At 46.6% G+C, this 72089-nt stretch overlaps 1 protein-coding gene across 2 annotated transcripts; it reads right to left on the reverse strand.

The window, feature by feature from the left end:
- Positions 1-12588: 12588 nt before the first annotated feature.
- On the reverse strand, positions 12589-55463 carry ETV4 (ETS variant transcription factor 4). 2 transcript variants are annotated; one of them, XM_006266366.4, is made up of 12 exons: positions 54930-55463; positions 54750-54831; positions 54520-54567; positions 41971-42024; positions 27629-27755; positions 26887-27045; positions 26233-26483; positions 20110-20181; positions 19925-19993; positions 18568-18737; positions 16391-16492; positions 12589-15014 (listed from the first exon to the last, which is right to left on the reverse strand). In XM_006266366.4, exons 1-12 carry the CDS (start codon positions 54984-54986, stop codon positions 14793-14795), a joined length of 1413 nt encoding a protein of 470 aa, XP_006266428.1. In that variant the 5' UTR covers positions 54987-55463; the 3' UTR covers positions 12589-14792. The 2 variants fall into 2 exon arrangements, with proteins under 2 accessions (XP_006266428.1, XP_014464669.1); XM_014609183.3 differs by having other exon boundaries at positions 18568-18740; positions 54930-55462.
- Between the last annotated feature and the right edge of the window lie 16626 nt (positions 55464-72089).

Raw genomic sequence — 72089 nt, forward strand, 5'->3', positions numbered from 1 at the left:
CCCTGCCTGCAATCGCTCTCCTCCACTCCCCCCAGCCCCAAGAAGCTCCTTGCTAGGGCAAGCTGGGAAGTGCCGGGAAAAATTTTGATGCTGAGCACACCAAAATCCAAGGCTTTTGTTGATATTTTAAAAAAAAAAAACACCCAGAGCTAGGAGGACCCAAAGAGAGGACATGTCTGGGAAAATTTGGACATACAGTAGCCCTGTGTTAGAGACAGGTGGAGCAAAGCAGTTCCAATCTGCCCTTAACACAGCTAACTACTCTCTGATGAGGCCTTGGGATGCATTAGTACAGTGGTGGGTGACATACTGCCTGTGGGCTGGATCTGGCCCACCAAGGGATTTTATCTAGCCTGCAGCATGTCCCTCAGCCCTGGCATGGAGGGCAGTTCAGGCCACGGTGCGTGCAGCTAGTCACGCTGTCCCCGAGTGCACAGTGGGGTAGAGGCAGCACAGTGGCAAGATGCTGCTTCCTGGCTACCCCAAAGGTGGCTTCTTCTGTCTGGCACCACTGCAACTGTCAAACCCAGTGGCTAGGGTGCCACTGCCTGAGCACCCTGGTCTGTCTGCCCCGACCCACCACTGGGGATGGCGGATGGAATGGGTGGGTGGGGTCTCCCTGCAGACCAGCCTGGGACCTGCATGAGCAGGGTGCACTCAGCCAGATAGATGGGATGGAACTGCAAGTGAGTGAGGAGTGGCATCTGGGAGTGGGATCGGCAGGTGTATCCAGGGCTGGGCTCGCAGGGTGGTGAGAGCACAGGGCTGGGGCCTGGGCCCAGAGAAGAGCCATGATCTGCTGCCTGCATGTCCCTGTGATGGGTGCTGGGTCTGCTGGGTCACAGCTCTGCCCTGGGCCCCAGCCCTGCACTGTCACTGCCCCCCAGTCCTGGCCCCAGCCCCACCCACCTTTCCTGCTCCCAAACACCAGTCCTCGCTTGCCTGTAGCCCCATCCCATTCACCTGGCCAAGCACATCCTGCCCATGGGGTTCCCAATCCAGGCTCCATGGAGATCTTGGGGCTGGGGCCAGGTTTGCAGGCATGGATCTGGGACCCAGGTCCAGGGCAGAGCCACTTAGGGAGTTGTGAGCTGTTGCAGGCCAGGGCAGGGCAGGTGCTGACCTGGCCCGCAACAGCTCACCAAAACTCCTTAAGTGGCCCTCCAGCCCAAATAATTGCTCATCCCTGCATTAGTTATACAGGACTGCTCTGTGATGCTCCCTGTACCCAGCAGAGGGAGTGCTGAGCTTACCACTCTCCACCAGCAGTAATACCAGAAATTCCCTGAGGTGGGGACTGGAAAAGGTTTTGCCTCTTGCATGTTTGCATGATGGCCTGGTCTCAGTTCCAATGCACATGAGGATATAGTCCATATTTTCAGAATAAACAAGTTTTGCCCTCCAACCATGATTTAACTGCAATCCCATAATGTGAACTCCAGTTCACTCTTCTAGTGACTCCACCCTGAAAACAGGCAAGTTTTCTGCAGTCTCAGCACCTACAACAACTTTCTTACTCCTTAACACCTGACCCCCAGGTCTCTACTTTTGACAGTAGGGAATACCATGTTTTTTATGTCCTCCTACTCCATCCACTCAGGGTGGCCACCTTTTTAAAATGTAAAAGCAGGACACATGCCCTCTTCCCCCCATCACACCTCTGCTGGCAGCATGGCCGGAGCAGAGCCCAGCAGGGTGGGGGTGGATGCGGGCTGCCCGCTGCAAGCTCTGAGCTCCCTGCCCTGCTACCCTTCCCCTGGGAGCCCCGCGCCAGCTGCGTGCTCCCAGCCTGCCAGGCAGCAGCAGTGGGCAAAACTCCACGCTGCTGCTGCCCCCACCCCCACTGCTGCTGGGTGGGCAGGGGGCACATCGCCATAGCCATGTGGGGCTCAAGGGGGGAGGGCTGCAGGCAGCCTGCATCCACCCTTTCCCTGTGTTCAGATCGGGGGGGGCCTGACATGTGCCTCCTATGCAACCCCTCAGGGGGTGCACACAGCAGTGGGGAGCTGCCAAGACCCTGCCCCACTCTCTCCCTCACCATGGGGGCCTCCATTTGCCACCCCCCACCCCACCAGACTTAACTTCAGGGAGCTGCTCTCCATGCTTCCCAGCTCTTTTCCAGCCACTTACATGTGTGTGGGAGCCCCCTGTGTCCTGATCCCGGCAGCCCCAAGCAGCCCCTTGCAAGCTGGAACACTTCCAGCCTGCAAGGGGAAAACCACCATTTCCTGATCCCTGCACGATGCTGTGAATCTGGGACACATGCTGTCCCAAGTCATGCAGCCCAGGACTGGGACTTGAGGTTCCCATTCCGGGGCTGTCCCACCCAATTAGGGATGGGTGGTCACCCTACATCTCCTGTGACTAAGATTTAGCTTTCTCATAGCCCTGCTCCTAGATTGAACCTGTCTCTCACAAATCAGAAGCCTTGACAAGGGTTTAAAGAGACTGTGGCAAGATTTGGGCACAGTGGAGACCCTTGTTCTGCCTTCCATGAAGCCCTCTCTGGCACATATTCTTCTCTTCGTTAACTACTAAATGCTAAATGAATTTGGCCTGTATCTACACATTACCCTTCAATCAGACTAAAACTAACTTATGTAGGAGGAAGCTAAGTATCTCAGGAGATGGAAAGAGCAGACAGGGAAAAGCCCTAGAGGTGTTTGCAGTGAAGCGGGGAGGTAGGAGGGGCTGGACACATTTTCCTATTGGAAGGCAGGAGATGGATATACTCATTTTTTGCCTCCCTCACTGACCAGGCCTAGCAGCTTTTGGGCCTGGGTGGTGGTGTCTGTGCTAGCAGTAAGAGGCTGTTGTTTTTGTACTGCCCCTAAGTCAGCACCCAAGGCTAGTGCCCCACTCACCTCCTCCCTTAGTTATGCTGCTGTTCATGACAATGTCCCTGGACACACATGGAAAAGACTATTTCCATGCACTTTTGGAGGTGTTTCTTCAGCTGGGGCTGAGACAGCCATTCAGGCTGCACTAGAAGGGCTTCCGCTTTCATAGCCTGCTGTTCTTTACTCTCTTCCTGGCTGGTTTAACATGCTGGTGGGCACTTCCCCTCTGCCTCTTTGTCAATATATCAGCTATCAAAGTATGAGGAGATCAATATTAATTGTATCAAATGGTCTCCAGCATTGTAATAGATTGCAATATTACTGTGATTGAAACACAGAGAGGGAAGGAGGGCTGTGTATGGGTGTCATTAAGGCTGATTCATTTAGCAGAACAAATCTCCTGAGAATATCAGCAGAATTCATGCCAACATTCTTCTAGGGAGCTTCATGCATCTGTTAAATGTTCAAAGATATCCAGCACGCCAAGATTATCAGTCTCCAGAGGCTGGCCTAATGACACTGGGCCAGCAGCAAGTAACCTTGGAGCCCAGAGGTCACAATATGAGAGGAGGTGAAGCTTGTATTATTTCTTAGAGATGGGCTGCACATAAACTCACTGTGTAGGTCACACCTGCCTTCCACACATGTGCAGGTTACACATGTGGAAGGCAGGTGCAGGGCTCAACCTCCTCACCCATAAATTCAGTTATGGCAAAGCAGAGAAAGTTGTGGTCTGCAGGCATGTGGGCTGAGCTGCCCACATGCCCCGGATCTGAGCAGGAGGGAATAGGGTGCCCCAGGCATGTGGGCAGTAGATCAAAGCTTTGTCATGGCTCCAGACCACACTGTCACTGCTGCAAGATCCCAGCCTGAGAGAAGCTCCCTGCCCAGCCGTGCACCCTGCCAGCACTGCTGGGGCCAGTTTCCACAGAAACCCTGGCCCCATGCTATCATGGCACCACTGCTATTGGGGTCTTCATGGAAACTGGCCATAGTGTTGCTAGCAGGGGCTGCTAGGTAATGGAGTCCGGCCACTAGCTATATCCACCATTTTGCCCACCCCGGTCTAGCTCCATCCTCTTTGGAACCACCCTTCAGGCAGTTAAAGGCTGCTATCAAATCCCCCCTCAGTCTTCTCTTCTGCAGACTAAATAAGCCCAGTACCCCCAGCCTGTACTAGTGCATGGGATTATTTGGCCTAAGTGCAGGACTTTGCACTTGTCCTTGTTGAACCTTATGAGATTTCTTTTGGCCCAATCCTCCAATTTGTTGAGGTCACTCTGAATATGGCCCTTTTGAAGCACTTTTCAGTCAGGCACTTCTGTATGATCGTGGCTGTACAGCACTTTCAGGGGCCAGATTGAGCAAAAAATTGTCACTTCAGTCTGCAACCTGAGACATTGATTACTACCCTTTGAGCTTGACAGTCCAGCTGTTTTTCTGTTCACCTTACAATCCATTCATACAACCCATACTTCCTTAGCTTGTTAGAATGCTGTGGGAGACCATATCCAAAGCCTTACTAAAGTCAAGGTATATGATGTCCACTGCTTTCCTGACATCCACAGAGCCAGTCGTCTCATCATAGAAGACAACCAGGTAGGTAAGGCATGACTTGCCCATTGGTGAATCCATGCTGACTGTTCCTAATCACCGTCTCCTCCAAGTCCTTACGAATGGATTCTTTGAGGACCCGCTCCATGATTTTTCCAGGGACTGAGGTGAGGCTGACTGGTTTGTAGTTCCCCAGATCCTCCTTCTTCCCTCACTATATTTGCCCTTTTCCAGTTGTCCGATACCTTTCCCAATCACCATGAGTTTTCAAAGATGATGGCCAGGGGCTCTCCAATCACATTGCCCAACTCAGCTCCTTTGGGTGCATCATATCCTACCCCATGGACTTTTACACATCCAGCTTTACTAAATAGTGCCAAACCTGTTCTTTTGCCACTGTTGGCTGCTCACCTCCTCCCCAAACTGTGCTGCCAGGTGCAGTAGTCTGGGAGCTGACCTTGCCTGTGAAGACTAAGATGAAAAAGGAATTGTGTAATTCAGCCTTTTCCACATCATCTGTCACTAGGCTGCCTCACCCATTCATTAAGGGAAGCTGCAACTCCAACTGCACTTTGGCCTTCCTGATTTCATCCTTGTATTCCTGAGAAATAGTTTTATATTCCTCCCTAGTTGTTTGTCCAATTTTCCACTTACAAGCTTCGTTTTTGTGGTTTAGCTCACTGAAGAGTTTCCTATTAAGCCATGCTGGGATAGTTTGCTCCTACACCCTCAGTAAGGTTTCTTTAAAATACAGACAGCTCTCCTGGACTCTTTTTTCCCCCTCAGACTGGCCTTCCAGGGGAACATTCCCATCAGTTCCCTGAGTGAATTAAAGTCTGGTTTTCTGAAGTCCAGGGTCCTTACTGTACTGCTCTCTCCTTCCTTTCCTCAGGATCCTGAAGTCAATCATCTCATGGTTGCTGCTTCCTAGGTTGCCATCCACTTCTACATTCCCTTCCCTGTTTGTGAGCAGCAGGTCAAGAAGAGCATGATAACTGGGGTCAGGCAATAAAGCCCATAGTGTCTTTTCAGTGCTCATTTGGACAGTGTCACAAATACTTCTCTTTTCTTTCCTCCCATGGAGCCCAGGCCCACTTTTAGCTAGCAAGATCCCCTTGACAGTCTATTTGAAGTAGCTGACCTGAGTAGCAATATAATTTTTCCTAACATAGCCTTCTATCCACCATGCTCTCTTGTTTGCTCATCGCTCCATCCATAATCAGTATTTTGTATTGTGTGTGTCTTTTAATATCCCCATTCATAAATATTTCAGGGTTGTAGAATTCTTCTGTTACCAACATTTTCTTACTTAATCTCAGCAGTTTGCATTAGAGAGTGCTGTGCCACAGAGCGTGGTGCTAGTGTATTTCTGCTTGGCAGCCTTTTATTATTAGGGTTGATTCCCTTAATCCCGTGCAGCATATTCTAAGGGTACATTTGGGACAGACTATAATGTTACATGTTAATTATTTAGTATGAGCAGAAAGGAACTTTGCATCATATTCTGGGTAGTAGATTTATGGTGCTTCCTGCTGGGCTGTGTATGGTTCCTATAGCAGGAGGAGCATCAGGGCAATAGCAGCAATAGAAATTGTTCTGAAAAAAAAATATTGATGCTATGAAAACGCATCATCACAAAGAACTGATCCCTGAGGATATTTTTTCCAGCTGAGTCTGTAGCATAGTCACATCCCATGGGATAATCCACCAGGATAAAACTAGAGGTTTAATAAGTAAACAATAAGAAGAGGATATCCAGTTATCTGGCTGTTTGTTAAAGCAACCTGAGAATTTCAGGGGGTTTCCATAAAGAAAATCACTGTTTTTCTTACTCAGTCTGCCTAATAAGGAGCAAAGCATTACCATGATTTTTAAAAAAATTATATTGATTGGTTGGTGTTTGTTGTGGGTTTTGCTAATGTGATGTATGTATAAGCAATTTACTGTGGCTATTATGCAGATAAGGTAATATTCTACAGTGAAAGTAACATGGGAGTCAAAGGGAAAGCTCTGCTCTCTTAGGGCTGCTGTGCTTTCACTTGCTGTAACAAGAGAATTGTTGACACTATACAACAAGCAGTGCGTGTGCTATGTAAATGAGGCCCAGGTTTGACAAACCTTTTATAAAGAAGCAAGTGTAGATTTGCACCTTATACAACCTCTTAGGTGCATAGCTGGAGGCTGGAGAACAAATAGCTGTAATCTTTCAGTAAGTCCCTTGCTTGTCACCTGCTTCATCTTTCTCTTGCTGAGCTGGAAATGCAAAGTGGATTTATTGACTCCCAGGGCTCTGATCTGCTGATTATAAATCTCTGTCCTTCAGAGGTCACTCCCCCTCAGTTCTGTGAATCTGATCTTGCCAATTCCCAGAACTCTGCTGCACACATCTATCAATCATGATGTAGTGTCTTGACAAAGCCAAAGAGAGAGACAGAGTTAACATTGCACATTTAAGTGACTCCATTCCTAAAACTTCTCTCATTGAGACTGCCTGCGCTGAATGTGCTGAATGAAATACTAGATAAATGCATGTTGCTACTATCATTAATGCTCACTAGAGAGCAAGCACAGCAACAAGGAAAGGCCCTGCTCAGCTCCTTTCAGCTCCAGTTTGGAGATGAGAAAAAAAAAATGGCTTGTAAGGAAAGCAGATGACCTTCTTTTGGAGAGAAGAGATGGTGCAGCATGGAAGATTTCCTGGGCTCCTGTGCCAGTGGCAGGCTTATCCACATTTTTCTAGGTCCTTCTGAAGCTTTGCTGAGGGGTGCTTCTGTCCTACTGGCTTCCTCCCAATAGGCAAATGGCTGTACCATGCCTGCTGTGCATTGGGGTGATTTCACCCTCCTCACTGCTGCCTGCATCACACTGCACTGTATCATATTCCTAGCTCTGCAGCTGGGGCCAGGCTGCTCAGCCAGAGACTCTCTCTGCTTCACTCCAGACTGCATCCCAATATCTTTCTAGAGCACAACCTCAAAATACCACTATCTAGCCAGTGGGCAGTAATTTGGAGTTGCTGTGGAAATAGGCAATTTTAATTGAGATGGTGGAACTTGGATCCAATGCCAGGGTATTTCTGAGTGCGGGCATGTGAGCAAAACAAGGGCGATGACACAACCCCCTCACCCCTGCTCATACTTCAGTGAACTAAACTATTCCCCATGGTCATGTGCTTTCATTTAAATGAGAGATACTTCTTCTCCTCCATGTAGTTGCTGACATCCTCCCTCACCCCCAGACTGTTTGGTCCACTCCTGTTTTGTTCTGCAGTGATAGCTCAACATGGTGTTGTAAATGTTATTTCTGGGTTTGCTATGAAGAAGGAATTCCTGCCACAGGAGCAGTTCCTGCTGGTCCCCAAAGAGCCACTCCACCGGTTCCTTGAGTCCCTACAGCTGACTTGAAAGAGATGGATTTTCCAGCCAGTGGTGCTGTAAGTTTTGTATTCCACAAGTCAGACCCTGGCCTTTCAGGGGTCGTGTAGCAACTATGTCATACTTCCCTACCTGCCCTGGGTGCCTTCTGGGTACAAGGAGTCCTGGATCTTTTGTGTTGAAGGCCAGAAAGTGAGCCTGGCAGATGTGCTCATTACCAATATTATTGCTACCTATGCTTGGGGCCCCTTTGTCTGGGTGCTGCATACATCCATAGAAGATACAGTCCCTGCTGTTAGAAGCTCACTGTCTAAAGAGACGAGAGACAAGCAAGGGACAAAGGAATGCTCAATGTTCCCATTTCATAGATAGGGAATGGTTGTCAGGAAGAGTAAACAGTTTCCTATGTTTCAGGGCTTCTGGTGGTTATTCAGAGGGGTGAGGAAAGAATTGTCTTTCCTTCATGAATGCTTTATGCACTTCTGATTCTTTTCTTCTTCTCTGAAGCATTGGGCATGACCATAGCTAAAGATAGGAGTGTTTTCTGGGGTTCTCTGATGCTCCATCTGGTACTGAGGAACCTCTAAGATACCTGACCAGGTATTTTGCTCTCTCAATCAACACCTAAACTGGGTCCAAAAGGAATTTCCCCCATGTCAGATTGGGAAGGATTTTGGAGGTTTTGTCATCCTCTGTAGCATGGGCACAATCCTGTTCTGGGGATCAGCAGGGCATCCGCAGTGCCTCATCTCCTGTTTTTTTACCTGTGGCCCACTGTACGGTGTTGCTGATTTGTACATGCTATGTGCATAAAGGTTTGAAGTGGACAATTTTCAGGACTTTCTGAAAAGTGGTTGTCTGTAAACACAGGGGACTAGAGTCAAGAGCCCAGTTCCCTCAACCTCTCCTCATAAGTCATGTGCCCCAGCCCCTTCACCATTTTTGCTGCCCTCCGCTGGACTCTCTTCAGCTTGCCCACATCCTTTCTGTAGTGGGGCCCCCAAAACTGAACACAGTAGTCCAGATGGGGCCTCACCAGTGCTGAATAGAGGGGAATAGCCACCTTCCTTGATCTGCTAGCAACATTTATTGACTTACTGGCAACAAGGGCACACATACAGCTTACTGCCCACTGTAACCCCCAGGTCTTTTTCTTCAGGGAATCAAGGGAGTGGTGAGGTATAAACTCACCCAGAACTCCTGGCCCCAAGGGAACGTAATTCTCTCCTCTCCAGTGTGGGATCTGAGCCCTATGGACAGACTTTCACAGACCTTTCAGGTCAGGAGCATGGGAGGCATGTGCTTCAGGTACCTGCCTAGAGTGATGGTCATAGGCCTGGATTTCAGGACAGGTAGATCACATCTCAGAGAGCTGAATTCATATGGCTCCTGATTCCCCAAAGTCTTTTTCAGAGGGGTTTGCACTCTCCAGTGCAAGGAAGAGGCCAGGGGGTTCATAGTGATGGAAATGAAACAGGGAGTTTGGGGTCTCCACAGAATCCCTCTCTCTGAGGCAACACCAGTCCTGGTGATTTCTTGCCAAGGAAGGGGATGACACTGGCTGCCAGCACTGGCACAGAGAGACCATGGCAACAGACTGGGGTGAAGCACAGCACTTTCTTTTATTTGGGTATGAAGATGATGAATACAGACAGGCTACAGAGTGGGAAGGGGTAATAAATTTGCTCAGCATTGACTCATTTACAAGCACCTGCCCTTTTCTGGAACTTGTACTAACTAGAGCATCTGCTGCAACAATGAATTGTTTTCACCTGCTAGCTCCTTACTGACCATCATTAATGGGAGATTATGGTTTCACGATTAGCTTGCCATGAACACAGCCATGCTCTCATGCAGCATTATATGAAACCTGTTTCTTTTTTCATTCCACTACTTCATGGTGCCCTTCTCTTCCTAACCGTCCTCTGTGTTGAAACAGCTGGACAGAGTACCCACCTACTTGAATACCACACTTAAAAGACTCCCTAGGATGTAGCTTTCAGAGTGTGGAGACTCATTCCTGTGGTGACAGCCCCCACCTCTGGAGAGTGGAAAAGCCATGAGATTTATCTGTGTGTATCACAGCCTCTTTCTGAACATGGACTTGTGCATTTAGTCAATACTTTTGTGAAGTGGGTGGGTGGGGGTTTTGCTGGGCCACTAATTTCCCCTCTAAACAGTGATGTATACAGTGACATATGCAGTTCAGTGTGCAGAGCAAGCACAGGATTGTGTCGGGGGAGTGTCAGTCATTCACATCATTTCTTGCTGAAGAGCCCAGCAAGTAGCAAAACAAAACAGTCAACTTTTTCATTGAATTGTAAGTTCATAAAACTAATATGCGCCCCCATCTTGCTTCCAGCAGCAGCAGCCAGCACTGGGCACAATTTATTAGGTCAGCTGCTATTTCCCTTGCATTGCTAAAAGGGGAACAATAGTTGCAGTTAGTATATTGACTTTGAGCCCTCTGCCAATTTCCCAAAATTTAGGCATTGAGAAGGCTGAACTGTAACTTCACACATACTGGGTGCATCTACATGTTCATTAATGTGCCGTAGTTACTTGGACAGCCAAGTACTAAGTCAATGCACAGTAACTTGTACTACTGTGCAGTAGCATCGACACATGCTTTTTTTTTTCATAGATTTCATAGATTTCATAGACATTAGGGCTGGAAGGGACCTCGGAAGATCATCGAGTCCAGCCCCCTGCCCAAAGGGGAGGAAGTCAGCTGGGTTCATAGGATCCCAGCAAGATGAGCATCCAGTTTGCTCTTGAAGGTGTTCAATGTGGGCACTTGAACCACCTCTGGTGGCAGGCTGTTCCAGACCTTGGGGGCTCAGACAGTAAAGAAATTCTTCCTTATGTCCAGCCTGAAACGGTCTTGTAGTAGTTTATGGCCATTCGACCTAGTCGTCATTCCTTGGGGTGCTCTGGTGAACAAACGTTCCCCCAGATACTGGTGATCACCCCTGATAAACTTATAGGTGGCCATCAGATCACCCCTGAGCCTGCGCTTTTCCAGGCTAAAGAGCCCCAGGGCTCTCAGCCTGTCATCGTAGGGTCTGCTTCCCTGACCTCTGATCATGCACGTGGCTCTTCTCTGGACTCTCTCAAGCTTCTCCACATCCTTTTTGAATTGTGGAGCTCAAAACTGGACGCAGTACTCCAGCTGCGGCCTCACTAAGGCCAAGTACAAGGGGAGAATGATGTCCCAGGATTTGCTTGAGAAGCATCTATGGATGCAAGCCAGCGTTTTGGTCGCTTTACTAGCCGCAGCATCGCACTGCAGGCTCATGTTCATCTTGTGGTCAATGATGACCCCCAAGTCTCTTTCTTGCATAGTGTTGGCCAACATAGCACTGCCAAGCCTATAAGGATGCTGCGGGTTTTTCTTCCCAAGGTGGAGAACCTTGTATTTATTGGCGTTGAATACCATCAGATTCTCGTCCGTCCACTTGCTGAGCCTGTCCAGGTCAGCCTGGATCACCCGCCTGTCTTCTGGTGTGGATGCTTTTCCCCAAAGTTTGGATGTTAACAGCACAGTAGCCTAATACTACTGCGCAGTAGCATATTAGCATGGGCACACTACTGCACACTACTACATTTTGCTAGGCACACTACTGTGCAGTGTTATTAGGCTACTGCGCAGTTAGTGTCTTGTGTAAATGCACCCACTAGGCATCAAGGTGCATCATATAGGAGCAGAAGGCATCAGTAGAAAGGTTCATTTCTAATTCCTCATGCTGTCTTTTTTAAGACCTCTATCTGGATGAGATCAGTCCTAAAGTAGTTGTTCAAAGCCCTGGAGAATTCCCACATTTCTTGTAGGAAACTAAGGGGAGCTTATAACATACACTGCTGTATCTCTGCAAGCCTGGACATCGAATCATAAACAGGCTAGAAGTACATTAGCTAGGTATTAGCAGTTAAAAACAAAGCAAGAAAATACCCCCAACATCTGACATAAAATCCACCTTAGCGGGCATGTCTACAGGAGATGTTTATTGCGCAGTTGACCAATTAACTGAGCAGTAAACATCTCAGCGTCTACATGTGCACCCCTATTGGGACACATGAAACTAATAAACTCTGCACCAGGGTAGTACTTGGAAATACAAGTAGTACCCTGCTGTGGAGTGTTTTCATGTGCAGCAGCATACATGTAGATGCTGCCCTGGCTGGCTGGGGCACAGGGTGCTTCAGCACAGGGCTAGCTAGCAGGCAACACCTGTGGTAAGGCACCCTGTGCCCCAGCCAGCCACTTCACAGCATGTGGAGATGGGGGAGCAGCCAGGGCTGGCTGACTCCCCCCCTTCATTTTCACATGCCACTGCAGCTGGCTGGGGCTGCCTGGCAGCACATGGAGCCTGGTTGGAACAGGCCTGGGCTGGCAGGCTGACCCCCTCGGTCCTGTCAGCCGGGACTGCTCTGACTGGGCTCCATGTGGTACACATGAATAAACTCTGGAGCAATAAACTCCAGTATATTGATCCACATTAATTGCACATGTAGACGTTCCCAGTGAGAACGTGATATATCTTGTCCTTTGTCTCTCCTGTGGGCTTAGAGTGGAAGCTGACTTGTTGGGATAAGAGGACAGGAACCTCTAGGCTGCTGCACCATCATGAAGGATCCCAGATGAACAGCTCATGAGTGCACAAGATCCCTTTTGGTGCCTGTGCCTTGGCTTATACAAATACTGAATGTAAAGGCACACCTCCTGTTTTGCAGAATTATTCACACAAAGCTGCAACCTGATACCAAGGAAATAAGCACAGCAAGCTTAAAGGGAAGGAAGGAATAGTCAAGAAGCTGAATAAAGGGGCACTGGCCAAAGACGTAGATGAATTTATTAGTTACAGTATTTTTTACACATAAATAATAAAAAAATCAATAATGCCAATGAGATACACTCTCCTTCACCTTCACTCATGGGGCACCGGAGAGAGCATGTTTGCTGTCTGAGAAGGACAGGAGGCATAAAGGCCAGTGGTTGCAAAGTTCGTGGGCCCCATGAGGCCCAAAGGAGAGGCAGGTCCTTCAGAAGAAGGCACAGAGCAGGGTAGCAAAGGAGCAAGTGGGTGATCATTTCAAGAACAGAAGAGCCCATCACCCCATTGGCCAGGGGGAATTTCCTCTCCAGATACTGTGACTATGGGAAAAGCTGGGTTTCCTACCAGCAGCACAGGGGGGAGGCCCCAAGGGAGATCAGCCTCTCAACATACAGAACTTTCCCTCCAAATCACCATGCCCAGCAGACCAAAGCCTTTCTGTACTTTCCAACCTGAACATCAGCCCAAGAAGCAGCATACAAAGCCCTGCTGCTCAGGCAGTGATGGGGGTGTGCGGGTGGGATGCTGGTTAGCACCTCTCAGCACAAAGTTCTCCCCACCTCTCACAAAGGTCATACTTTAATTAAACAGCATGTACTACCCTGGCCAGTGACAGAGCCGGCCCATCCTATCCTGCAAAACCTACAGCCAAGGGTACCCCTGTGTCTGGCGACTTGCCCTCCCCCCGACCCCCACAATGCAGGCTTCACATCCAGCTGGTTGCCACCCCCCTCCCCCTGCCTCCCCCGCTGGCGGCAGCTTCTTCAGCCGCTCGCCACCCCCTGCCACTGACACCAGCTTGTTTGTGTCAGGGGCCCCTAAAACTATATTTTGCAGGCCCCCCCCAAAAATTGCAGGCCAGCCCTGGCCAGTGAAGCCCTTTTTCAGATAGTACCCTAGGAACACCCCTTCCCATATCCCAAACATGCATGTCTGGAAAGGATAAATACAGATGTTTAGACCTTGGGTGTGCTGCTTTTTTGTAAAGCAGTTGGCTCACCGTCTCCCTCCCCCACCAGCTGTTAAGATGATTTTCTAGTCCCCAAGATTTCTCTGCCTTGTCCAGGTAAGGAAGGTCTGACCAGCACTTGAAGGAGTTGTAGAAACTGCTGAGAATGACTTTGGAGGAAGCTGTTCAGTCTGGAAGAGCCTGTCTGCCATGTGCAGGCCCAGCTTGGGCTGGAGGAATCAGCAGCCAGCAAGTAGCTTAGTCATAGAGCTTGGAGTACAATGGCCCTTAGGCAGGCTTGGAGTGCAAGGACTCCAAATCTCTCTGTGTTGCTCTCTGGCTTAGCTTCACCAACTGTGTCAATTCATAGTAATCTGTGAGGTTACATATGTTTAGAGCCACAGGCCAGCCTGGAAGGGGAAATATAAGGGGGCTCCTGGTTTACCCACAGCAGCATTTGCTGCCATGCTGCAACCCAGAACCACAATGGCCAGTAGCAGCCAGTCCTCTCACATAGTGACATCAGGCTTCGCACACAAAACAGCCCACATGTAAAGTATTATGAGCAAGGAGGCACCAAGGCAGGAGCAAGCACATACAGGAGAGCAAATATTCCCCATTCTCAGAAAGCATCTATATGAAGAACATGACATTGGGAACCTCCCACGCCCAGTGGCTCATCTGGAGATAGAATGAACACCCATTGCCAGCATGCGTGTGAGTGCAGGTAAGAACATTGCTTATGTCGGGGAGGGAGGGGTTAGGTGGGGGTTCTGTGTGTGTTGGGGGGAAGAGAATTAAGAGCAGTGTTGGAGCATCATAAAGTCCGAGACAAAGCCCAGGGAGACCTATTTCCTTCCCTAGGCCCCTCAGCTGGAGCTCCAGGATAGTCACAGGGAATGTGACAGGATCATGCTTTGGCTGTAGATGGCACAGACTCTGTATGCTGCTGCCAGCATTGTTTGCCTGTCCACTGGAAGTTTTTTGTGTTGGTGAGAGAACCAGTTCTGCCTCACCAAATTTAGGGGCCCTGTCATGGGGATGCATGAAGGGAGACAGTTCCTTTCACAGACTCAGCTGCTGGCTGGTTGTCTGAGGATGGGCATCTCTGCCAGACTGATGCAGCTATTCATAAAGCCTAGTACAGCCCCAGGCTGGTCCAGGATAGCTCCTATACTGACTACTAACCAAACATCTCCGTATATACACACACAAGGCCTACATTAAGGACCCAATGGTATTAGTACGTGTAGCCTTTGTTGTAAGGTTGGGAAGGAAGACTCCCAAGGTCCTGCATGTATGCAGCATTCTCATCCAGGTGGGACAGGGGAACTGTATCTTCCTCGCTGACCTGCCGATCGAACTCAGCTTTCAGGGTAGGCCGCTGATTGTCCGGGAAGGCCAGGGAGAAGAGGGCTTCGGGCTCACAAACAAACTTGTATACATAGCGCTCTCCAGCAACCTGCAGGATGGAGACAAGTCACATACTGCAGTGTCTGTCGCACCCATCTAGCACGCAACTGAATGTTCCCAGCGAGTAACAGCAGTACCAAACACATGGGGCACATCCAGATGAGCATCCACATGCATTTCCTCGGGGATATATAGCAAAAGCACATAGTTGTGCCACTGCTCCTTGCCCCCAGGGAACGCCCCTGCAGGCGTGCTCTGGCGCATGGCAAGTAGCCCCAGGTGGGGTAGGAGAGGCAGGGGCCAGCACCTGGGCTGGCCCCAGCAGCCTTACCTGGGGGCCTCCTGGGGCTCCAGTGGTGGTGATCTGGCAGCAGGGAGCCTGGCCAGAAGCTGGAGTGTATCTCTGGCTGGCCAGGCTCCAGTTTCAAGTGGTACATGCTACTGCCAATGTGCACCACATCACTTTTTTCTAGTGCAGGTTTTTTTGACGCTGGCATCTCCCGGTGTTAACCCCACCCCTCTGCACTGCAAATCAGCAGTGTGGGGAATGCCTACATGTGTGGCATGTGCAGTGTCACAAATGGGTCTGCAGTGTTGCATACTGCATGTACACACATGTCTGGATATGCTCATGGGGTAAAAAGGGAGCCATAGTGGCAGGGCTTGGAAAAAGCCTTGGCTCCCTAGCTTTTCTCACTGCATCAGGGGAAGACTACCACCAGTCCCTACAAGGTCTTCCCCTCAGCTGCTGCTCTGTTCCTACCTGGAATAGCTTTAGGGAAAGAGAGCATGTCACAAAGTTCAGCTATTTTCCCTGGAAATGCAGGGGGACAAGAGAGAGAACTGTAGTTGTGGAGATAGGAAGCTGTTTGATTGGCAGCAGACTTCTGGATTTAGAAGATATTTATATGGTCTCTTGGGGCACCTGGAACTTACAGTTTGGTGCTCTTTAGTAGCTTTAAAAATGCACATGATAGGAACAATACAGCTTCTCTATGACAGTCATGCTGACAGCTATTTACAGTACTATTTATTTCATGGTAGGTTCTTTCCAAATACTTTTAGGAAGGGACAGTCCCCACACCACAGGGCTCACAAAAATGCATCACCCTCCAGAGTTCTTCTGTCCTAGGCAGTAATTCCTGGGCATTTGCTGCCAGAAGAATTCCTCCCATCCCCCATTAAAGACAGACACGGAGAGATAAAGAAATATGCCTCCTCTTTGTCATCTTTCCCTGGATTCAGCTCCTTCATCCTTTCCTTTTAGGGCTTCTTTGCTTTCCTTACTGCTGTGCAAATGGAAGGTGCAGGTGAAAGAGGAAGCCCCAGAAGCCTGGCTGACTCACTACATGTTCTGAAACTTCCAACCACAAGCAACACAAGTGCCACTGACGGCCCGAGATGCCAATAAATTTGCAAACTGACCTTCTGCATGATGCCCTTCTCATAATAGTAGCGAAGGGACCGGCTCAGCTTATCGTAGTTCATGGCGGGACGGTTCTTTTGGATGCCCCAAAGCCTGGCTACCTGCAGCACAAAGCACCAAAACATATTAATATCTGTGAGCCCCCTGGAAAAGACCAGATGACGCATGCATGCATGAGTGTTTGCACATGTGTGTTTAGGGGGAGATTCAAAGAGTTTCATTTTTAAGGGAAGGCTGCTGCTTACAGTACTAATATAAATAATTAAGAGCAGTCACCAATGGAGTGAATGATAATAAGTTATCACCTTTTAAGTGGCAGTGAACAAGGAAGGAGGGCAGGGCTGAAAGACAGATGCTTCCTTTACCCCCAACACAGAATGTGAGTCTGCAGGCATCCCCAAGGCAACTGCACTGGCTGAACAGTCTTTCAATATGCAAACCCTTACACTAGCTAATCAGCTCTCTCCTGGTTTCTCCATATGCTGACAATAAACAAGCATGTTTGAGGATTCTGGGGAATCCCAGATGCTGAGTGGCTGGCAAAAATGGCATATGATACTATATTCTTCATGAAAAAGGCTTGGCATTTTTTAACAGGTACCCATATGTTGATGGGACATTTTCACAGCTATGCCACCTATGGAAAGGGTCACTTCAAATGAAGCTCTTTTCAGCCTTTCATGAAGGCTGAGCCAATTATACAATAACAAGACAGAAAAACACTGTAAATGTATATCAGTGATTCTCAACCAGAGTCCACAGCACCCTACAGTCCTTTCACGGGTGTCACAGGGTGCGACACCATGTTAGCACCATTAGGCCACGTCCAGATGAGCGTGGCTGTGCACTTTGTGGGGCCACAGACCTGTCTGCAGTGCCACACACTGCACATTCAGGTGTTCTCCCCACTGCAAGGTAGCAGCACAGGGCCGGGGGGGGGGGTTTGGCTCTGGGAGATCCCAGTGTAAAAAAAAACCTGTGTGAAAAAAAAAGTGGGGTGGTGCACGTGGGGGCAGTACATGCTGCTCAAAACCGGAGCCTGGCTGGCCAGAGCCATGCTGCGGCAGGAGCGCTGTGGCTACGGCTCCTCACGGCCCCCAGGTAAGGCTGCTGGGGCCAGCATAAATGGGGTAACCTGCTGTGCATCAGAGGGCATTTGGCACAGGCGTTTCCTTGGGACAAGCAGCAGCAGCACAAGGTGTACAGCTGCTTCTTGTCCCCAGGAAAACAAATGTCTATGTTCGTGTGGATGCGGCCTTAGTCTGCAAACATGATACACAAGAGAAACCCAGAAATTTCAGATAGGAATCCATAGTGTTAAAAACATTCTGACTGGTTGTGATCTTTCTGAGTTTTTTGCAACAGACAAATTTCTCTATTATTTTTCTGTTGTTAAAAAGGAGTGAAAACCAAGAGCCAGCATTTACCAAGGGGTGTCTTGAGTCTAACCATTTTGAGAACTACTGATATATGTTAACAAAGCAGTGACCCAGCAAAGCAACTCAGCCCATCTGTGTGGCATGTGCTTGTAAGAGCCTGAGGTTTAGTGAGAGCAGCATTAAACGCAGCTATAAATTGGTCCTGACATTAATGGATGTTCCAGACACATTTCCAGCTGTTATCAGAGTTTATTGCTCTGTTCTGGACAGGGCAACATTCAAAGTGACATTCCTGTTAACTGCAGTTTCTATACACCCATGCCTAGAGTAGGATATTCTTTCTTTCATATTTCTATTAAAAACACTGGAACCAGTGAAATTAAAAAAAAATGACTGCCTCCAGTCCATTTCTCAGTCAACAGGATGCAGGTGGCATAAAACCAATGTGAGACCAGCTTGAGAGTAAAAGTCCCTTGGAAGGAAGGAGCCAGATGGTCCACTCAGTAACTGCATTTTTCCTTAGTAACTCTAAAACCCAGGGAAGGAACTACTGGAGGAGGAGAGTACAAACTCCTTATACTGGACACACCATCCAGACTGCTCACCTGCTCCTGAGCCCGGGCTCTGAAAACCCCAGCCTCAGGACAATTCTTGGCTAGTTACCACCACTGTCAGGCAGGAAGGCAGGGGGCTTTACAGACTTGGGATAAAGGCCCCTGCCCTGATGAGTCTGCAATCCCAGAAGCTCAGCCCCATGACCCCTCATTTTTCCTGGGGAGAAGCTGAATGGTTTTCACCTCTTCTGGCTCGATGAGTTTGAACTCCATTCCTCTGCCAGTCCATGCAATGAAGTGGGAGTTGGTGGGATCATCCAGTAAAGCCACCAGGAACTGCCAAAGCTGGAGAGAACCCCGCCGCTGGTATGGGGGTCCTTCCCGGTACCCGCCGACTTCCTGCTTGATGTCTCCTGCTGATCAGAACAAACAAAGAGGGCTTCTCTACTTATAACCCTTCCCTCCCCTACTGTCATCCGCCAACACTTTTGTGGGTGAGGGCTCCACACCTCACAAAGAAGAGGTGAAAAAAGCTTCTCAGTGAAATACCACAAAAGTCAAGGCAAGCCGCAGGCAGCCCATACTGCAAATTTCCTCCCCCTACTGTTTATGCAAGGCAAAAGAGTGGCTGCACAAACAGGCCTCAGAGTACAGTGAAAATTGGACTACAAAAGATCTGTGAATCACCCTACAGTGTAAATGCAACAAGGCACCCATGGGTGCAGCCCCCCCCCTCCCCCACCCCCCGAACTGGGGGCTAGAGACTGCTGCCACCTAATTTCTAAGAGTATTCTGCAGAAAGAACTTCACACTAGATGTGCTTTCCTTCTAGCTTCACTGCCTGCGATAGACTCATCTCACCATTTCTGCTATTTCATATCCCAGGAATGGGGTATCACTACTGGCTGTCCCTTCAAGCCCAGGCGCAGGTCTGTCATCAAGCTGGATGTAGGACAGCTGGCTACCACCCAGCATCAAAGTGTGTTATGTAATCTCCCCTTTTATAGTCCACAAAGACAGGGCCAGCCCCTGGAGTCCTCAGTGGGGCATGCATATACTAAATGGGATGAGTAAAGCTGTAATTGTTTCTGAGAAATGCAGGTGCCAGCATTCTGGGTAGATGTTAGGCCTGAGTTCTGGCAGAAAGCATTTACATGTTCAGGCTTGACTCCCTGAAGCAGCAAAACACGGCTACAGTCTGCATCCCTTCCTGTGGCAATCCTACAGCACCCTCTGTGCTGTGGTTGACAGGCTGTAGCCAGGATCAGACTAACCAAAACCTGTTTGCAGCTTGAACAGAAGTCACGTTACTGTGAGTGATGTTAACTCCAGCGAGCTGCTTTTTGAAGCAGTTCTGGGCCAAACCAATCACCATGCTCAAAAGTCTGTTTCCTAATATGAGAAGCCCAGGAAACATGTTCCTGATAAACAGGATATCAGGTGGTTCACGCATAAGGGAGGAGCTCTATCTTATGGACAGGGCCCTATACTAAGCAGAGCAGGCAGTGTGCTCAATGCTACCTTGTGACCTGGCTACAGAGGGCATTGGATAAATTTGCCCCAGACCAGAATTTGGAAACCACACCATTTTCTTTCAGACCTTCAAATTTTTCTGGAACGACACAGACATCTTCAGAGAATGGCCTCATCTTCTTGTCATAGCCATATCCTAGAAAGAGACATGAGCAACAGCAGTCAGAGAACACAAAGAAAGAGCAGCACTGGAATGGAGGTCATTATAGCAGAAGTAGAGGATCAGGAGATACTGTCATATGCAACTCTTACCTAACGGCCCTTCAGCATGTGAATGGCTTCGGTAGCCCTCAGTGTTCATGTACATGGAAGGACAGCCAGCATCTACAGAACAATCAGAAACACACATCACTTCAACCAACCTGAGCCCTTCTAAGGAAAACAGAGAGACCAGGGTAGCCTTAAATCGTCTACTCATTCTCATTCTAGGTTTGCCCTCTCAGCAGGTATCCAACAACCATGGATTATAGGAAGGTATAATTGTGATACTGCCCAAAGCACTGGCTTTGTCCATGATGCCAAGTAGAAGAAGAGAAAATAATCTGTCCACGCTGCACACTGTCCTGGTAATGCAGAATCTGAGAAGGACAGGGGTGGGGGGATATATATTTATTTGCTATTTCTTTTCCATTTAGATCTGGGTTAAGATGACATTAGACTGGGTGGTGACTGTTCCAGGTAAGGGAGATAGTATATTACTATAGGGACATTACTATAGTTCAGCTGTGTACTGTAGAGATATTGATGCATACAGTATAAAAAGTCTGTCTCAGCCATATAGTTGCAGGTATTTTGCATTTAAAATTTAACAAAGTATTGTTCTAATCATTAAAGAAAGCATGAGGTTAAAAAGGTGGGAAGAGAGCTAGTTTAAAGGCTCTGTCCAGTAGGTAATACACAACTAGTGCAGTTTATACTGCATTTTATGTTTTCTCAGATCAAACCTGTTTTGTAGCTCCAGATGGACTGGGGCTGAGCATTTTGGGATATTATCTCATATCTGTATCTATATTATATTTTGGAATAAACATTATCTCATATTTTTAGGGTTTATCTCATCTCTTGTGCAATGCAGCTGCCCTCAGCAGAAAATTTCCTGATGCTACAGGCAATGGATGCACTCAACAGACTCCACTGTACATTCATCCCTAATATAAACTAGGTTGATGAAAGCTGTTTCTCTGCAGGCAGCACATCTTCCACCCCATTTTGGACACAGGGACTTGGAGAAGGGGTAATAGCAATGTATCCACAGAAATGCATTTTGGACCTTATTGGGAACTTAGACTGAATTTATTTTTGCTAAGGGACACCAGTCTGTTAAAATAACCATAATGCAGTCACTGAAAGGTGCCTAGCCCCTGGGCAAATTTGTTATAAAACAGGCTTTTAACATAGCAAATATTTTCCTTCCCTGAATTGCCAGATTCCCAGGCAGTCCCCTTTGGAGTAATACACAATTTCATAACGTTGTGATCGGCTCTAAAATCCTCTGTGACATCGGAGCTTTGATCCAAGCTACCCCACCATGTGGGGCTTGACAGATTTGAGGGGTTCAAACTGAGTGCAGCGGGCTAGCAAACTCTGCCTAGCCCAGCAAACAAAATTCCAGCTCTGCTCTTGCCCGTGACCTTGGGGCAGCTCTTACCAGCCAGAGTGGGGTGAAGAGCAGAAATCTAAAAAAAGCAAAAGATCTGTTCATTGGAACAAGGGGGGTTTATCTTATGATTTAACCTCCAAGCCAGGGAGTCATTCCTCATTGTCCCTGAATTGCTCCAGGCAGCAGTCAGACAGTTCCACTCCTGGCTCATGTTACCAGCCACGGGCTGATGTCAGCTGCCTATAAGAGAGCGTGTGGTGAAAACTGACACCGCCGCCAACCCACCAGGGAGTTCAGCTCCTTCCCCAGTCCTCCATTTTGTGAATGAAATTCCTCCAACTCCATTCAGACGGAGAGGAGCTCTCTCTGCCAAGCTGCAGGGAGGGGCTGCAGTTCAAGGTTATGTAATGCAATCCCTGGCACTGGGGAGAAACACTCCAGCTCCACTAGCAGTTGAAGGTCACCCATTGAGCACGTCTTTTGCTGCAGAGACCTGAGGCACGTTCCCTGTACATTTGACTCCAAGACATCTGACTCCCTTCTTTCTGCCTTTTTCCACAAGGGGATTTCAGTGCAGCTTCTGCAAGGCTGATGCTTGTATAGCTCAGCAAAACATGCAGAGTGAAATGGAGATGCAGAGAGCTCACAGCAGAGCCCAAGACTGGATGAGAACTACTTCTCAGCTTGTTCTTTCTGCAGATCCCACTCACTGTTCCTCAGTCTGTTCCCTCTGGCTAGCTTTATGTCCCAGCTGACCAGAGCCAAACCCATGGGCTAGAACCACCTTTCCTCCCATGAAGGTTGTCCTAGGTGGAGAAATGTCACCTGAGTATAAGCATCCCATCCCCAGCTCTCGCCAACGCCCGCTATCCACCTATCCATATAATTTAGGGATGTAATATTGCCACAGTATCTGGGTACCTTCCCTGGAAAATCAGTGCTCTTCTCTGACAAATCCCCAGCCTCTGAGCTTGTGACTCAAGAGTAGGGGACCCACAAAGATGGCATATTGAAAAGTGAGAAAAGGTTTGGGTTTTTTTAGCACAATGTATATTATCCTGTTTGAACTCACCAGTACAGGATGCTATTTAAGGCCAGCAGCTTTGACATTTATAAGAATAATGGGCATGAATAATGAGAATATCCAGAATTACCCTTAATGAGGTGCAAACACATTAGGGAGATAAACCCTCCTGCTTCACAACATGAGCCTGTCTCCAAATGCTTGGGATTAAGAACCAATTTTAAAAATATTTCCATTACAGGGTGTCTTGCACAACTCTCCAGCCCTCTGGTGCTGGGCACTGTTGGGGACAGGAGACTGGGCAACATGGACTCCAGTCTGATGCATGGTTCCTGGGCTGTGATGTGAGGATATTCATTATTGTTCACCTCTGTAGGAAACAGAACTGTTCCCTAAATCACTCATGTGTGGTTTTGGATTAGTGACTTTGCATTGCTGGAGGGAAGTCAGGGGATCACAGGATGTTCTCAGCACAAAGAACGAAGCAGAGAAGAAGACATGCCCCATGCTTTCCTCTCACTGATGGCAAGTGCATTCAACTGATCTGGAGGAGCAGGCTCCTTCTTTTAAGGACTTGCCCTTGGAATCCAATGAGAACATTACTAAAAATACATCCAGAAAGAGTCTGCTCCCAAATCCATCAAGATGAGGTCACTGCAGCCTGGACATGTGCCAAAGTGTTTCTGCAGGTTTCAAGGGTCAGAGTTCCAATTAAGAAACATTCTCGGGTACCATTGTTAAAGTAAACATTATTCTTATGGTCCAGGTTGATGGGGGACATGGCCATATGACTGAATATATGACTTTCTATGTTTTTCCTGGTCTTTGCCACCATACTCAGAGTACAAGACTCCTGTATGACATCTTACATATTTGATTCTATATGAACCCACTCCTGCACCACTGATAGTGCTTTACTCCTGATTTCAATGATGCAGAGCCCATCACTCTATGTATCCAAACTGGCAGGGAACTGGGAGCAAAAAACCCCTGGAGACTAGGCCACTGAGCAGGTAGACTGGGAGGCTCCCAGGACAACAGCTCCTATTCTAAGCAGTTATAGGATCACCAGTATTTCAACACCAGCTGTTTTCTAAAGATTTTCTGCTTTGTCATGTAGCAAGGAGAGAAGGCCAGCATACTGTCCCCTGGCTGACCTAGGTTGACTGACCAGGCCCAGGCAGAAAAATTGGGATATTGGGTCCTCCCTTCTGCCCAATCCTCATTTAAAATGATCAATAACTGGCTATTAGAAAATATGCATTGCTGTGCATTAGCCTGCATTAACCCTAGCTCAAAAGTGCACTAGTAGAGGAGGGCCCAGGAAGCCTCTGACAGCAGAGTGCCTGCAGTTTCAAGTTCAGGCACAGGGCTAAGGGACTCCATACCCCTACAGAGAGATGTAAACCTAAATGTATGGAAAAGACTTGAGGAGCAATCGGGTGACCAGCAGTACCCTTCATCAACTGGCTAGGACGCTTTTCGGGGCAGAACTCTATCTTTTTGTTTTTGTACAATGCATAGCTCCGATCCTTGTTCAGAGCCCCTAAACTCTAGTGCAGTAGAATTAATATAATAGATTATGCTAGCGTAGGAGTGATGTTGTAGCTGTGATGGTCCAAAAATTATGCGGGTCAAGGATTTCTTAGGGTGATATCTTTTACTCGACCAAAAATGTGGTTGGGATAGAGGTTAGATAAGCTTTTGAATGCAAGACATTTGAGGGACCTAAACAAGAATGTCTTGCATTCAAAAGCTAGTCTAACTCTATCCGAACTACATTGTTGGTCCAGTAAAAGATATCACTCTAAGAAATCCTTAACTCTCACATGATAATAAATTACTGTATGTACTCAAATCTAAGATGACCTCGACTTTAAGACGACCTCTCAATAATTAGACTCTATACATGAAAAATGAATAAAATTGTTATAATTTTCCATACATAGACTCAAATTATTGCAAGGTCATCTTTAATTCATCCCCACCCCTACCGACCGCTGCAGTGGGGCAGACAGTGTGGGGCAGGTGGTGTGGAGAGGTCAAGTATCTTACCCTGCTTATGTCCCCAGGTCACCTCTGTCCCCTTTCTGCCTTCCCCTCTGCATCCTTGGGTCCCTTTTTCTCCTTCCCCACAGCCTCTGCTCCCTCGTTCCTGCAGGCTCAGGAAGTTCCTGTCCTGCCTAAGGAAGTGTTGAAGTGGTGACTGCATCGGGGTTCTTGGGTCTGGGGCCCTTCTTTCTGCTCCCTCCCAACTTGACCTTGGTCTGTACCAGCAGGCACCCTCCCCATGCTAGCCAGGGGCAGTGAGAATGGCCTCAGCCCAAACCCTGTAGCAGCCATGCAGGTTGTGTGCTGCTGCTGCTACAGAGCTAGGCTGGGGTGGTGCTTAGTGCTCCAGGCTGCAGCATGGATGGAGTCTGCCAGCACGGAGAAAGGACCGTGCGGGAGGGAGAGAGGCAGATGAGGAAGCAGAGCCTGTGTGGGGTGGGGAGGTGAGGGGAAGAGGCTGCAGGGTGGACATGAAGAGGTGCAGGGGTCGCAGGGGGAGGGTAGGCAGCTGCTGCAGCTATGGCCCTGATCCTGGGTAGGGGCTGGAGCCCCAGCCACAGCAGCTCCCTGCTCCCACTGATACTTGATTCTAAGATGAGGGGCTCCCCCCATGTTAAATGAGGGGGAAAACCTTATCTTAGAATCGAGTAAATATGGTAATGAGACAGACTGCTATTGGGTAACAACACCTGAGGGATCCTTAGCTGGCAGCCTGGGAAGTCTGATTCGTAGAATACAAGCCAGTGTGGATTGTTCTCATCATCTAGTCCAGGGGTCGGCAATCCCTGGCATGTATGTCAGAGCATGGCAGGTGAAGCCTACACTGCTCACACCAGGCAGCCTTGGCCCCTTCCCTGCTGTGCTCCCTGAGGCACATGTGCAGCCGCTGCCTGCAATGAGCTGGATCGGGGCTCTGGACCCGGGTGCTGCCACTTGCAGGTTTGTGGCTGCCTGCTGCAAGCAACCTAGACTCTGGTAGGCCCCTGCCACCTACCACAGAGCCTGGGCTGCTCACAGCAGGTGGTGAGCAGCAGATACAGCAGGCAGTGGTTGCATGCACACCTCAGGGAGCATGGCAGGGAAGGAGCTGGGGATGCACTGTCACAACAAGGATCAGGACCCTCATGGCTCCCCTGCCAACTGCCATTGATATGCCAACATCTTCCAAAGCGAGGATGCAGGGTTTTTTGGCACTCAGCCCAAAAACATTGCTGACTCCAATCTAGTGTGACATCCTAATTATCAGAGACCAGGGAACCTCACCCAGGGATAAATTCTACATGAGCTCCATCACTTCTGGTTGCACTAGGGATATCTGGTATTGATCTGAAGACTTCAGGAGATGGAGGCTCCACTTCGTTTTCAGGCACTCATAGGCTGGGATCAAGTCACTGCTTACCCTCCTCCTGGATAAACTGCATTGACTGAGCTGCCTGAGCCTTTGGCTTCCTAGAGCTTTAATCTTTATGATAATGCTTTCCTGGATGCTCCCAGAGGTCTGCCTTAGGTTCAAAAGATATGGTAGTGGAGGGGGAGATATCCCTAGGGAGAGGGAGCCAAAGTAGCCAACTCTGTTGCGACATGGGATGGTAACAAGAGGCCATGGTAATGCTGCAGGAGTGAGAGGACACCTCAGGAAGTCATCTTACCCAGGGACAGCAATCTGGCCCACACAATTAGGAGGATTTTCCTGCCCTACCTGAGTCATATGCATAGTCGGTCTGCTCTTGCTTGATCACCAAGCCTGCTGGGTACTGGCAGGTGCCGCTGCCCCCCATCTGGTTTGCTTGCTCATATGTTGGGTCGTGGTACTCCTGTTTAAAGCCCTGCTGAGGGTACTGCAGGCAGGGCTCAGACATCTGGCGCTGGTAGGCAACTGGGGCTTCTCGGCCCGTGCTCTGGGAGGAGGGGAAAGAATGGCACATCTCCACAGGTGGCTGGTAGATGGAGCTAGAACAGGGGGAAATTGTCAATGTGGAGGCAGTGCCCCTTAAATCCATACATTCTGGACCCCTGTGCCAGGACAGGGAGAATTGGGACTTACTGAGGCTGTAGAGAGGGCTGTATAATACTTGAGAAAGCTGCATGTGCAGCTACAGCCATGCAAAGACACCACATGCAGGGTGTCCCAAAGCCCACTGTGATCAGTAACAATACAGCTGGATGGGCTTCAGCTGACGGGTGCCCCCACACTGGGCAATAACTTTGAGTCAGGCTGGGCACAAGAGGGAAGTTTTGTTATTGCTGGAGCAGACTGCTTTGTTTTGGATGTGGCGCCCATCCCCAAGCACTACACAACTTCAGAGCACCCGGGAGGAGTCCCCCCAGTCACTAGAGACCGGTGGTCACTCACCTGTGTTCCATGAGGTAGCCACAGCTGGAAGTGGGTCGGGATGGACCCTGCAGGCTCAGGAAGCTCCTGTCCTGCCTAGGGAAGTGTTGAAGTGGTGACTGTATCGGGGTTCCTGGGTCTGGGGACTTGATTCCAGCTTGTCTGGTTTGATCATAGGCACTGAGACAGTCAAGCAGATATTGAAACATTATAATCCCCTGAGAGCAACTCATTCTATTTGCTGGGGACAACATGCTACAAGCAGACATATGGAGTGAGCTTCTCTCCAGTTGTTGATTCTTCTCATTGATAAAGCTAAAGGTACTTTACAGAGCAAACACGAAGAGAAGACTTCTGGGCTGAAGAGCTTACACTGAAACTCATGCAAATACCCAGGAGTGGTTCAGAGACAGATATGCAAAGTATCTGGGGAGGGACATGTGGGAAGGTGGGGTCACATGGGAGACATGAGGAGAGAGTATGGTTTAGGTAGTGAGACCAGCCACAGAGACTCAATAAGGAGATGCAGGAAGTCTTTGGGGATGTATTAAGATGCTGTTATCTGTGGAATGATTTATTTTAACACGTAAAATGCTTTTACTTGCTTGGGTGCAAGGGCCAAAACAGGCAAAAGGCATTAACAGGTTTCTACTGGGGCAGGAACTGACCCAATCACTGGTTTGCCTCGCTGACCCAGCAGTCAGACAAGACATGCTTCAGTAATACTCATTCATCCTTCCCTTTGTCATGTAAGCAGCATTACCTGGCATAAAGGCACTGCTCGCCATTGCGGTACCGAAATGGCTGCTTATGGCTGCAGGACAGTGCGGGGTCTGAAGAGGGACTCTGTGGCTCCTTCTTAACTTTAGCAGGAGGACTGTGAAAAGCTACTGAGGGAGAGAAAAAAAAAGTCAAGTCAATATCCCCACTGGATCCAGGGGGGCTAAGACACCCACACAGGCACAACCCAACCCAGTTCAACTGACTTCAAGTGAAACAAAATGCCAGTGGACACAGCTACTCTCTGGAGCTCTCAGGGGTCCATCCAGAATACTTCTCTGCTCTCCCCAGTGTTGCAACAGCTGCTACTCAAGGGTCACATACTGGCATATCCTTTAAGAAGCAACTCTAATGAAGAGGCAACATGCCCTATAACTTTCCAGGGCGATCTGGAAGGGTTTAAAAGGGGTATTTGCTGAGTAGTCCAGAGCTTGAGGAAAGATGCAGCACAATGTCACAGGAGAGTGTATGCACATATGAATGCATAACCATTCTGTTATAACGTAAAGGGTGACACATTCATGTATCATTTTTTTAACACTCAAAAGCCAAACGCTGGCTTTGCATCATGTGAAATACTTTCTCAGATCTGCATACTTGTTAACAATGCGCCACGATGCACGATGCTATCCTTTAATATGATAGTTGGTTCTGTAGGGCAGGGGTGTCAAACTAATTTGGTCACATGGGCTGGATGGGGGTGACTGGGCTGGTCTGCAGACTGGACTGGGACTTCCCCCTGGGTAGGGCCCACAGTGCCAAGTCTAGCCCATGCACCATACGCAACACACAGGCCCTAGGGCTCAATGTGCACATGGCACATGGGGCTGGCATGGGGCATGTGCTACTCATGGCACATGGGCTGGACCCAGCACCAAGGGTGTTGCCCAGAGGGTCAGTCTGCACCACATACAGACTGCACCCCAGACTCCCTGTGCCACACACAGAACCAGGTTCAGGTCACAGGCTGTGGGCAGCATATGCCCTGTGCTGGCCCCAGTGGCCAATTAATATTTATTGGGGCCGTGGGCAAACAGAAAATTGGAGGTACTCCACACACCATTATAAACATGAATGTATCAAAAAGCATTAACAAATAGACCAGTTAAATGTTTACGGGGTGCATTAAGAAATTAAGCACAACACACGATATCAAAATAAACTACTCAATTTTGCTACACACACAATTGAATAAAACAACTGCCTTAGGAAAATGACTCAGATGTATGGGATCACCATAAATGTACAATAACAACATGAAAGGAAAGATGGTCTAGTGGTCATGTAGACTCTTGTTTGACTACTTTTTTTCAATACACATTTTACATTGTACCTACATTATGGCAAATTACTACAAGAAAAATACAGAACACACTGATAGCCTCAGGCATGAGTCGGAGAATACTGTTCATGATTCTTGCAATTAAAATAAAGCAGTAGGCCTACAAAATACATCTCAATGTATTTTTTTATCTTTTCTGAAACGTTAAACATATGCTAAACTTCATATACTTTAAAGCTCTCTCTTTTATACACCCATTACACCTGTTTTAATGCTACCATCACATAATTATGTAACCAAAATGTATAGATATATTGATATATATATACATATACACACACACATAATGCCCCCCTACCTATATTTCTCTGCATATAAATATCTATATAGATGTACACACACACAGTTTCTCTCGCTTTATGTGGGTTCTGTATGTATGAATTTGCTCTGATGTGATGACCCTTTTTGTACCTAAAATTCATTGTATGCAAGGTAAATTCACTCTTATGCAATCGGTGTAGTGGAAGCCTGCAGTCAGCTGCTTTGTGTGGTACATTGTGGGAATGACACACACCAAAATATAGTCTCCTGTGTTGATCTGTGCTCCTTGCTTGTTGTCTGTAGCTGCCGTCCCCATTATGATAGTGTATGATAGCTTGTTTGTACTGTCTGCTGCTGGTGAGTACCAAAATTGTCTTGTAAAAGTGGTAGACATGGGTCTGGGGGTCAGTACAGTCGAGGTCTTGGAACGTATCCCTATTTATTACATTGTAAAGTGGGTTCCCTTTATGAGAATTCGAGTGATGTGCCATTTTCCAGGAACACGTGTACAGCATAAAGCAAGGGAAACCTGTATAATGTATTTGTCTAGCCACACAGATAGACAGACAGACAGATCTATATCTAATCACCCCCTCGAAGAGCTTACACTTCCCCACACGAGCTGCCATTACTTGGGAGAGATGCAGACCCCTCTCTATTGGTAGCCTTATTTGGGACTGAGAAATGCAGCAAGGGGAAGAGGTATTCCCCTTCTCTGCGTCCCAAAGCAGCTCTTGGCAGCAGGACCAAAGCACAGTGCACTGCCCCGCAGGGGTATCTGGCATGGTTTGGGGTCATACCCACCAGAGCTGCCTGCAGGAGAGCTCCACACGATACTGCTGAGCAGATGGATTTGGCTCCAGCATTGCTAGGGGGGTTCCATGTGTGCTGGCAGTCTGTCCTGAGCTGCCTGCCTGCCCTGCAACCTGAGCCTTGGGAAGGAGGGAGGGACGGCGGACAGGATCGGGCCCCTTTCAGGCACAGGGATGGTAGAGATAGACCAGCTGGGCAGAGAGTGACAGGGGCAGCAGGGATCCTTGCCTCACCCTGGTCATTCCCGTGAAACTGTCAAACAAGTTCCCAGCCGCCGCCTCCCACTGGCCCTCATGTGTTTAACATGAGATAAAGCTTCAGTGCTTTGCAGGACTTTCCCCTGCAGGCTGGGGAGCACAGTGGGCTCCTGCCCCAGCTCTGGCCCCAGCCCCCAGGAGCCCTGATTGGCAAGGCCCCTGGGCCCAGGACCCATGGGCTTGTGCGTTAATCTGCCCCTGGCTGGCCCTGCATGCCACATGCACAGCAAATGCTGAGGCCTGTGCATACTGCATGCAGTGCATGCAGCTGGCCACATGCTCTACACACTGCACAGACAGCCAGCACACTATGGGTGCTGCATGAGGTGCTCTGATGGACCAGTCCTTCATGTTGGCCCTGGCATGGCATTATCAGACTGGCCCTGAAGTCAGCATGCAAGGCTGGTCTGGCAGGTGCCACAGGCAGCACATGCCCCAGACCAACCCTCTGCTGTGTGCAGGCCATGTGGTACTGGGTTCAGCCTGCACGCTGCACACTGTGTTGGGGCCAGCATGTAAAGCTGGTCTAGCGCCCCGTGAGCTGGATCCGATAGCTCTATGGGCCAGGTTTGGCCCGTGGGTTGTATGTTTGACATCCCTGCTGTTAGCCAATTAGTTTAAGGTGGCTATCTTAGAAATGACTGTGTGGGAAGCTGAAGATTGCCTGTGGCAAAATAGTAGGATATTTACTAAAGTTGCATTCGTGTTTAGTGCTGCATAAAAGCATTATGAAACAACATGTTCAGAAACACCTGAATGACTTAGGAGGCTAAATCCCATTTTCAGAAATGACCTTGATATTTACCAGTCCAAATATCACTCATTTTGAATGAGACCTGAGCTTCAAAGTCATCCAGGCAGCCCTGGCAACTTTACCCACTGTCTGTGCCCAAAGTACAATACAAACAATGTAATGCCAGATCATGGGACATGCAGGTCCGAGGTCAAAGCTCCAACTGCTACAGAAATATGTTTTATGTGCAAGATTAAAATCCTTCTTAACCAGCAGTAGCAGAAAGGTCTTAGTTCACAAAGTAAGCAATTTCAGATCATCTCCTGGCCATCAGACAAAGGCAACCCATCTTTGGTTAGCACCCAATGCATTGTTACACAGTAGGCTGCATAATACATGGCATTCATCAGCAAGGGTTCAGATGACATACAAGGGTTAGAGAGGTTTCCTAATCCTCTCATTCCAAGACTGTTCCTGGAGCTGTGGGGAGAAATCTATTGTGAAGAAGGCATAAACACTGCAGCCCAACATCCTTTTTTATTTTAATTGTCTAGTTAGAAGAAAGTTTGGCACAAGGCAGACAGGTTTCTGGCTTGTTTATGTTTGGACAACAGCCATATATATTCAGGGAGATGTTTACTCAAGGAGTGACAGCTCAGCAAAGAACTGTGAACTTCTGTGTCTCAGAATAAGTCCCTGGCTGTGTTTCTGATCCTTAGGAATCCATAGACAGAAGCTGCTAAAGCCCCAAATGAACAAAGAGCATCTCAGTGGGCACGTCCACATGAGATGCTACTTCTTCATCGTGTCTCCAATCCAACCTTTCTATACAGCCTGTTCCCAATATTCTGCACAGGCCACTGCTTCTGGTGTTGGTTTTGCCAGATCTTGTGGGGTGCATTGTGGTGCTAAAGGCCACCTCAGGAATTGACCCATGGTTTGCTTCTCCTAACAAACACATTGGTTGGTTGCAGAGAGACCCCATGATTTCATGAGAAAGTTGCATCTTCCAAGATCCAGTCTCAATCTGTCCAGGCTCTGTCATGTATGCCAAATGCTAACTCCTTACTGGGGGTAATTCCTTGCTGGCTCCATTCAACAGCTTTGTCACCTAGTTACTCCCATTCTTTTTGCCAGGAGACAATGAGACGCTAGTGTGCAGTGGTTACTGTGCATTTATTTAGTTCTTGTATAATCAAGCACTAAATAAATGCCCATAACTGGAGTTACTTTGTGCACTGTGCTGGTGAATGCCTTTTTAGTGATGCTACGGTGCAGTAGCCTAATAATACTGCACAGTAGCATATTAATACTATTTGTGTTGTGACACACTACTGCACAGAATTATTCGGCTACTGCACAGTTAGCATCTCGTGTAGACATGCCCAGTGAAAGTAACAGTATGGAAAAGGATCAGACTGTGCCAATGGGAAGCCACAACCTGCTCATGTAAGTGTGGAAAGTGTATATGCAGAATGAGATGTAGTGGGTTGTAGGGCTTGCATAAGTGGGGAGTTACAGATGTGTGGGGGTTAGTGATGGGGAGGCCCTGTAGGCTGCAGTCTGGCCCCAAGGTCTGTTGCTCCCACTGTACCAAAGGCTTGTGTTCTGTCCATTCTAATCTGCAACGTATCACCATCTCTCTGACATCTGAATCAAAGTTATGAAGCTCCCAGCTGCAGCATGAACAAGAGCCTTCATTTTTGCTTCCACAAGCTCAGGCATGTGTCAGTATGTGGCACCAATAAGCCAAACTCTGGCAATACCCTGTGGTGGGGCTTAGTTCATTCCACACTGAGGAAGTGGTAGGGAAAAGTAATTGGCCTGTCTGACACAGGATGACAACCTGCCAGATTCCAAGCTCCCAACACAGTACTCCATCAGAGGCATGGGAGGTAGATTCAAAGATGGGAAGCCACCGCACTGATGTAAGTATCCTTGATTTCTTCTTTTAAACCAGGGGTGGGCAAAATATGGCCTGTAGGCTGGATTTGGCCTACGGAGGGACTTTTTCCAGCCCGTGACAGGTCCCTTGGTCCTGCCTAACCCAGGCATCATCCAGCCTGTGGTCCATCTTGCCAGCCCCAGGTGCGCAGCAGAACTGGGGCATCTCCGTAGCTGAACAGTATTTCTAGGCAGCCCAGGTGGCAGTGGTTCCTTTCAGCTGCTGCCGCCACTGGCTGTCACCACTGGACCCAGCCATATGGTACTGGCAGGGATCCATGGGCACAGCCCTGGCCTAGGCCTGGCCCGCTCCATGCCTACCTTGGACCTGCCTCAATTGGAGTGGACTACCTCCGAAGCAGCTAGGACCTGCATGCTCAGCCCTGTTCCAGGCTCTAACTATGTTCACTCTGGACCAGCCCGCCCATGATGAATGGCAGTGGCTGGACAGAAGCTGCTGCTGGGCGCGGATGAAAAGCTGCCACCTGTCCCTCACCGCTGCTGGGCCCTTCTTGCTGCAGCCACCCAGAGCCCATGCCTGGGCTGCCCTATGGCTCTTTTCTGGCACCATCACAAGCACCACCTCGGCTGCCCAGCACGGCAGCAGTGGCAGCGGAGATGAGCCACAGGGCAGCCCAAGTGTGGGGTCTGGGCGGCTGTAGCAAGAAGGGCCCAGCAGCAGCAAGGGGGATGTAGCTGCTTTTCCCCACGCCCAGCAGCCGCTTCTCTCTAGCCACTGCTGCTGCTGTCCCTACTCAGCATGGGTAAGCGGTTGGCAACAGGCATGGAGCAGGCCAGGGCAGAGCTGTGCATGTGGGTCCCAGCTGGTCCGTGTCTGGAATGGGTGTGGGGCAGGCCAAGGCTGGGACCATGGCTGTGTGCTCAGCTGCTGCTGGGTGCTGGTGGCAGTGGCAGCGTGGAGCTGCAGGGTATGTGGGCTCTGGGCTGTTGCAGGGGAGGGGAGGGCGTTGCTGACTGGCCTGTGACAGTTCCCCAGAACTGCCTATGTGGCCTGGGGGCCCAAATATTGCCCACCTCTGATCTAAATGATACCTTATTTAAAGAGCGTGAAGCCCTGCAACTGGCCACCAGGGTCTTTTCTGCCATGAGTGAATCTGGGACTTTATAAAGGGAGCTCCTGTGCTGGGTATGTTGACAATCAGTGTATATAAATGGGCAAAGGAAAGGGTTGGGCACTTTAAGATGAACAGGCCTTATCTTACCAAGAATATTTTTGAAAGGAAATTGCTTTTTATTTATTCCCTTTTCAGGTGACAAGCTGAAAAGCTCTCTCCTTGTGTCAATGGGGAAGGTGGCTGTGCAGAATGAGATGTATTGGGTTGTGTGCAATGCAAGAGTTTAACTTTCATTACAAAGAAACCCCAACAACTTTGTTCTATATTTGGAAGGCCATGGTCTGTGCTTCCTGTCAAAGACCTGATGTCATTAGTGTGAAAAAGGATAAGATGGCAAGGGCTTTTTTCTAATCTGGTACGTATTTGCAAGTTTAAGGGGTGGTTGCCCCGCTATCTCTTCTCTATATACTAGAATACCCAACAAGGGAACTTCTGAAGTTTATGATGAACATAGAAAGGATCAGGATTAACAACGCTGCTCTTTTAATATGCTCTCCTAGGCACTGGAGCTGCTGCTGCTTATCAAAGATCAAAAGGCCATAGCAGAGAAGCTAAATAAACTCTTTACATCAGTGTTTACTGCAGAAGACACTGGGGACATTCCCATGCCAGATCAATCCTTTCTAGCAAGTGGGTCTGAATAATTGGACCAGAATGAAGTGACAACAGAGGAAGTTTTAGAGCAAATCAAAAAACTAAATACTAAGTCACTAGGACTGAATGGCATTTGTCCCAGAGTTCTGAAGGAACTCAAAGGTAAAATTGAAGAACTGCTGGCAATAGTATGTAAACTTTCATTACAAATGACCTCTGTGCCAGAGGACTGGCAGGTTGCCAACATAACATACATCTTCAAAAAGCGCTCCAGAGGTGATGCTGGGAACTAGACACCAGTGAGTCTCCCTTCCATCCCTGGCAAGTTGGTGGAATCAATAATAAAGAATAAAACCAGCAGTCACATGGACAAATATGATCTGCTAGGGAAGAGCCAACATGGTTTTTGTAAACAGAAATTCTTCCTCACAAATCTGCTGGAGTTCTTTGAGGGTGTTAACAAGCATATGGATAAGGGGGATCCAGCTGATGCAATGTATTTGGACTTTCAAAAAGTATTCAACACTAAACCTCATTAAAAGTATTCAGCACTAACCTCGTTAAAAACTTTAAAAAAAACCGCATGGTCATGGGATTGGAGGGAAAGTTATTTTATGGACTGACAGCTGGTTAAAAGACAGGAAGCAATGGTAGAGCTAACTGGTCACTTTTCAGGATGGAGGAAGGTCAAAAGTGGAGTCCCACAGGGATCTGTGCTGGGCCCTATTTTGATCAATATTTTCATCAATGACCTGGAAATGGAGGTGCACACTGAAATCTTCAGGTTTGCAGATGATGCCAAATTATTCCCAAGCTGATGGAGGGGAGCTGCAGAAAGATCTCACCAAGCTAACTGAGCAGGAGAAAAATGACAGATGAACTTCATTGTTGACAAATGCAAGGTAATACATCTGGGGGGAAAATAACATCAACTAGGCATACACAATGCTGGGTTATGAAACAGCTGTTATGATTCAGGAAAGAGACCTTGGAATCAATGTAGATAGTTCTCTGAAAATAGCTCAATATGCAGTGGTGACCAAGAAAGCCAAGATGGATATTCAAAGCAAAATGGAGAACACCATTGTGCCATTACACAAATAAATGTTGTGCCCACATCTTGAATACGGTGTGTTGTTCTGGTCTCCACATCTTTAAAACGATGTAGTAGGATTTGAGAAGGCACAGAGAAGGGCAATCAAAAAAATTAGGGGCATGGAGCAGTTGCCATACCAGGAGATACTAAAAAAGGCTAGGAGTTTTCGATTTGGGAAGGAGAAGGCTGAGGGGATAGTAGAGATCTGTAAAATCATGAAGGGTGTAGACCGAGTGAACAGGGACTGTTGTTCACCAAGTCCCAGAATACTAGAACTAGACGGCATCTGTTGAAATTAGTAGGTGACAGGTTTAAAATTAACAAGAGAAAGTACTTATTTATGCACCACATAGTTAACTTGTGGAATTCACTGCCACAGGAGGTGGTGGATATAAACGGCATAGCCAGGTTCAAAAAGGCACTAGATGAATGGATGATAGATCTAGTAATGGCTATTAAACAGAATGGATGGAGATGTTTCCTTTGGCATCTCTAAACCAATAAATGGTGGATGCCAGGGAGGGTATTGAATAGGGGATATATCATTTTAGCGATATCTGATTCAGTGTTCTCCATCTATCGCATGCACTTGTGCCACTGTCAGAAACAGAATACTGGGATAGGTAGATCCCTAATTTGACTCAGTAGGGCACTTCTTATGTTCTTATGTTTCTAAGGCATGTTAGTCTGGAGATATAGGTAGAGAGCACTGAATTCCCCACCCCGTCTTTCCCAATGCAAAGTGAAGACTAGTTATGAGCGAGACTTTGGGCACTCAGAGAAGGTGCTGATTTTTGAGGCTTATTCTGCCAAGAACAGGAATGATGGATGTGGCTGTGCAGTGTGCACCTGGCTGGCTTCAGTGCAGCTCTCACATTCCTGTCACAAGTGTTTGGGGACAGGCTACAAGGGGAGGAGGATGCCTTTGGGAACGCAGAGCTCCACCTGTAGGGTACCAGGCTTGAAGGCCTAGCTGGGGTAGTTTCTGCTCACCTTCGTTTCCTTGCGTGATAAATATTCTTCTGATGGATAATATTTTAAGAGATGGATGTCCTCAAAGGGGCTGTACTGATAAAAGCTGAGAGCTGGGCTGCCTTCCCAGGAAAGGAAGGATGGAGGGCAGGGGACATTGGCCTGAGATTTGAGTGATACTGGTTTAGTTCCCTGCTCTGCCAAAGACTTGGCCTTTGGCGAGTTGCTTTTTTGCTCTGTGCCTCAGGTCCACATCTCTGAAACTTTGCATTGGTGAGAATAAAGCATTCCTACATGCCGGGAGCTCAGATACTGTGGTGATGGGGCCAGATGAGTATCTACCAGAGATCAAATCTTTTCTCAGGACTGAGGCTTTCAGTGGTTTACTGAACTCAGCAGTTTCACAGCATCTTTTAGACCAGAGTCCTGGCATTTGGCAAGCCACGCAGCCTTCCAGTGGAACAGGTCACTATTATCATCTCCATTTTGTAGAAACATTCTCTGAGATCCAGAGAAACTCAACAACTCATAAAGTTTGCATGCTGAATCATTGTCAGAAAATCCTGGCTTCTATTCTCACTCTAACCACATTCCTTCCCAGAGCTGGGATAGAAAATGGGTGTCTGGTCCCTACTCTCTAGGAAACATTCCCTCACAGCGTCTTAGTAGGCGTCTCTACACAAGATATTTATTACGGAGTTGCTTAATTAGCTCCACAGTAAACATCACAGCATCTACACATTAGGCTGCAGGAGACTAATAAGCTCTGCAGCAGAGTAGTACTTGTAAATACAAGTACTATCCTGCTGAAGTTTTTTCATTTGCAGCAGTGCAAATGTAGATGCTGACCCAGCTGGCTGGGGCACAAGGGTTCCTTTGTGGAATGTCTTCCACACTAACAGGTTAGCCTATGGGTCACCAAAGCTGTATCTCTGGCAGTAAGCCAATCATTGCTGCCATAGACGCAGAGATCAAAGTAATAAAGGGCAGATCTATATGTTCATTTTTGCTACTGCACATTAAATGTAGTACCTCTAATGTGAGGTACTAACTAAATGCACATTTGGCTGCCCTAATGCACAGTAGCAAAAGCGCACACTTTTTTTAGTGACACTTAATGTGCAGTAGCCTAATTTTACTGCGCATTAGCATATTAGCACAGTTTTTGCCATGATGTTCTAATGCACAGTAAAATAGACTACTGCACATTAAAGCACACACGTAGATGCGCCCAAAGAGAAGTGAGGTAAAACGCAGCAATGAAGGAATATCAACACCTACATCACCTGAGCCTGCAAGCAGTAGACCACCGAAAATGCCAAATGATACTGTGCTACCTTCATCACACCAGCTTTTAGCTTTGGTCCAATTCAGATGGTAAGTAATATTTCTGGGCTGGTTAGAATATCATCATTAACAAACATGGGTAGCAGTTTATGGGGTCAAGAAGTGGGATATGGGTATTGTTACTTGTTACAATTAATTGAATCCATCAGAGAGCAAAACTTCCTTTCTGGCTCCTTGGAAGGGCCTGTCCTAGCTGATGGTCACAGTAAGACTTTGCCCCTGGTTTCAGCCACAGGAGGTCACTGAACGTGGGAAGGAAAGAAAGGAGGTAGGCAGGGCTTCATAGGACATCCTAGTTTGCACATTCAACAAGGAAAAGGCAAAAGGAGCACTGGGGCTAGAGAAAGAGAGCTATGGACTCTTGCACTTTACTTGAATTTGGACCTTGTTCACTAGGTCCATTCTTAATTAAAATTTCCATCCCCATCAGCTAACACCATGCCAGAACTTGGCCCAGGATTCTTAGGAAGGAAAGTTACCTGCTGATCTGGCTACAGCTCTGACTTTAGCTCAGTCTGTTTCTTCACTAACTAACATGAGAAGTACATATGCCAGTCAGCTTGATGCAGATCCCTGTAAAGACATGATGGCCCTCCTCTGAGATGCACCCTTCTAGCTGATACTCTGAGCTCTGTCTCTGGGGATTAAATTGTGTGCTGTGCCCTGAGAGCTGCCGAAGGAGGCAAGATGGACCTGACCTCTACAACCAGAGGATCAAAATGAATTCTGAAACTCCTGGTACCCCTGATGTGGATGGACAAGCAAGCTATTCCCTTCCCTCCCACTCTGACACCCTTTTGCCCAAGACTCCCCACAGAAATGGCAGAGCCCCAGTGTCTCAATCTGAGCATATGGAAAACATGTGACTAGTTTTTATTTCTAAGATGTACTGCAGTTATTCTTTGATCCAGACTTCACAGCCATACCACCATCCCTACACTTCAGCTAGTGAAAGAGGCACCTTTGAGTGCTTCCTGGTTCCTCCCTCTCTGCTGAGATTCACCAGGCTATTGGAAGCTCACTAGGAAACTGGCTTGTTTAATCTAGCCATAACTTAGGCACTACTTTTCTTCTTTTCCTGGATAGTTGTCAGTGCTGCAAACAAAGCCTTGGTAGCATTTCTGCTTGAAGCAGCAACAGCAGCAGTGTAAATCTAGAGCAAATATGCTATACTCAGCTAGGTTTATACCAGGACTATCCAACTTCAGAGCAGTTGGTGGCTCCATGCTGCACCAGGTACAGCTCCAAGGCTGCACACTGCACAGGTTTCCTGGAACCCCAACCACACAGGCAGTGAACCGAACCCCCCCCATGTAGGCAGCAAGAGTTACCTCTCCCACCATGTGGGTGGCATGTAGGCAGTGCAAACTCCCCCTCACTGCACCACATGAATAGTGTGAGCTTCCTTCTCATCGCTGCGTGGGTCATTTGAGCTCCCCTGCTGCCACCCCCCCCGCCCCCGCTGCATTGCCCCAGAGACCCTGGCTGCTGTAGCAGCAGAAGCAATGGGGAAAGTGGTACTTTGGCAGAAGCCTGTGGGCTGGATATAGCCTGATTTGCCTGGACAGGCCTGATTTGCACCAACATAGGTAAGAACAGAGTTAGCTCTTGGGGTGTCTTTTCTATGTTGCAAAACATGTGCCACTATGGATGTTACCTTGGCACCCTGTGAACAGCCTACCTGGAACAGAAATGGTGTGGGGGTCTATTAGTACAATGCAAAACTCTTGGTTCAAATCCCAGGCAAGCCTTCCTGTGGAGGTGAATTCTGTGTCCCTTTCAAATGTATAAAAGCAAGCATCAAACCACCCAATAAACCATTTCGTCTGCAAGAAAGTGGGAGAATTCAGAGCCCAGCTAAAGAGACATGAGCCCTTACAACTACCTCTGATTTCAGTCCAGCTTAGAAAAGCTCATATTTATTCCTAATATTGCTCCAAACCCCAATGAAATCCAGACTGCCAGTCAGAAATCAGTACAGATAAATATGCCCTCAGTTATATGGTGGCTCTTAGTGGATTTTGGTCCTGTTCCTTACTGTGGAGGCCTATTTCCTAGAGTGCATCTTGATGCTACCATTAATCACAGTAGAGTGGCATGCTTATAAATAGAGCTGGACCCAACCCAAATAGGGAGCAGAAGTGAGTCTGTCACCCATCCCCTGTTGGTCACCTTAGGCATTTTTATACATGTAAGTGCCGCAGCGCCAGGCGCTCTGAAAAGCACCGGGTGCTGTGACGTATGCAGTTATATAAGCAGCAAAATGCATGCCAGCACTGAGAAAATGGTGGTGGCGTGCTTTTGAACTAAAACACCTTGGAGGTGCTTTAGATCAAAAGCGTACTGCTGCTATTTTCTGTGTGTTGACGTGCATTTCAGCATTTATACAACTACACGTGGCGCAGAGCAGTTCGCCTCTGCTCGCGTGCAGAGCAGACTTGTTTAATCTAGTGGTATCTAAAATGACACTTCTGTGTCTGTGCAAACACTGCCAGTCTCAGGAGCAGTGGCAAGGGAGAAGTACCCTCCTGCAATGCTGAAACATCCCTTGCCCTTCCGCTTGCGACACTACATTTATTAGATCAAGTAACAAAAATGCTAATGTGTCTACAGAGGAGGAAAAAAATCAGTTCTGTCCAGGACACTGAACTCCATTCAGGCCTCCAGAAGCAAAGTGTGCTAGGAGCGGCCAACCCTTTCCGGCCCCTAATAGCTGGAACAGGCTATCACATTACAACTGGCTCATTCATTCAGCATGAAACATGGGACTGGCCTCTCCTCAGCTCAGGGTCACTGGAAGAAGAAACAAGTCATATGACCCAGGGAGCTTGCCTGGCAAGTGCTGCAAAGCTCAACAAGTCACCAGAAAGGAGGCAGACAAGTGGGCAGCACTAAGAAAACATGTTTCACTTTTATTTTCTTGAGCATAAACAAACAGGGAGTGGGAAGCACCCCAGTCTGCCCAAGCAAGGGAGAGAGAGAAGCAGCATCACAGGAATGCACTGAGCTGACTCTGGAACAGCTTTAAACATTCATCTCTCTCTGTTCTGAGCTGGCCGACATGCTGGTGAATCTCAGGCTTTGGGCACTTGCAGCCAGGCTGCAACAGGCCTCCTTGGAACAGTCTGTATGAATTTCTGTCCCATGGCCTGGACCATCCCTGCTTCAGCTATTACCTGAAAAGGATAGGAGAGGCAGCTGCATGGGGCATCTCAGAGGGGGTGCATCTCAGAGGGCTGAAGGATAGGTGGCTCCCAGTTACAGGAGTAATGCTGACGCGAATCCAGCAAGCCCCCTCAAATATTGCTCTGTGCCTCACCTGGAAAGCCTGCATCACCACAAGTTGACTGAAGATGGATTCCACCTTCACTTGCTCCCTAGTTTTCCTTCCTCTCCCTGAAACTATATACCATCTAAGCCAGCCTCTATATACTGATTTAGAGTGGACTTTGCCTCTGTATGCCATCTAAGCCAGCCTCTCTTGGTCTACAAATTAGAGGGGAAAGCTTTGCTTTGTTTGCTGTGCCAGTGTCAGGTTTTAACTGGCTGGGCATGCCCAGTTACACCCCTGCCCCCCCCACACCTGCCACTAATATGAACAGCCCTGGGAACCTCAGTCTTAAGGGATGTGCTAGAGGCCAACTCACTGTCTCTGCTAGAAGGGGATGGTCGGTGGCTGAGTTTCATCACTATCGCTCTGCTTCCAGTAGTGTAGGAGGGGAACTAATACTTTAGCTTTAATCTCCATGCAGCTCATTCACATATTTGTTTGGTTTAAGCATATCCTGCCCCTCCTCCCTCCACACATGCAGTCCTATAACAGTACTTACAGTTTTCTGAATGAAAGTCAGGCACAAATTGCTCATCGCTGTCTGGAACCTGAGCTGTATGGGTGGGTGGATGGGTGGAGGAAGTATGGAAAGAGAGGGAGAAGAGAATTAGATTTGGCACTTCTTATGCTGTAATTAAACAGTAAGGCAGAAATGAGTCTATGCATGTAAGATCTGAACTTTCTGCCAGGAGGCATTTTAGAGACCAGGGCTGGTTTCCCTCAGGGATTAAAAACACTTTGATGCAATTCTTCCCTCCCCCACAGATTCACCCATTAACAGACTATCAGTTTCTTTCCCTCTTTTCTTGGAAGTCAAGATGACAACTACATGTTATATGCACTAACTAGGGTTCATTATTTCCTCATATACACAAGACACAGAAAGCTGGGTACATTCATTATAGCAAGAATAGTTACCGATTGATAAACCCAAGTTAGAAATGATACCGCTATATCAAGGTACTGAGAGAAGTAGGAATCAGCCATGTCTTTGTACAGAAGTAGCCTCAGCAATTACTCCAGATAAAACAGACAGCTTGGCACTGGTAGACGAAGATTCATTTGGTCAGTCACAAAAAGGAGGAGGAACATTTCACAAGAGAAAGAGTTGAAATGTTGTTATTGCTGTATTGGTGCAGGAAATGTATGAGGGGCAAGGATTTTTTTATATCTTTTATTGGACTAACAGTATGGTGGGGAGAGAAGTCTGAGAAGCTTTCAGGAAGGAAGTACCCGTCTTTGGGTTGGGGAAAGAAGCAAACATAGGCTAAGCTAAATGACAGAAAAAAAGGCTTGTGTTTAACTCCACATAACCGAAAGCAGTCACTTAAGGAATGGGAAATGGCAAACTCCCACATGTCTAGACAAAGAGCTACCATGTTTGTAGCTATGGATGCTGGGAAAATATAAGCCTTCACAGGAGGAAAATGCCCAGCGGGCATACAGAACAGCCAAAAGAATAAGGCGGCATGCATATCCTACCACGTGGACAGCTGAAAGTGAGTAGGCCCAGCCAAACTGGTTTCACAAATACAAATAGGGGCTTTTGTCCGTCATGTGATGAGTTGGTTACATGTTCCCCTTGTTCTAGATTTGGTTGTTGGCAGGAGCACAAGGCCAGTGCTGTGGTTACTGAGTGAGTTCTGACTATATTAAATGCAAATATTTTTTGAAGCCACTAGCTGCAAACAGCCTGGCAGTGTGGACTTCAGTCTTAGGCATCATAGCAAAAAAAAGTTCAATTAAAAGAGTGACAGTGTTGAGTCAGACAGCATCCCTGGCAATCAGGCTGAACTGCATCATCTCACTATTTCCTGATGGCCCTTTCCAGTCCCATGGCCACCTGTTGTTTTTGTTCTTAACTCAGACTGTGAGCTCCTTAAAGCAGGAACTGTCCCCCTGTTCTGTGTTTTTTAGCACCTATCACAGTCAAGCCCTTGTCCATGACTGGGCTGCCTAAGCATCACTGCAAGAAAAACAATGAACAACAGAATAGAGTAAAACAGGTACAGTAAAGGAACAAGAACTATGCTGCACCACTTAATGAGTAAAGCTGACACTGCAAGTTTTGTGGGTGTGCCTTAGAAAGGCTATTCCAGCCACATACATTAATATTAATGGTGTCCATAATGCCACAGGCAAGTACTTCCTCAGCGCAGAAATGAGTCACAAGCATGCACCCTGCAAGTTGCTAGTTTCTTCAGTTCCACAGAATAGCCAATGAGGGATTTTCCCCTCCTGTTCTTCCTTGTCTTTCAGGAAGGGCTTTAATCAACACCTGCCCTCCCCCAGCCTCCTGCCTTGAGCCATCAGAGAAGGTACAATTTATTCTGACTTTCTAATTGTAGATATAACTGTACCCTTCTTTGGGCTATTGATGCTCACTTTCCTTCTGTCGTAGCACTGTCACCAAGTCTGCCACTCAGACAGGCTGCCTTCATCCCAGATAGGCTTGTGGTTAAATAACTCATGGAACAAGGTTTCCAATACAGCTTTTCCTTCCACAGCAAAAACACCTGGCCTTCTTTGGGGATGCTCAATAGTCCTGTCATCCAGTAACAGAACAGAGACTGAGCAAGTGATACAGGGACATTGTTTTAGTTCCAGCATAGCATTTTTGCTGCTCAGAAACTGGCCCTTAGACCAATACACAGGGAACTCTTCTCCAAGCACTCAGAGCAGACGTGGCTTTGAGATTTCAGCACTAATGCACTTTGAGTTGCATTGCCCTCCACCATCTAACTTCCTTAAAATATTTGCCTAGCTCTGTATGAAGAACCCTTCTCTGAGCCCCACCTCTCTAATCAGAAGAATACATCTCCTATTTTCACATGAAAATCTTTAAAAACTAGCACTTGTCCAGGAAGCCTCCAGTCACTTCCTGCATTTTCTTGTTCACCTTTCCAGTGTGTCCAACCATGTCTAGGTAGTGCTCAACCTTTTCATCCAGTGGGCTGGATGGGCAGTGCCTGATTCCCACACAGGCCATATCTGGCTGGTGAATCTAAACTGGCACCTGGGGTAGATGTAGTGGGGCCCCATCCAGCCACATGGAGGAAAGCAGGGGGGCAATCTGGCCCTGATCTGGCCATGCAGGCAAGGGGCCTTAACTGGGTGCCAACCTGACCCTGCAGGGGGGAGGGAAGAGGGCATGACCCAGCCCCAATCCAGCCCCAAGGAGGACTGGGTGAGGGGAGTGTGGCCCAACCCTATAGGACGAAGGGGGCATGGCCCAGTCCCAATCTAGCCGTGCAGGGAGAGAGCCATGGCCTGGCTGTGAACCACCACCTGGGGCTTGAGATTTTGGCAGTGGGGAGGGGTAGCAGTATTAACTGCCATTGCTCCCCTGCTGCCAAATTTCCCAACCCATGGGGAACCCTGCAGATCAGATGCCAAAGCTCTGCAGGCTGCATTTGGTCTGCAGGTCAGAGGTTGAGCACCCCTGGTCTAGACAACCTGGAACCTTTGTTATGCCACCCATACCTGCTCTGTTTCCCCACTGTGGCTGTGCACTGTGCCTTGTGCAACATGGGAAATGTTCAAAACAGCTGACTAACAACAAGGCCAATGGTCAAAAAGTACAATCAATAGGTAAGAAATGCAAATCCAAACAGAATAATAGAAAAGTAGATATCAGGAAGTCATATAGTCTAACCCCTGCTCAAGATCATCCCTCACTAAACCATATTAGACAATTGTTTGTCTAACCTATTCCTAAAACTGCCTGAACAACCCTCTGGCACAACTACAGGCACAATGCCTGAAAACATCAAAAACAACCTAAATTGCCACAGGCAAGTCAGTGTTATGACACTCTAAAGACCAGAAGTAGTTTGTTAAAATACCCTAAAGAGACTCAAGGAAGAGGATCACACCCCACCCACAATCTCCCCACAGTCTGACCACAGGGTAAAATTTATTTTTGATCTCAAATATGGTGACTGCTCTTACTTGGAACAAAGGAGCTAGACCTAACTAGGGCCCCTGGATGTCCCAGCAGGAATAAGGACACATGGCAGTCAAAGCCCCCAACCTTGACTATAGCCAACACCTAAAGAGAAAATTTTCTGTAAACTTATGTTTCCATTTCTGGCTCCCCAGAGCTCTTTAGGGCTAGGGACAGACATTACACATAAACTGGTTTAAGTGATCAGAAACTGGTTTAAACCTGTAACAGAACAAATGTTCAGTGCACATAAACCAGTTTGAAAATGGCTGAAACCGGTTTGAGGTAAACCTGGCTGAATGTAGTTATTAGACTTAACTGATTTGGGTCAAACCAGTTTATGCAATGTCTGTCCCAGATCCCTTCCTGGTTTAAGTTAAACCAGACTCCCATAGATTACCAGCACACTCTCTGGACTGGGCGGGGCTCCCTGCTCCACAGCAGAGCTGCCCCCTCCCCTCTGCTCCCTGGCCAGCCTGTAGGACTGTGATATAGGAATGTTAGAGCCAAGATTAAAGATTTGTTAAGGACACTATCTGTGGTCCTGCCCAAGTCTTGGCAGTCTTTATAATGCAAATGAACATTTAGAAAAAATTACAGAATCATTGCAAGCTGTTCTATAATCAGCAGTTTAGCCTTTCAAACTAGAATTCACTAACTCAATTTTCTTTGCAGCAGGACACATTTCAGACTGTCTATATTTCTACTTACTTGTCTGTAATATACTCTTTTAACAGGGAGTCAAGGATTTCTTAGGGTGATATCTTGTATTGGACTAACTGAATAGCTGGGATAGAATTAGACAAGCTTTTGAATGCAAAATAGTCTTCAGCATGTCTTTTTACAGTAAAACCTCACTGATTTAAATCAATCGGGAGACTCACTCAGAATTAAGGACATTTACAAATGAGCAAGAAAAAAAAAGGAGTGTGTGGGGGGGGAGTGGAGAATCAACAAGTTCTGCTACTTTATTTTGGCAATTGTAGCTTATTTTTAATTTGTGTATGATGCCATTGAATGTTTTGTGAGAGCCGCAAAGCCTCGAGCAAGAGCAGTGGAAAACTTTCTCTGTTTTTAAATTCTCTGTTGTGAAACAGGGAATGTGAACAGCCAGCTTGCAGTTAACAAAAGCACATGCTAGTGAGGTTCTGCTGTACTCACTCTGTGAGGACACAGAGCCTAATTTATAAAGCTAATACAAATTACTACTACTTTTCTATTTGTACATAGCATCTGTAAGCCAGAACAACCCAGGGCTAGTGATGTCTACCTATAGCTGCTTTCAGGGGAGGAGGGAAACTCACATTTGAATTTTATAGATCTCAGGGCAGCTAATATTCTCACACCTTGGTGAGGGCAAAGGTATATAAAAAATAAGATAAAAGTTGAAATATAGGACCTGGTACACTGGGGCAAATTCTAGTTTTTAGATAGCTGTGAGTTTTGACCTAACAACCAATTACAGCCTCTCACAGATTAACAAATTAATCTGAGAGACAGGTAGGGAGGGAGATAGAGAGGGCATCCACTCTAATTTGGTCAGAAGTTAATGGAAAAAAAACCTGACAGCAAAAGACACAGTTCCATTAATCTCTGCCAAGCCAGGCTGGAGACACAAAATTCAGGGACTGAGAATCTTGTTTACAAAGTTTTTCATTTAGGTGGATGTGGAGCTTGGAGACTCCAGGTCCTGCTGGCTGTGGAACAGTAAGATGTAGCCCAGTGTTTGCCAGCAGCATGTTGTGTAAGAGATCTAGTGTTCACCTTTCCAGCTAATTATGAAATTTGCTAACTCTGATAGTTTTGGGGAAATCATTTTGTTCTTTTTTTCTGGGCAACTCCACAATCCAACATTCTAGACTATAAATCCTCTAAAGTGAAAACATTTAAAGGGTCCTCTATATCAGCATTTCCCAACCGATGTACTGTGACACACTGGTGTGCCATCGGACATGTCCAGGTGCGCTGTGGAATCATGGGGGGGCATGGCTTCCAGGGAATGTTGCTACAGCCAGTGCCACCACCACCACCCTGTGCTGCCAGTGCACTGATACCGTCTTCCTCCTGCTCCATGATCAGCCATTGTGCTGTGGGATGGAAGAGGCTAGGTAAGTGTGCCATGGGATGGAAAAGGTGGGGAAATGCTGCTCTATATCACAGCAGAGACTGTGCAAGATCTGGCCTGTAATAACTTGCATTTTTTGGTGTTAAACACCATTAGGTTCAGGCTCAGGAAATGGGCGGACGAGAACCTGATGGAGTTTAACACTGAAAAATGCAAGGTTCTCCACCTTGGGAAGAAAAACCTGCAGCATCCTTATAGGCTTGGTAGTGCTACGCTGGCTAGCACTACAGATAAAAGGGACTTGGGGGTCATGATTGACCACAAGATGAACATGTGCCTTCAATGTGATGCTACAGCTAGTAAAGCGAGCAAAATGCTGGCTTGCATCCATAGATGTTTCTCAAGCAAATCCTGGGACGTCATTCTCCCCTTGTACTTGGCCTTGGTGAGGCCGTAGCTGGAGTACTGCGTCCAGTTTTGGGCTCCACAATTCAAAAAGGACATGGAGAAGCTTGAAAGAGTCCAGAGAAGAGCCACGCGCATGATCAGAGGTCAGGAAAACAGACCTTATGATGACAGGCTAAGAGTTATGGGACTCTTCAGCCTGGAAATTGCAGGATCAGGGGCGACCTGATGGCCACCTATAAGTTTATCAGGGGTGACCACCAGTATCTGGGGGAACATTTGTTCACCAGAGCGCCCCAAGGGATGACAAGGTCAAATGGTTATAAACTCCTGCAATACCATTTCAGGCTGGACATAAGGAAGAGCTTCTTTACTGTCCAAGCCCCGAAGGTCTGGAATAGCCTGCCATCAGAGGTGGTTCAAGCACCTACTCTGAACGCCTTCAAGAAAAAATTGGATGTTTATCTTGCTGGGATCCTGTGACCCCTGCTGACTTCCTGCACCTGGGGCAGGGGGCTGAACTTGATGATCTTCCAAGGTCCCTTCCAGCTGTAATGTCTATGAAATCTGTGCAACTGAGAAACAGCTGCATCTGCCACACTACTTCTGTAAGAACTGGATCTACCACTGCTAAACAGAAATGCATAACTTGGAGTGCTGTTCCTCCTCCTCCCCCCAGACCAGGGAAAAAGTACATGGCTCTATACTGTCTGCAACAGGTACATGGGTAGACTTTTTTGGCGTGTGGAGGTGAACAACTTTGTGTAAGGACTGGTTAGAGAAACTCTCTGAGACAAACTGCCCTCCTGGTATACAGCAATAAAACTAGTGACAAGGAACATAGGGACCAGAGAAAAGAAAGCTCCAGTCTGCCAGAAGAATGTCCATTCCAGCCTGAACCTTGATGGTGGGGGCTGACAGAGGTACTGATAGAGATGCTTGTTTAAGGGAAGTCAAGAGCACATCTCCCTCCCTGGGGACTTACAGAGGACCAATGTGGTTTGCCACTGGAGGTCACTCTTGTTGCACAGGGATACAGCTAAGAGCATATTTTTGCTGTAACTTTCAAAGACCAACTTGGAAAAGGTGGTTTAAGCCTGACTGCCCCTCAGTGCAGCAAGACAGGCAACTGATGGATGCAGGGAGAGTCTGTGGCAGCAAGTACAAAAGCAAGATGCTAATCATACTGATTTGGGAGGGAGTTTCCTTTGTTACAGAATTTTTGTAATCCTTCACAGAAAGCATGGTGTCCTGCTTCAGGCACATCTTACTGACCACCCTTTCACAAGGAGAAGTAATGGTCTAAAAAACATCTGGGACACATTGTAACTGTGACTGCATTTGCTATTGCTCCCATGGGTCTAGCACCTGTAAGAGACACCAGCAGAGGGCCAGCTCCAGGTACAACTTTCCCTGTGCTCACAGTTCCATCACTGCTACCTGCAACAGTCGAAGTCATCAGAGTAAGAGTGGGTAAACTTAGGTGAAAAATAAGGATGATGTAAATGATGGAATGAGCTACACTTCCCCCTGAAGGACACGAGAACAAGTTTCATATGGGTGACATAACCAAGAACAGGCAACTTGAACAGTTAATGGAAATTTAAGTTGAACATCAGAAAACACTTTTTTAGAGCCCAGAATTGCCTCTAAACTAAGCGACAACAATGGCATCAGGGCAATCACCAATTATGCTCCAGTAAGCACTTATTCTTGATTTTACCCTACACTACACAGACTTAGCCTCTGTCCCCTCCGAGACAAATCTGCCCTTGCACAAAGTTGGATCACTAGTGTAGCAGGTGCAGTTACAGTGGTAGCAGAGAGTGTGTTCATAAGAGAGATGACAAAGGACAGTCAAAGTTTGTCTTGTGGAGAACACAGACCATCAGCCTCAGTACACACAGCATAGGCTGAACTAGAGAAAAAAAAAAAGTGTTTGCTGCTGCTCTTGTTTTAATGAGATCTTGTAGAGATTTTGTACAGCAGGAAAATCAAGTACTAGATGAGAGCATCTGTCTCCAAAACCTCATGTAAACTGGTGCTAAAAACAGGTTGGCAGCTAATGGAGAATGGATAAAACTGTTTTCAGCTGCACTGCAGAGGAAGCCTGGTCACTCTCACAGTCTCTTGGCTCTGAAGGACAGAGACAACACAGGCCACCTGGCTGATGAGACAGGGGAACCAGGATGGGCAGCAAGCTACATCCACTGGGGGACAGCCAGTCATCTGAAACAGGACAAAGTACTACAAAAATCCATTTTGGGGGATAACCCTGTGCTACACCAGGGTAAAGGTCTAGACTGAAGGCAATAAAGCTCCTCCACTGTTATTTTAAATCAGGGCTGTCCAACTGGTGGCTGAGTGATTAAAATGTGGCCCATTGCTCCCTCTCTTGCTGCTGTGTGGTTGGGGAATGCTGGAGGATGTGTGTGCTGCTGGTGCAGTCTGCACAAGGGGGAAGGGGGCACATATGCTGGACAGTCCACTTTTAAGTAATCTGCATAGCAATAAATGGAATCAAAGAGAAGAAAGGAAAATGTACCAAATTCAAAGAATGAACAATCTTTTCAAGATATCTGTCATCTGAAGTGGCATTTGTGGGAGGCACAGGTGCTCAGGCAGCGGGCTCTGCCCGAGTCCCTTTGTTACCCTGTGTTGCTATTTAATTTCTGCAATGATAACCCGAGTTTGGAAGTCTCAGCTACTGTGTCTATTCTATATTATTTTAAGAAAACACCATGCCCAGGTGCATGTCCCAAGCTGCTGACAGTCTAACTCAGAAAAACAGTACAAAAAGCACTGGGCTGTATCCTCCTGCTTATAAAACTAGCAGCGTATCTTGTCTGGGAATAGGAATAGCAGGGACAGGGCTGGACTGGGAGTCTAAGGCTTGGTGGCTTACAAGGTTTGCAGATGGTCTGTTTGTAAATATTTATAGAACTCATGTCCCAAAGTCAAACTTGTCAGTCTTGCTTTTAAGAAAATTATCATTTTCCAAATTCATTCTCTCTCTCACACACACTATTGCAACAGTCAAAGAAATTTGCTTCCATCTCTCCCTCTTCCAAAAGTACCAGCTGTGCTTTCAGGAGAGCTGGGAACCCTAAACAGGCTTTTTATAGTTTCTCTCCAGGTTTATTTTAGTCACTTAGAATGCATACATCAACACTTGCCCCATTTTATCCCCCGCAGCACTTAGAAATTTCAGAGCATTATAGCCAATACTTTGAGACCAGTGGCTAATAAGGAAGAACACTAGCTCCCCCTCCTCACACACTGGTTCTAAAAATGGAGGAGTCAAAACAGATAACTAAGGAAAACACAGAAACTTTTCTCTAGTGAAATTTTTGCACTTTTAAATTGAGTCACTTAAAAAAAAAAAAAGCTTTCCTTCAAAATTAGTTATATAGTTGCTTACTGGAGACACACACCTTTGCACTAATATGCTCCAATTCAGACCAAAAGCAATCTGTAAGAGAATTTCAAAGGTTTCTAAGTCTGCTTAGAAGACAACCATATGCAGAGACTGATGTTTTATACCAGTGCAACTGAGAAACTGGGCCCCATTCTGCAAAAAGCTGCAGAATTAAACCACTTGCAGAACAAGTTTGTCACATACTTTTTATTTTTTTAATTTTGTGCACAGCTGGGTGTTTGGCACTAACTCATTCCTGACTTCATATTTACAAGTTGCTTCCTTCCTGCAGTTTTTTCCTTTCCACATATAGTAAATGCAGAAGCAACAGAAATAAAAGGAGCTGGATTTCTAAACTGCCTGAGATTGAGGCACATAATATCCAGAGTACCATATTTCAAGGTTTCACTTTTGGTTTTTAGTTACCCATATTTCTTAGATATCTGTGGGTTTTCTTCTCAACTGTTCAAAGATATCAATAGATTTCCATCATCTAGATCTGTGACAGATGCCAGTAGATCAATCGACATGTATAAGCATTAGACCATTCTGGATTGCAAGGCTTACTAATAAAGAATATGAACTGCCAGTGAATACAAAAAAAGGCAAATAGAAGTGTCTGCTTAAGAAGGGAACTCTCCCTAGTAAAACCAGGAAAATGGGGCAATGAGCCTTTAACAGAATTTCTTTCCAGTTACAATTTTATCATGCCTAAAAAAGCAGCTAAGAAGCCACTTCTCCCTTATACAAAGAATCTGAGCATCAGAACCTGGATCGTAATAGCGGCATTGCCTTTTATGAGATTAAGGACTAGACTCTAATTAAACTCTTCGAGGTAGATAAAAATTCTTGCTGTTTGATATAACTGCATCTTTAGAAAATAACATCTCACTTTTTAAACTAAATATTTTTGTTATGACTGGGTGTTTTTTACAATGCAGACAGTCTGTCTCTAACTACGAAGCTCCAGATTTCTTTTTAGTTTATGCTGGAACATTGCACATATGAACTGTAGTGGGAATGGGAAGTCCACAAGGTTTTGAATACTTCAGGTAACTGCAAGAGTTTTTTTCAGCGGGCTTTTCCATGACCTCGTAAAGCCAGTCCCCTTTCCTCAGTGAGTTCTCTTAGTTCTCCTTTATATGGTGTATATTATTGATTCTTTTTTAATACTGGAGAAATAGAAATGGTTTTTTTTCACCTATTCCTGTTCCCCTCAAATCCAGGTTTCCCCAATGCGCTCTGAGCGTTCAGTAAATACAACCCAATAGCTCTGCATTTCTATCCAAAGACCTCATAGAGTTATACAAAACTTAAGTTACATGGGTGAGTTAGGTCTGTATTATTATTATTATTATTAAACTAGGGAAGTGCAGAGCAGGGGAATGTAGTTATGTGGTTATAGCATGATACCAGGTGCCAAAAGAAAGAGATTTCAGTACTGGATGTGAGATCTTGAGCAAGGCACAGAGCTGTTCCATGCCTGAGTGTCCCCATATTTAAAACGGGTTGTGAAACATACCTCAGAGCTGTCATAAGGATCATTTTATTGCTGCTGGTAAATCATTTCGAAATCCCTAAATAAAAGGACTAGGGCAGAGCAAAGTATTAATATTTATTAACTGGCAAGCGGAGAAATTGGGGCTCAGCAAGGTGCAAGGGCACTCCCCAAACCAATAGCAGAGCCGGTGAAAATCCCAAACTTTTTACTTTGCACTCTAGCACTATACTAGGCAGTTCTGTGCGATTGCCTTCCAGTAACTCCATAGCTGGGGGAAAATAATTTCTTCTCCTCCAGTAATTGTCTAATGGGAGGTAGGCTTTTCTTCAGTGACAACTCTTATTGGACCAACTGTGTAGTTGGGAGGGATCCTAGACAAGCTTTTGGGCACAAGGTACCCTTCCTCAGGGCTGGGTTAATGACAGGTTATTTACCTCTATCCATGCCTGAGAGATAGACATAGAACACCATAGTGGGAAGGGTGGCTATTACTAATGTGAACATTTGATAAGAGATTCTCTGCAAGCTCTTTGGACTTTACTATAATGAAATTTAAAATATTTACAGGCAATCAGAAGGCCTAACATAAAATCCACCAGACTCCAAGTGTGGTCTCTACTTACTAAGTCTTCTTACAAACACCTCTTTTACTTAAAGTTAAAGAATCTCATTCTTAATTCATTCTGAGTGTGCACGAAAGCCATTAATATGAAGGGACTTCAAGCAAACCATCCTTGTTTTCCTGGCAGCATGAAAAGGGACAGGAATTCTAATCCTGGACTGGCCTCCAGACATTGTTTTGCATCCACAGAAGCCTACATTCCCAAAGGCTCTCCTGATCAAAGACTTTTAATTTGGGTTTGAAATAGGAAAAAAAAAATATATTTTTTTTAATAATAAAAGCCCATTTATATGACTAAATTTGCAATTTACTGCTAAAATGTCACACTTCAGTGGGATTATTTCTTCTTCTTCTCATAGAATTAGAGGGAAGATGGCCGTTTGGATTATCAGACCCTTAAATACTTGTTTAACATCAATAGCATGTTGAGCACCTTTGGAGGAGGAGGAGTTTCTCTTCTTCTATTAAAGTAAAACACTCTAAAACCAACATTTTAACTCTTTCAGAGAATGGGCCACTGGTAGCACTGCAGTTAAAGCCAGTGCAATAGATCACTCTCCATTAGTTGAAGTTTGAATTAATTGGGCTCACTGGGATTTGATCATTTTCCTTCAATGTTACAGTCAAAAGGCAAAACAATTTAGAAATCCACACCGAACACACTGTTTAGAGAGGCCAAGAAGCTCCAGGACAAATCGTCAGAGAACTACTTTCTTTGAATTAGGAAGAGGAGTTCCCCCCCAAAATTAAAGGTAGTGGTTCAGTGTTTATTTAAGACATCATCAGTGTTTTGGCAACTAACAAATCCAAGTGAGAAATTAACCCCAATCCCAGCTGTTGCCAGTAGATGCTGCAAGTGAAAATTTTAACAGAGAAAATGGCCAAGAGCCAAGCACCATTCATAAGCAAATAGCCAGCACAATAGTGTGATTCATAATCCCCGATTTACACAAGCCCAGAGGTTGGCAAGGCTGGAAAAAAAAATATTTAAGGTTTAGAACTGGGCAAACAAAGTGAGGGAAGAACAGGACAAATGTCAGGGACAACCAAGGGGAGAAGAAGAGCAGCACAAGCGAGGCGGGGAAGCTTACCTTCGGTCAGCCAAGTCTCCTGCAGCTGGCTCAGATCCTGGAAGAGGTCTGCAAGACAAAAGTACGAGGGTCCCTTACTGGAGTCTGGATGCGCCGGGGCTGGACTGGGTGGGAGCACTGGGAGAGATGGGAAAGGAGCCCGGCGGGGGAGGGTCCGTGTGGCCCCGTCCCGTCCCTCCCCACCCCCACCCCCGCCTCCTCCCCGCAGCCCCCGGCGCGGCTGCCTTTACCTTCCGAGTCCTGCGGGGGAGGTAAGCCTGGGTCCATGGGTCTTCTCCTGGCGCCCGTCAGGGTCCCATTGCCGAGCGGTTTCTGGGGAGGGGGGGAAGCACAAACGCGCTTGGGACAGTCCCGCCAGGACGGGGCCCGGGGCTGGGCACAGCCGCCTCCCCGCCATGGGCTCTACTCACGTGTGTGAAAGTGTAAGGCACTTGCTGGTCCAAGTATCCTTTCATCCTCCCGTCCATGCGTCAGCTGCTCGTGGGCATGGGGGGTCCCGCGGGCGGGCGGGCGGGCGGGCGCGCAGAGGGAGCCCCGCAGGGGCGGGAGGGGGCACTGGGCTGCACCTGCCCCAGCCCCGCGCCCCGGCCTGGCCCTGGCGGGCTCCCCGCGGCTGTGAGGACCGAGCGCGGGCTCACGCTGCCAGTGCCGGACTCGTGCGCGGGGCCGGGGCCGGGGCCGGGGCCGCTCCGCCGGGGAAACTTCCAGGCAGGAGCCCCTGCCCCGCTCTCTCACCTGGCGCGGGCGCCTCACAGCCGCTCAGCCCTTGGGGCTCCGCATGCAGGAGCAGCGGGCCCTGCCCCGGCCCGCTCCCAGGGAACAGGCTGGCTCTCCCGGCGGCTCAGGCAGTCGGGTGCCCGGGGGCAGCCTCCCATTGGTGCATTTCCTCTTTCACAGGCTCAGCTTTCTCGCTCCTTTGTTTCATTGACTTTGTGAATGAAGCCAGGGGCTGGGGCACGCCCGCCAATCAGGGCGCCGCTGGGCCCTCACCCCGCCAGTAGGGGGCGTGACTTCGGCCGGGAGGGCCAATCACAGCGCCGCGCTCTGGCATTCATTCAAGGCCAGGGCTCCCATTCATAAAAAAAAACAACCTCCCGAAGTTCATTCATGAAGGTCTGCGAGGCGACCAGAGCTGCGCCGGGAAGTGCGCGTGATAGGGCGGGCCCGCCGGCATTTACACACGGGCAGGACTGTCACCCGCGAAGGGGTGATCTCAAAGCGGCTTTGCACACTTCGCTCGCTGGGCAGGACTGGTTTTTACTCACGATTCCGTGACACTTGCACACCTCACTCATGCTTCCGGGGTTGTGCCAGCCGGTGAAAGCCCTGGCTCCTGATGCCAGTTTCATATGCTTTATATGTAAGGCAAAACATGTATAATAATAATAATCATAGCAATAATAATAGCAATAAAAATAATGATAAAATAATAATAATAATAGCAATAATAGTAACAATGATAAAATAATAGTGATAATGATAAAATAATAATAGCAATAATAGTAATAATAATGATAAAATACAAGTGATCATGACAAAATAATAATAATAATAATAGCAATAATAATGATAAAACAATAGTGATCATGATAAAATAATAATAGCAATGATAATAGTAATAATAATAGCAATAGTAATAATGATAAAATAATAATAATAATGTTAATAGTGATAATGATAACATAATAATAGCAATAATAGTAATAATAATAGTAATAACAGTAATACTAATAATACTAAGCCAGGCCCCGAATCCTCCCCATCCCAAGAGATAACTGCCTCCATGAGCAGCCAGTGGTTGTGTGATACTGTGGAGCAATACACTTTAGTTAGTCTGCTGTGTTCAGGTGCTCAGTTGCTGCTTTCACCATCAAATAAAGATTTTCAGGTTGGTTTTTTTTTGGGGGGGGGGGGAGGGTTGCACGAACAAGCATATACAAATTTATAGGCTCCAGTTCTTAAAGTTCTCCTTAAAAGTTCTCTGACACAGTATAACATGTTTTGCTCCAGCCTGTTCAACCATAAATATCATTCTGTGGAGCCCAGTAGTTGTAGCATAAAGCAGAGGGAAATTACTTCCAAGAGAGATGCTGGAAGAGGCGGCAGAAAGGAAAATGGGGAACTGGAAAGAAAGAGGAGGGATAGACTCACTTCTAAGTATGGAAGCTCTGCATATTTCCATGTTCTCTACTTAACTAACACATTAATATAGTATATTGGAGGGTAGTATCTGGATGCCCAGACCTGTTATTCTCCGTAAGAAGCAATTATACACTTGTTCAACCCTTGTGCCAATTCTAGCTGCAACTCCAGTGTTTATTGGAGGGCTGTAGTTTTGTTTAGGAGCATGGCTGAAACACAGCTCTATACTGTCTGCACAGGCAAGACTGAACAATATGTTCCCCACCTCGGGTAATTAACAGTCTGAATCAGCCCCCACCCTTTCAATCCTGGCAATTGTGTACCTAATTTAGATGGAACTTTAGGATGTTAACTCATTCCTCACTAGAAGGTGGTTACATGGTAGTAGAGATGGTTGCTAAGGCAGATTTCCCTAGTTTTTTTTATAGTTTCAGTGACTTTGTAGCTGTTGTAGAAATTCCATAAAAACAAACTCAGGCTGTAATCTATGGTTTATAGTCAGGGTTGGACTGAATGAAAAGACCCTCCTAGTTAGGTTACCCTTGGCGTCTTGACATGAAAATAATTCTTATCACCTGATACCTCACTGATACCCATGCTGTGTCTTTCCCTTGTGCAGACGTTAGGAAAACAATAACATGACTCTTAGCTACCAGTGGCACATTTCCTGGGTGACAGATAATGGAGCCTTTGTTATATCAGATCTGATTTCAACTTATGTTTGTATTCTGGACTCTAAACTGGCTGGAATTTTCTACTGTAATATTTGTTTACTTTACAATGTTTTAATTTCCCACCCAGCTGACAGTAAGAGAATTGCAAGGCAAAGGAGAGGCCTTTGGCCTCAGCAGAAGTCCTTTAACTTAATTTACTTCTAAAAAATATGAGCAGCCCTTCCAGCTCTCTTTATTTTAGTTCATCCATATGCACATACACAGTTTGGAAGAAAAAGAGAGCTTGAGAGAAGATAGCTGCATACACATCCCAAAAGGTGACCATGTTAACTTCAGAGAATTCAAGGACCTAAAAGTGACAAGTTGAGCAAACCAAACCTTCTCACCTGCAATAATACCACTTTATCAATCATAGTACACTCCCTTTCACACCATTCTTCTAACCTCTGCAAGGATTATTTTTCTTGTGGCAACTGATTTATCATTTCAAAAGAAAAACTGGTGCACTCCTGGATTATTCTATCACAGCCAACACAGGAAACTGATGATTCTTCCTCCCCCAAGCCAGTTACATGCATTACAGTGCAAGCTGATTGGAGCAGGGATTTTCATTTATGGTATGACGGTCAGCACCAGGCACAATGATGCAGTAGCATAAGTAGGTATGGGTGAGCAGGGCACAAGTCCCGGGTGCTGATTCAGAGGGGACAACAGAATGGCAGCCATCAGGGAGTCTGTGGCTTCAGTGGCTCCTGTGTAAGGAGGTAAGTGCTTGGCACCCCCATTTCCCTACCCTCTCCAAGGTGCCAAAATTTTGAGTTACACTTCTGCAGTGGTGCCTCTGAACATTACTACAGTGTAAAAAATGATAGCAAATCTCCTGCAACAGGTGTTACTGGTTAAAGAACTTTCCCATTCCTCCATGGCCATCTGCTCTGTTGGCTCAGGTGGGCAGTGTGTTGGAATGTACAGGACTCATCTGTCTTTCCAAAGGAGCCTTATTTCATCTCAGTTATTTTAGCTTATGTCCCTCATTCCCAGGATCATAAGGGCTGTAGGGACCATGGGACCATGCTCAGTCTGTAGGAGAAAGGAAAGCCTTTCATTGTGCTGACAGCCACAGTAGGAATCAGAGGCAGCCACACCCAATCTCATGCCCTAAAGTTGCTACCTTGAGGCTTCTTGAGGATGAAGAAACGGGGAAGTATCTTGAGGCTTCATAAGGCAAAGATGAATTTCATAATTTAGTGGACTGCTGCAGAAAGCATATTTGAGGTGACTGAGACCAGTGACCTAGTGGTAACTTCTCCAACCCCCTGTTTCTTGCTTCTCAGACTGGGAGTAAATGAAAGAGCGGAGAGGCAGTATGTGATGTGGTAAGAATGATCACAGGAAGCAGGAGAAGAGCTACAGTGATAAGTTCTAAAGGGCATCTCACCAAGCCCTTCTGGCTGCAGGCTTGATCTGCATTTAATATAATGCCTAACTTTCACCTACTTGGGTCCCAATTCTGTGTTGGGAAGCATTCACCCATGTGGTTCTCCCTACAAATCAGGGCCTTGGAATTTCAGCTGTTGGGGTAGACACAGTCTCTTCTGCACAGTGCCCAGTACAATGGGGCACTGACCCCTGATAGGGGCCTCCAGGTGTTATAGAAATACAAATGGACTTTTATTAGTGAATGTTTAGGATTGTGAATCCAAAAAAAAGGTGACAAAGCCAGTAGGGAAATACATAGCACCCCAGCGAGGGACTAACAATAGAAGGATGGGGGTGAGGAGGGGAAGGCAGCTAGGTTACAGGAGATACAATGTTAACAACTAGGTTACAGGAGATACACAAAACCCATAACAATATGACCAAGGGGGGGGGGGGGGGGGGAGAGGAGAGAGGTGGTTACAGTAATGGTGACTGGAGATAAAGAAAATGAAGTGTCCTGGGAAAAAGAAGGGATCTGCTATTTCTATGATTCTTTCTCTAAGTGTAGTGAATTTTGTATTTAGTGGTAATCCATTGCTTTATTTCAGGGATTTCCTTTATCATATTACTTAACTTCTGTCCATGGAGTCTGGCTCTGGGAACTCCACCCATTCAGGTCCAGTTTCTGTGCCCTTTAGCTGAGCCATCACAGCTTTGGAGAAATAGGAAAACATTCTGATTCTTCCCCAGGTTGATCCCATCTCTCCATGGCCCCCCCATATTGTGACTTGCAAAGGGCTGTCTCTTGCCAAAGAGCAGCAGGCACAACATGGGTGTGAATTATAGCACCTCAACAAGATGTGATGATGTTCAGGGCTCCCCTGGAGTTTTTTAAACCCTCACATTGGTTCTCCAGGGCAAAATTGCAGCCAGAGCTGACATACAGGGCTGTACCAGTTCCTAACTTGCTGCTCCACCCTGTTCAACAGACTAGGTGGCTACATGGGACTTTGCAAAGACCAGCTTCTGAGGCCTTGTCTATGAAGGAAAGTTTCCCAAGTCACCATAAGATTGTTAAACTGGTGTAATCTCCCTACTCCCACCCTTGCTTTGGGGGAAACATTTCAATTCTTGACTACTTGTAGCTTTTTGAGTTTAAAGTAAGACCCTTTCCAAACAATACAAGCTAACCTAAGGAAAACTGCTCATATCGGATTGAGTGTTCACCCCAAGAGCTATTCTAGTCTAACGAATAAGTATAAATTCACATCTTAGTTTATGCTACTATACTTTCCAGGTAGACAGCCCACGTTACAGCATTTTGGGGTTGCCAGCTCTAAGAATTTATTTGCAACAGTGAAGCAGTTATGTCGGGGACCTGATTATTATAATACAGTTTGCTCTGATGACATAGCTAGAATCAAGCTGCATTATTGGTACTACAAAATTAGTCCTATAAAATATGCAGATTTATCTCTGCTACACCATTCAGGACAGGGGCTGCAGTACAGTTCAGGGACAGGGCTATATCTCTTCTACACTGCAAGCTAAAAGGAGGGATGGTCTTATGATGACAGCATTAGACCAGGAATTAGAGATCTGGGTTTGACTTAGATCTCTGCTACAGACTTTCATTGTGACACTGAGTAAGTCTATTAAAAGCAATAGGATATATGTAACTCTGATAGGTTACAAGGCTAAAAATAGTTCCATAACATGGTTATAGCATGTTTTGGGGGGTTTTTTTATTCTGCTTACAACTATACTATGTTTATAGTACAGCCAGGGCCTTCAGACATCAATGACAACAAAAGCAGGAGTGTCTGCTGCAAAAGTACTTTTAAAACTTGTGGGAAAATCTGGAAAGTTCCTCACAATTTGCTGGACACATCTTTTTTCTGTTTTTTTTCTGGATCATTTCTGGATCAAATGCTGCCTTGTCCCTCTGCTCAGTCACCCTTGCGTGAAATGCTTCTACCAGATGCAAGGCAGGTGAGGCAGGTCCATTCCTGCTTATGAAAGCCCCTAGCAAAGGATGAGGATTGGGCCACAGTAGACAGTGGCTCTCTGTATCCCCTTCACCATTGCATAGCCTGTACAGAGAGGAGCAGTTTTTTTCAAATGAATAACATTTCACAACAGTTTAGGGGCTTGATGCTTTCCTTACTGTCACCGGATTTTACTGCAGTCTAGCCCTGCTGGATTCTCTGATTTATTTCAGTGCTAAGAAGAAGTGAATGAGATCCTAAATATTCATCAGCAGATTTCTCCCATTAGGGTATATCATTTCATAAGGAAGTGCAGTTATGGGGCTGCTGCCAAAAGGGGAAGCAGCTTCTAGATCCTGTAGAGGGAAGGCAAACTCTTTCCTTGGCAGAACTCCACTTGTATTAGTAAGTAGGTGTTGAAGACTTACTTATCACAGTACTGAAGGCAGAAAACCATATCTTTATGTGCCGCAAAGTTCCCCTGACCTAGAGGCTGAGCAGCATTTTGCAGCTCTGAGTATTGCATATGTGTGAATTCCAAGATAAACTCAAATTTCAGCTCCTATTTGCTTGTGAAAATCTCAGCTCATAACACAGATCTGGGGCTTGACTTTTTCAGGAGCTGCAGAAAGAAATCTGACTGCCTGGAGTAAGGAGAAAAATAGACAAGGAAATATTAAGAGGATGAGAACTAACGACAAAGTGTAGGCTGCAGCTTCCAGGTTCATGCCTTCCCAAAAGGAATGCAGCTTTGACTGCAGCAAAAGGGAATGTTTTTTATTTACCACAGAGTCATTAGAGAAGCTCCAAGTCTCTTCCCAGACCTTTTCCAAATTGCGATTTGCCATATTTTATTTTATATTTTTCCCCAGTGGGGAAATGGCAACACTTATAGCCCACAGGCTCAAGCCAGGGCCCAGCTGTGCTCTGCTGCACCAGGTGTGCTGCTTATACCAGTGAAAAGTGGGTATAAAACCCTCTGAGATCACAATGGCAGCACATGCTCTACAATGCAGGTGTGGAACAGTGCAGTGCACTAGCTGCTTTCTCTTGGCATGAATACCCCACACTGACAGTGCAGACTTGCTTTTTCAAGCAGCCACAGACTTGTGATGTATGGTTGTCATGCTTTGCAGAATCTAACAGATCCCAAGCCAGAGCAGGCAGGCAAAAGTGAACAGGAAAAGCCCTCTGCCACCTGAGTTAGCCTCTCCATACATGCCTCCCCTCTTAAAGAAAAATCACTAAACTGATTAGGGAGATAGATACCAATCTGTGCGCTACTCCTGAGTCTGTCTAGGCTGGTTTGGAGAGCTCTGAGTCAGAAAAATGATCCAAGGCTTTAATTAGAAACTCCTTCCTGTTTTGCTTGTGCACGGGTTTTTCTTACCTCTAAGGTACAATTTTGCTTCAACAGCCCAGACTTCCCAGCTAGGTATTATTGTACAGCCTATAGATGTGCTCAGAGAAAGGTAGCCAGGCCTGTGCATGCACTCAAATACTGAAAGACAGGGGGATGGGGCTGACACACCAGGCATGTCCAGCATGTAAGCATGAGCCTCTGTAGCTTTACTCTGAAGACCCAAGCTGAGAGCTATGAAACATGGCTCCTCTTGACCAGCCAAAACATATTACATGTCTTGACCATATTACACCAGACTTTCTGTTACCAAGGAACTATGGATGTTTCAACAACTGATCTAACCAGTTCTGCTTAGAACAGGACTGAAATATGGTGAAAAATTACCAACTTGCATACATGTGTGCTTCTTGTTGGATTGCACCCATGTCACTAGTGGTGGGAAACATTCAATAAAAAGGCCAAATTTAGACAAGGCTTGTGTGGCCTACATTCTGTTGCCTGTTACATATGGTCTCCTCGGCCCATCCAGCTGGTGAAATAAATGCTAATTAAAACTAATCTAAAAGTTTCAGAATTGAGGTAGAGATACTCCGCTTTACATGAAAATGGCTTTTACTTGGGTTTAAAGTGTCAAAATTCTAATTAGAGGGAGCCAAGTGCTTTAAAGTTCATATAACTTTATAAGTAAGGGGAATAGCTTGAGGGGCCCAAAATGGACTTTTAGTGGAAGCCCATGCTACACATAGCTTCAAAAAAGATTTGGGTCAAAGGGCGGGAAGACTAATTCATAGACACTGAGACCTGAGAGCGGAGGCTCTCTAACTGGTAGAGTTTGTGCCCTGGGAAGAAGACTCACACCTGATCAGGATCAGGACTTGGGGCACCTGGATTGTGGGGAGGGGAAGGGGGTGAAGAACACTGCTGCAATGGGAGGTTTGGCAGCCAACAGCAAGGTTAACCTTCCCCTGGCTCTGAAATCATTGCAGTTTTATGCAGCTAGCAAAGGTCCAAATCCCTTAATTTGGGAGTGGCTTCGAGGACCAGGGAAGGGTTAACGTAGCTCTTGGCAACAACACCTAACCCTCCCCCTTGCAACAGTGCTTTTCAGGGATGGGGGGTGTTGAATGGCTGACAAGGGACTCTGCCTGGCTGGAGCCCCCCTGCCTACATTCTGTTGCGCCACTTTATTGAGCATGCAGGATTTCTGCCTTGGTCATCTACTCTTAGCTGTGCTACTTGAGAGCCTGGGTTCTGCTTAGTTTGGTCAATCCATTCATCAAATACGGTGAGTGGCATGATTAAAGGATGAACCACCTTGTTAACCTTAGAGGACAAAAGAACAGATCAGCCAGTGCATCTACACGAGATGCCATAATGCACAGTAGCTATTTTACTGTGCATTAGTGTGTTATGGCAAAAACCACACTAATGCACTAATGTGCATTAGATTTAGTCTACTGTGCATTAAGTGTCACAAAAAAACCATTTGCTTTTGCTACTGCACATTAGCATGGGCTAATGCACCTTTATGTAGTACCTCATATTAGAGGTTCTAAACTTAATGCACAGTAGCAAAGGTGCGTTAATGAACATGTTGACATGCCCAGGAAGTACTGACATCAGTATTAACCTGCCCTCTCTGCAACACACTTGGCACGTCTACCTGTGCTATTGATGTGCTATAGGATTACTGTGCAGTAAAATACTGTGCAGCAAGCTTTCCCCAGGAATGTGACTACATGTGCACCCTGTTGGGAGCAAATCTGCTCCCAATAGAAGTGGCTTGGTACAGGGCTGTTCCTGCCCTGCTCTGCACCCCTGTAGCAGCCTGGGGGAGCTCCAGGCTCCCTCAGGGTGCTAGCCTGGGGGTTGGTGGGGGCATGGGGCCAGGAGAGCTCTGTTGGCTGCAGCAGCAGCTGTCTCCTGGCCCTGTGCACATTGGGAAGGGTACACGGGCGCGGTCTTGATGTGTAGGGGCCGGGAGACAGCTGCTGCTGCAGCCAGCAGAACTCTCCTGTTTGGTGCACATCTGGACACACCACTGCCAGCAAGCCCAGTGCCCATGGGCTTCCCAACCCAGCAAGGGGGCAGCCAGGAGCTAAGTTGCACCAGGACCAGGGACAGAGAACTCCCCCTCTCCCCAGATCTCCTGTGGCCCTCTCCTGGTGTGGCTGACCAGGAGCAAATTTGCTCCCAGTCAGTGTCTACACAAGCAGTACTAGGCAGTAGCTAATGTGCAGTTTACTGTGCAGTAAAGCATCTTGTGTAGATGCACCCACTGACTCTCAGGAGTTCATGGGAGAGGGAATATGCAGCACACAGGGCTCTTCCCTGCTAGAGAGGGAAGTCAGCGCAGGAATTCCTCTTGGTGATGGGGTTTGCAGGGGAAGGGATCTGACAGTGAACTTTTGCTTTCATCTCCTTCAATGCTGCTTTCTGAGAATGAATTGGGGCCACAATATTGTGGCACTGCCAGTCTTCCCCCAGTGCTGGCTGCATTGTAGCAGCTCTGATATGTGTATGCAGCAATTTGTAAAGTCTGCTAGGGTAAAGTGGCTGTACAATACATAACAGTGCTGAGCAGTGCTGGGTTCCCATCTATCCTAATAAAATATGGACCCTATGGTATCAGACCTTTAACCCTTTTGAACACAGAATAGATGACCAAATAAGCATGTCCAGCTATAGTAATCACATCCTAATGCTTTCAGAGACTGCCATCTTGTGGCACATTGGAGAGCAGATGTTAGGACTTTCTAGAAATGGCTATCAGGAGCCAAGGAAACAGAAGGGGTCAGGGAATGGGAAAGGGTGGTATATTGCCAAAGGAGGATGTGGGCCCAGGCTGGCAGCTTCTTGAATATCTGCACTGGACTTCTCAGAGAGCTTGGTCCAGACTTATGCTGCTAATGATGAAAAGGGCGAGACAGATCCAGCCCCTTTTAGGTTGCAGATATATAGACCTCATGATCCAGAATCAATTGTGCAATGAAGAGGCAGGTTTTGCTTCAAAGCTATAGCTCCCTTTTGCAAATTTCTCTGGTGTGAGATACAGCAAGTGCGAACAAGCTTATGAGTGACATATTTATTTATAACTATAATTATATTTGTAATTAGTACTTACATATTTCTTTATTTATATTTATTCACAAATGGCACCAAGCTGGTGGGGGGGGGGGGGAGTAGTAGAGGCACTGGAGGGTAGATCTAAGATTCAGAGTGATCTCAACAAATTGGAGGATCAGACCAAAAGAAATCTCACAAGGTTCAATAAGACAAATGCAAAGTCCCACACTGAGGAAGGAACAATCCCATGCACCGGTACAGCCTGGGGGCTGACTGCCTAAGTAGCAGCTCTGCAGAAAAGAACCTGGGAATTACAGTGGACAATAAGATGGATATGAGCCAATAGTGTGCCCTTGTTTCACAAAAGGCTAACAGCATACTGGGCTGCATTAGTAGGAGAGTTGCCACCAGATTGAGAGAAGTGATTATTCCCCTCTATTTGGCACTAGTGAGGCAATATCTGGAGTCCTATGTCCAGTTTTGGGCCCCCACTACAGAGTGCTGTGGACAGATTGGAAAGAGTCCAACAGAGGGCATTGAAAATGGTTAGAGAGCTGGGGCACATGACTTATGAGGAGAAGCTGAAGAAGCTGAGCTTATTCAGTCTGCAGAAGAGAAGACTGAGGGGGGATTTGATAGCAGCCTTCAACTGCCTGAAGGGTGGTTCCAAAGAGGATGGAGCTAGACCAGGTGTGGGCAAAATGGCAGATCCGGCCAGCAGCTGGACTCCATTTCCCAGCAGCCCCTGCCTGCTTCCCTGTGGCTGGTTTCCATGGAGACCCCAGGAGGGGTGGGGCTGTGACAGGGTAGGGCCAGGGTTTCTATGGAGAAGCACAGGCGGGGTGCGCAGCTGGGTAAGGAGCTGCTCCGGGGCTGCGGCTGGGATACTGTGGTGGTGACAGTGTGGCCCAGAGTTTGGGAAGAGCCACGATCTGCTGCCTGCATGCCCTAGGCAGTTTAGGTTGGATATTAGGAAAAAGCTCTCTCACTAGGAGGGTAGTAAAGCACTGGAGGAAGCTACCCAGAGAGGTGGTAGAATCGCTATCTTTGGAGGTTTTTAAGACTTGGGTAGACAAAGCCTCAGTTGGGGTGATCTAGTTGGGGCTGGTCCTGCTTTGAGCAGGGGGTTGGACTAGATGACTTCCTGAGGTCTTTTCCAACCCTAATTTTCTATGATTCTGTGATTCGATGACATTAGAGGGGGCATGTACACAAGCTGCTACAGCGCCATAGCGATGTGTTACAGTGCCGTAACATCCACTGGCAAAAACTGTGATGCCGCCACTATGCTGCTGTAGCAACACACTTCCTCGTTACAGTGCATTGCTATGGTGATGTAGCAGCCAAAAATAACCATTTGCAGCTGGCATGGCGCAGTATGGGCTGTTCCAAAAGGAAGTACTACATGATGGCGCCGTAACAAAGGTACCATACGGCCATATATAGATGTGCGCAGTGTGTGTGTGTGTGTGTGTGTGTGTGTGTATGCCCAAGTGATACAGAATATGGTTGGATGTAAGACACAGTGGAGTCACCCTCCTCATCTAGTATATGGTGATGCCATTTTTCATAGTGACATTAAAATCTGTTGGTAATACTGCCACTAGTATCATTATTTTATTTTTATTGCAGTAGTGTCCAATGGTTTCAGTTTGGACTGGAGATTTGTTGGAGTACTTGTGCATGTGTCCATTCGTATGTGCTTATGCATATGCATGTGTATTTATATACTTGTGTCTGTTTCATGCACATGTACATATACAAGTGTATATATATATATGCAGTAGGAGACACATGATCTCTTGATTCTGCAAAGTTACTGTAGAGCACACAACCCAATCTTTCTGCTGAGGAATTCAGTGAGAGTCTGCTGCCGATTCAACAGGAGAATGATCTGGTTCAAACTTTTCAGTTTTTCAAAGTACTTGAAACCTTTGCTAAGTGCCATACAAGTCAATTAAGAAGATTTTAACTGAGATTTGCATAGGAAGAGGGGCAAGCTGATGGGCGATATTAGAAAAATTCTTGAGAACAGTGTTGTCAACTTCTCTGATCATGTCATAAGTCTTGTAATAGCTCAGGTGTTTTTCTGAAAATTTCATCTCTTGGAGTCGTGTGATTATGTGAGAATCTCAGCTTTTATCTCCTTTTCAAAGCAAGTTTCCAGCATCAAAAACACTGGAAAACATGATCAGGGTTACAGCACCAGAAAGCAAATGAGGAGAACATAAACAGAACCTCTCCCCCTTCAGTTTTAACCTTTAAAAAATCCTCATGGTGCTTGAATGCTTGGGACTGGCAAAAGTGGGAACAAATTCATTGTATTCTTCCTCTTGTTCTTCATGGTCTCTGGAAAACATACAGGATCTGCTTCACAGGATTCACCAGGGAATCTGATACCTCTATCCAGGCAGTAATTAGTGAAGAGGGAAGCAAGAGTGTCAAAAAAGAATAAAACTGAAGAATTGTCTTTTCTTCAATGGGCTGGGCAATTTAGTCCTATTATTTGAGATGTTCACTCATATTATAAGCTCCTAGGCAGGGAATAAAAAGCAGGTAGCACATAGCTTTAAGAGCACAGAAACCCATTAAGCAACAATACAAGAGATGCAGTAATAGAATGAAGTGGTAATTATCATGGTACAGCTGACCTCATTGGTGAATTAAGTGTCTCAAGGTGAAACAGAGACTACTTATCATTAGCAAGGTCAATTCTCTGATTTACCTCTTGATGAAAACAATATCTTTGCAGAAGAGCCATGCCCTAAAGCTAGCTATCTAGACGTCTGTCTCTCTGCCTACCTCCATGTACTCTCATTTCTCCAACCATTTGTCCATTGCTTTTCTTTGACTTCCATAAGTGTATAATAGGAAAAAAAATAGGTTGGTTAATGCTCAGACTGAGGGATCATGCAAGATGGGGATACAGAGGACTTGTGTCCTCTCTGAAAACGGAGCTGGTGCCAAGATAGGAAATATTCAGGTTATGTGAAAGAGCTACAGAAGTGATGGGTGGGAAGACTTGACTTTTTGCTGAAGCTTGGCTGGCTCCTCTTGCACATGTTCTAGAGATTTGTCCAGTCATTTTCAAAGGCCTAAACCATTGAGCTAGGGAAAGTTGTTCTGGTGTCCATCGTTCCAAGCTTACAAAATAACACCCAGGATGATTAATTATTCCCATTACTTTCTCCTACAGTTGTGATCTTTATTGTAGCCCAAGCAGGGATTTTGCCTACATTAAAGGATTTCAGGGAAATATAAACCAGAAGGCACTGGATCTTGCTCTATCATCACTAGCTACAGATTTTACTCCAATCAGTCTGACCCCTGTCACCTGAGTCAGAGGTTTCTTCCCCTGGTTGGTGACTTGTTTCTTCTTAAGTAACAATCAGGTTCTGTGTAATTCCTCACTCCTTCAATTATTTTTATAGAGCACAATGGTATGAGAAAAGTCAGCTCTGGTTCTCAGCTGCTTGTCCTGCAGTTTGCATTACATATGGTTAGTACAATGCTGATTTCCCAGTCATGGATCCTGACACTTACAGGAACAAATGACAAATGTCTTAGGATGTGGCAAACAAAAGTCTAGGGAAAAAACCCTATTATGCAGGAGGGAGACATGAACAGACCTTCAGTTTTATAAAAATAATAATAAAGAAACAGCTGGATGAAGAGCTCAGGTTTCTTAACATCTGGAGTGAAACCAGCTCAGACACTCTTCAATACCCTGTTGTTCCTTGAACAGGAATATCCTGAATAAGGTGTTAAGTCTACTTATTGCTATTAGCCACCATTGTCTAGCAAGGTGATGTGATACCTGAAAAAACACAGAAACCCTGATACTGGAAACACTTTGCCATATGGCAGTATGGGGTGCAACTGTGCACATGGCAGCATTCAGGACAGGGGACCAGAAAGTAGGAACATACTTTCTAAGGACTCTGACTTCCCTCTCCCAGCCACAGCTGCCCCTTCTCTTATTCTTTAAGGAGAAGTAGGTGGCTGGACATAGCAAGCTAGCACTGACACTAGAGGAGGATATAGAAGAGACAGCTGGTCTCCAAAGGGTTGATGAGGATTGCCCCAGTGGGTTACTCCCAGAAAAGCAGGGCCTTTGGGACATCCTGTCACTGGCAGACAAGGTTATTTGGGTAGATGTGGCATCTTTTATTAGACCAATAAATAGTTGGAAAAATTGTTCTTTGCAAGCTTTCAGGCACAAGCACCCTTCTTCAGGCATAAGGAAAGTCGATTGGCATTTGTGTGCTGTCTTGGGTAGAATAGAAGCCAATACAGGCGACCCTCACCATTCGTGGGGGATATATTCTCGTATCCCCCGCGAATGGCAAAATCCACAAATAAGGCACTGTGTTCATGAACACCGTCTGCATTCATGACCTCAGTGCCCCCTGGCGGCTGGGGAGAATGGGGGGCATGGCTGCTCTGGTGGCAGTGGCAGGAGCCTGGCAGTGGCAAGCACGGAGCTCCTGAGGAACTTCTTTAAGTGTATTTAAGAAGTAGGTTCGGCATTTGTGAATATTTGAAACTGCGAATGCCGAACCTGTGAATAGTGAAGGAGGTTTCCTGTATGCAAAATGCAGGTCTGTGAAAATGTAAATGCGTGGCAGTGAGGACCTGAGGGAACCGGACACAATAGGTATTATCACTGCAATGAATGCTTGTGTAAAGTATTGGCCCGTTGTCCCAGGGAAGGCCTTTTATTACTTTTGCAGGTTGGTCCAGTTGTTCCTGTAGCTCACATAATAGTTCTTTCTGTTGTGATGTTCAAACCTGGGGATTCCCAACCTGCTGATAGCCCTTGAAAAAGTTTTTACCTTTGTTGTACTCTGATAACTCTTCATCACTTCCCTGCTGCTGCTGCTTTGCTCAGACTGTGGCAACTCCCCAGTGTATCCTGCTGGTGAGCTTTTGGAAGAAGATGACTGCCCTATGGGTAGATGGGTGCCTTTCCTGTAATCTGACAGAAAATGACTTGGGCAAGAATCCTGCTGAGCATGCCCTGTCCTGCTCTGATCTAAAACAACAGCAATAGAGAACGGAGCTCGGCTTCTTACTGTTCTGTAGATTCCCATGCTGAAAGATGAGGATGTGTGAATTTATAATCTGTCCCCCATCATTATATGTAGCCATCTACCCAATCTCTTGCATTTCTAATGCATCTATCACTTCACTATCAGCATCCAGGCGCCATAGGAATTCTTGATGATTTCATTCAGCAATAGAACTTCACTATTTATATCCCTTAATCTAGTAGGTTTGGCAACATTCATTATAACACAGGACCGATAACACTCTTAGGAAGTATGATCTAGGGTTGTACCACACCCATCACTTATATTTGTCCACTGGCATCTATCACACTGATTCTTAATCCAGCAACACCCTGGGCTGCCTTGAAATCCTTTCAAGGCTGCCATGGGGTGCCACATAGTTTTAGCACTGTTAGGGGTGCAAACATGATTTACAAGATAAAACCAGAGATTTTAAATAGGCGTCCATAGTATTAAATACATATTGACCTGTTGTGGTCTTTCTGAATTCTTTGCAACAGAAGAATTGCTTTATTATTTTACTGTAGTAACAAAGGAGTGAAAACTAAGAGTTGGCATTTTCCAAGGGGTGTCTTAAGTTTAATGTGGGGTGCTTTGAGTATAAAAGGGTTGAGAATCACTGATTTATCATGTCATGCTTCTGAACCATGATTTTTCATCTACACACACTATAGAAAAGATAAATTATGATTATGGTCACAAAACACCCTCTGTTTTCTCTAGGATTTTTTTATCTTGCTGGACACTAAGCATTTACAAGCTTAAACTATACCAGGCACACCAGGCCTGGTGTGGAACTGGTTAGTAACAAATACAAGTACAATGCACAAAAAAAATGACAAATAGCTCTGTGCCATTTTAAATTGCAGTGGAGAATTTAGGAGGGCAGAACTGTAAATTGATTAGGTTAGTGGAGTTCACAGTCCTACTCTTAAAAAATGTGTGCATAGGATTAAGACCCATTTGCACTGACCAGGAAGCAGCCGCAGCACTCGTGTAAGTGGCTGTGGTGCTCCCAGAAGCAGCTGTGGGGCTGCATCTAGAGCTCCTACTCCCTAGCCGGTGCTTGCAGGGGGGGCACCGGCGCTTCCGCCTGCCCCCCCTGACCGTTGCCTAAGCAGGGAGCATGGCCTGTCAGGGGATGCATCAGCACTCTCAGGGGGTGCACATGCACCCCCATGCCCCCCCTACATGTCACCACTGGAACAAGCTGTGTCTCGTGTCATTGCAAGTCTTCTCCACCTGGTTGAACATTAGCTTGGTACCAGCTTTAAGAACAGAGTGGTACCCCCTGAATCATTAACACTGCTTCTTGCAAACATAGTGCTAGGGGTCAATTAAACAAGTACCAGTGAGCACAAGCCTGATGACCTTTAGAAGTGTGTAGGAGGACAATGTGGTAAGGCTGTGAAATTTCTAGAAACCCAATTGCCTCCCACCACTTAACGCTTAATTTAATTTTAAGAATGCATTTGTTAATCAGCTGCTGGGCTTCCTCCAAAGATAAGGAACACCATCAGAGAGCTGACTGAATTAGACATTGCTCCTGGCCTTTAATTTTGCAGATGTGGCCTTTAATTTTAGCTAGACTTGTTAGCAGAAACAATTTTTTTCTTAGTTCCTAGAAAGATGGTTGATAGTTGCATCACCATCGCAGGTCAGCCAAAGAGGATCTGGAACAAGGAGATGTCTGTGCTCTGAGAATCCCGTGAACAGGGTGAATATAATTGGCAGAGGACTAAGGAAGCCTAGATGGCAGGCACAGATTATTAATAACATGTGAAGTACCCAATGGATTCTACTGCTAGTAAATTCCTTTTTTTCCCCCCAGTGCTTGTATGATTCC

This window comes from Alligator mississippiensis, chromosome 4 (assembly GCF_030867095.1).
Source record: "Alligator mississippiensis isolate rAllMis1 chromosome 4, rAllMis1, whole genome shotgun sequence".
NCBI lineage: Eukaryota > Metazoa > Chordata > Crocodylia > Alligatoridae > Alligator > Alligator mississippiensis.

Bases quoted from the DNA above. Each gene is read 5' to 3' on its own strand.
- ETV4 (XM_014609183.3), bottom strand. From the start codon at position 54,986: ATGGACGGGAGGATGAAAGGATACTTGGACCAGCAAGTGCCTTACACT. The intron at 27,046-27,628 runs GTAATGCTGCTT...TGACTGTCTCAG, and splicing joins GAGCAGTGCCTTTATGCCAG to TGCCTATGATCAAACCAGAC. The intron at 26,484-26,886 runs GTGAGTGACCAC...CCCCTGTTCTAG, and splicing joins GGCTACCTCATGGAACACAG to CTCCATCTACCAGCCACCTG.